Raw genomic sequence first — 70,211 nt, 5'->3', positions numbered from 1 at the left:
TCGCAAGGGGCCTGTATGGGGACCCAGATGATCGCCCCAGCCGGCAGTCCTTGGCCGCTGCTGTTGGTTTCGTTTGTTTTTTATTTTTTTCCTTTGACTCTTTCAACTTTAATATTTATTTTGCTGAGACTTAATTTATCCTGTCACTTGGAAGGCTCAGTTCTGTCCCCGACTGTGCCCAGAGCAGTTAAATAAATGTTGAAGGAACCTGCTGGAACTTTTGCTGCTGAGACAGGAAAACCACCAAACCTGCTGTGAAAAGAACATTTGGAAGAGTTAGCTGTATTTTTTCTTTACTTAGCATCTTGCTGATGGTCCTAATAATGCCCCAAAGATGCCTTTCATTGAAAGCCAACTGTGAGCACAGCATTTATATTCCATCAAGTCCTCAGAATGTTCCAGAGGGGAGGGTCATGTGCTCAGTTTGCAGGTGAATAAGCTGAGGCTCTTGGAGGTGACAAGACCTGCCTGGACTGGCCCTCCGAGGGGACAGAGCGGGCTTCACCCTGGAGCAGTGCAGTGGAGCGCCCTGCTTTGGACACTCAGGCCCGGGTCGTGGTTCTACCTCTAAATTCGTTAACTTCCTTACCTCTGCATTTCCCATCTGCACAAGTGGAGGTTATAGAAACACCCAGCTCAAGAAAAAATGAAGAATTTCTGCTCAGCAAAAGATGCCATTGAGGAATAGTCGAGCTGCAATTGTGGGAGTATTGCAGTATATGTAGCTCACAAAGGACTCATTCACAATATATAAAGAACTCCTACAAACCAACAGTAAAACTCAGGCAACCTAATGCAAATGTGGGCAAAAGGCAGGAATGAAAAATTTATACGTGTTAACGTGCAAATGGCCACTGAGCATCTGACAAGATGCTCGACAGTCAGGGAAATGACAGAGCAACGTCCTTTCACGTTGACTTGAAGGGCCAAAATCCAGAGTAAAAACTAATGCATTAATCGATAAAGTCCCCCCACCCCGCCCTAGTAACTTCACTTCAGTGTGAGCCGTGACCTACGCGTATTACTGGTTAACAGTCCCAAAGAGTGTAGTCAAAGCAACATGGCTTTGGAGAGCATACTGTGAGCGAGGATTGTGTCTGGCTCTTCTTTAGTGTGGGTGAGGCTCCCTGCTCAGATCTTTACCTCATATTATCACTTAATGCTTACAACCACTCTGCAAGGTAGGTATTATCATTAATATTTTTCTTCTTTAAAACTCTTTGTGGGACTTCCCTGGTGGCGCAGTGGTTAAGAATCCGCCTGCCAATGCAGGGGACACTGGTTTGAGCCCCGGTCCAGGAAGATCCCACATGCCGCGGAGCAACTAAGCCCGTGCACCACAACTACTGAGCCTGCGCTCTAGAGCCCGTGAGCCACAACTACTGAGCTCGCGTGCTGCAACTACTAAAGCCCGTGTGCCTAGAACCCGTGCTCCAAAACAAGAGAAGCCACCGCCATGAGAAGCCCACGCACACCGCAAATAAATAAATTTTATTTATTTATATGTAATGTTTGCATCTGGTTTTGGTATTAGAAAAACGCTGGCCTCATAGAATGAGTTGGGAATTGTTCCCTCTGCTTCTATCCTCTGAAAGAAATTACAGAGAATTGGCACAATTTCTTTTTTTTTTTTAATTAATTAATTTATTTATTTTTGGCTGCGTTGGGTCTTCGTTGCTGCATGTGGGCTTTCTCTAGTTGTGGCGAACGGGGGCTACTGTTCCTTGCGGTGTGCCCTGGCACAATTTCTGTCTTGAATGTTTGGTAGAATTCACCAGTGAACCCATCTGGGTTTGGTGCTTTCTGTTTTGGAAGGTTATCAGTTATTGTTTTAATTTCTTTAAAAGATACAGCCATAACAAGGTTGTCAATTTCTTCTTGTGTGAGTTTTGGAAGATTGAGTCTTTCAAGGAATCAGTCCATTTCATTTCATCTAGGTTGTCAAATTGTTTGGCATAGGGTTGTTTTAGTAGTCTTTTATTATCCTTTTAATGTCCATGGTATCTGTAGTTCTGTTCTCTTTGTCATTTCTGATATTAGTAATTTTTGTCCTCTTTCTCTTTTTCTTAGTTAGCTTGGATAGAGGCTTATCAATTTTATTGATATTTTCAAAGTGCCAACTTTTGGTTTCATTATTTTCCTCTCTTGTTTTTCTGCTTTTAATTTCATTAATTTCTGCACTAACTTTTATTATTTCTTTCCTCCTGCTTACTTTGGATTTAATTTTCTCTTCTTTTTCTGTTTCCCTAAGGTGGAGCCTTAGATGATTGATCGTAGACCTTTCTTGTATTCTAATATATGCTTTCACGGTACTCCACAAACTCTGATGAGTTGTGTTTTCATTTTCATTTAGTTCAAAATATATTTAAACTTCTCTTGAGATTTCTTCTTTGACCCTTATGTTATTTAGGAATAGGTTGTTTAATATCCACGTATTTTGAAATTTTCCAGCTATCTTTCTGTTACTGATTTCTAGTTTATTCCATTGTGGGCTGAGGGTAGAAACTGTAAGATTTCTTTTATTTTAAATTTGTTAAGGTGTTTTACAGACCAGCAGGTGATCTATCTTGGTGAATGTTCCAAGCAAGTTTGAGAATAATGTGTCTTCTACTGTTGTTGATGAAGTAATCTATAGATGTCCATTATATTGATTGATAGCGTTGTTTTCAACTATGTCCTTACTAATTTTCTGCCAGCTAGTTTCACCCATTTCTGATAGAGGAGTGTTGACATCTCCAACTGTAATAATGAATTCATCTATTTCTCCTGGCAGTTTTCTATTTCTCCTCTACAACATTTGCCTCATGCATTTTGATGCTCTGTTGTTTGGTGCATACATATTAAAGTTTGTTATATCTTCTTAGAGAATTGACCCCTTTATCATTATGTAATGCCTCTCTTTCTCTCTCCATATATATATTTATATATGTTTATATTTATAATTTTAAATAAGGACTGGTAGCAAAATACATATGTGTATATATATTTTTTCTTCCAGTCTATGATTTGTGTGGTAGGTAGGCGACTTCCAAGATGGCCCCCAGAAGATCTCTGCCTCCTGGTTTCATGCTTTTGTTTAGTTCCCTTCCCTTGAGAACTTTGTTACTTCCTTCTAATGAGTAGAACATGGCAGAAGTGATGATGTGATTCTTCCAAGAATAGGTTAGTTATGTAAAGACTGTGGTTTCTCATTTGATCTCTTTCTTTATCTCTCTCTCCTTCTCTGTCTCCCTCATCATTTTCTCTGAGGTAAGACAGCTTTCATATTGTCAGGACACTCAGGCACCATATAGAGAGATCCACTTGGCAAGGAAGTGAGTTATCCAGTGAGGAGCTGACATCTGTTCACAATCACATGAGTGAGCTTGGAAGTGGATCTTTCAGCTGATTACAGCTGCAGCCAAAACTTTGACTGACTTCAAAGTGTTGCAGCTAAGCTGTTCCCAGATGGGAGACCCTCAGTAACTTTGTGAGATAATATATGTGTTTGTTTTAAGCTGCTAAATTTTGGGATAATTTGTTGTGCATTAATAGATAACTAAAACAGATTTTGGCACCTGGAAGTGGGTGCTTCCATAACAAAATGCTAAAATGTAAGAGTGGCTTTAGAACCAGGCATTGAGCTTTGATGAGGTATTTGTGAAAGTCTAGGGTGCCTTGAGGAAGCTATTTATAGAAGCCCCATGGTCTTTGATAAGGGCTTACAGGAAAGTGAGGGGGGTTTTATTGGAAACTGAATAGAAGGGGACACCAGTTTTGTAGTGGCAGAAAGTTTGTTAACGCTATTGCCTGTGTTAATGAGGAAAGTAGGAATTATGGTTAATGAATTGAGATGTCTTGCTAAGGAGATTTCCAAGCAAAGTGTTGGAGGTGCACCTGTTTTCTTTTTGATCCTTATAGTAAAATGCAAGAGGATATAGATCAACTAAATTAAATGCTATTAAACAAAAAGGAGCCAGGAATCTGTGGTTTTGAAAATTCTCATTTTCTCCAGATGACAAACGGTGCTTCAGTTAAGAGATGAGCTCTAAGAAAAACTCAAATCCAGGGCACTGCTAGGAAAACGGGGAAAGAAATCAAGCCAAGGGTGTGACCATGAAATCCTTTGTTAAGACCTTAGAAGGATCTGAAGTGGTGCCTCAGTCATAAAAAGTCTTTCAGAAGAGAACAAGGATACGCCCCAAAGACCCCTTTACTCACACGATGGTACCTCTGTGTGGCACAAGGACATTGTCTGCCAGCAGAATGCCAAAGTATAGAAGGAATTGCCTCAAGGAGCCCCAAGATTTGCAGGACACCTTCCAGGTTCTTAAAAGAGTTAAATATGCAGAAGCACCACCAGCTAGCTGTGAGGAGGGCAGTGATAAGTCAGAATGAGGAGAGGCCTTCTGGTCCCCGGGATTGTGTGTATGGGCAGAAGTCAGGGTGAGAGAGCTGTTTAGCTAAACACACTTTACACCTTTCATGTAAAAGGAAAGATGGGTCAAATAGCAGAACTGAGAACCCAGAGGGCAGAGCAAAGAGCCAGAGAGAATTATTCCCAGGCAGTCCAGACATAATTAAGGAACTTCCAGAATTTCCCAGCTAGATTTCAAACTTGCTATGGTTCAGTGACACCTTTGTGCTTCCCATTTCCTTCCTTTTTGAACAGGAATGTCTATCGACATTATCTTATTCCTGACCCACCATTGTATCTTGGTGTGTGGGGATGCAAATAACTTCTCTCTTTAGTTTTACAAGTCTACAGATGGAGAAAAACTGTACTCAATGAGCCATAATTAAGCAACTACACCTGAGGAGCCTCATCCACACTTGGGCCTAATATAAATGATAAGGTTCTAAACTTTGAGCTGATGCAGTAATGGGATGAGATTTTGGGAACCCTGGGATGGAATGAGGAGTGTATTATTCATGTGGGATAGAAATGAATCAAATGAATAGAATACACAAAAATATGGGATGTATTTCTGAGATTAGATTATGAAACAACTCTGGCTTCCATCTTGGGGTTTTCTTCTCCCCATCTCTCTCTCTCTCTCTCTCTCTCTCTCTCTCTCTCTCTCTCTCGCTCTTTCTCTCTGTTTCTGTCTCTTATTGCTTATTCTGGAGGAAGTCAACTGCAATGTCATTAGTCAGTGCTGTCGAAAAGATGCGTAAATGAGCTTGGAAGTAGAACTTTTGAGTCTTGTCTGTGGACACAGGGGTGATCTTGGGAGTGGATACTCCCCCAGTTGAGCCTTTAGATGACCACAGCCCAGAATGACATTTGATTTCTGCCTCAAGAGAGGCCTTGAACCAGAACAACCCTGCTAAGCTGCTTCCACATTCCTGACCCACAGAAACTGTAAGACGACAAATGTTTTGTTGTTTTGTTTTGTTTGTTTTTGGTTTTTTTAGCCTCTAATTTTGGGGTAATTTATTAATCGGTAATAGATGACAGAGCTATTCTAGTTTCTTTGCATTTACATGTAAATTCTAGAATTAGCTCATAAATATGTACCCCAAAAAAGAAAATCTGTGAGGATTTTGATTGGGTTTGCATTGATTGAATCTATAGATCAAATTTGGGTGAATTGATATCTTAACAGTATAGAATATTCCAATTCGTGACCAAAAATTCTCTCTCCATTTATTTAGGCTTTCTTTACTTTTAAAATTAGTGTTTATAATTTTGTGTGAATATATCTTGTGCTTATTTTGTTAGCGTCACACTGAAGCATTTCATTTCTTTGGTGCTATTGTAAATGGTACTTTTAAAATTTCAATTCCAATTGTTTATTGCTAGTATATATAAATATTATTGCTAGTATATAAATATTTTGGATGCCTACTTTGTATTCTGAAATTTTGCTAAGCTTATTTATTGTTCTAAGAGATATTTTATAGATTCTTTGAAATTTTCTGTATAAACAATCATGAAGTCTTCTTAACTGGCATTATCTACTAAAGTTAAACATGTGACCCAGCAATTTTAGTTTACTTGGTATATTTGCAATATAAATCAGTACTTACAACCATCAAAAGATATACAAAAGATTGCTCATAGCAGCTTGAGTTATAATAGCCCCCAAAGTGAAACAACTCAAATGGCTATCAACAGTAGAGAGGATAAATAAGTTTTGTATATCTATGTGATAGAATACTAGGCAGCAGTGGGAAAGAATGAAGCACTGCTACATGCAACAGCATGGATGACTTTCACGGGCACTGTGGTGAGACAAATAAGCCAGACAAAAGAGTATACATTATGTAATTCCATTTTTATAATGTTCAAAAGCAGACAAAAGCAGTTTATGTTATTAGAGATCAGAATAGTCATCACCCTCGGAGCAAGGTATTAATTGGAAAGGAACACAAAAAAGCAGGCCTTCTTTGGTTCTGAAAGTGTTTTCAGTCTTGACATGAATGGTAGTTTCACGGGGATTCTCATGAGAATCACTGAGCTGCACACTTAGTATTTGTGCATTACGGATGGGGATGGTGGAGATTGGAGGACCTCATATGGAGATAGTGACCTTGGAGGTCACCGAGGGAGGGCAAATGACTACAGAGAGATGAGGGACAAGAACAGCCCCCCAGAGGGCACTAGTCTGAGTGAGAGGGTCCCACCAAAAGTGTCTGGGTAGGATGGCCAGGGTTGTTTGGAAAGAACAAGTATTGCCAAAATAATATCAGACACTGAAGAGCAAGCTGGGACTGACATGTACGATGCTGATACATGTGATTAATAGAAGCTGGCTGATATTTCCAGCAAAGACAGAATGGCCAGACCAGACAGTGAAATTCTTGGGAGAAGCCACTCTTGACATCCCACAGGCAACTGAAAATAAACTGCAGTCCTTGCCTATCCCTGGAACTTAGGAGAAACACCATGCATTGTTGGGTTGTTCGGAGGACGCAAATGCCACATTGGGGAATACTGCTAGCTCCAATCCACACCCTAAAGAAGGCCATATTTCAATGGGGGACTGAACAACAGCAGGTTATATCTGAGTTGCAAAAGCAGTAGCTCTACCAGGCCCTTGGCCCTGATGATCCCCACTCAGTTATGACTCTGGAAGAATCTGTTAAGTCACACTTTGCAGACTGGAGCTCATGGCTAAAGCCCGTGAGTGCCGCCCAGTGGCAAACACTGGGATTTTGGACCAGGACGGTTCCAGACCCAGTGGTGATGGCACACACCATCTGAGAGACAATCACCAGTTGCTGTTGGGCATTGAGTGCGAGTGTCCCTAAGACTGAGGACATAAAATAGTTCTGAAGCCGGAGATACCCATAATGTCTTGGGTGATGTCAGAGAAACACTGCGATAAGGAGGGAGTTCCATGATGACATGGAAATGGACATTCAGGAGCATGCTGCCAGGGAGTGGGAGGGCCGGTTCCTTGTATTCACGAGCTGGGAGCCTCTTCGCCTATGGCTGGCTTTAGAACCATCTGCGGAGTGGCCAGATCCCGCTGCCACATGGACAACGTCCTATGACTGTCTCTTGATTGACCAACCATAAGAGTCTTGGTTTAGGAAGGGCAGCTCAACGTGGACGGACAGCATCCTGTCCGGGCACTCCAGGAGGCTGTAAATGGGTCCTGATGGGAAGAGACACTCCGGACAAGGCTTTGCATACCCGATGGTAGATGAAAATGCTGAAATACTGTAAAAAGACTGGAAATAAGATACTGTACCGATTTGGACCACGGAGCTACATTTCTTCAAACCCGGGAACACGCTTTACAGCCCATGGTGTCCAACAGTGGGCAAAGAGACACCGTATCCGGTGGACACATCATGTAGCATTTCATCCTCAGAGTAGTGGTTTGATAGGGAGTTGGAACGGGTCATCGAAACGCTTGTTTAAAGGGTACATAGGACTGGCTCCCTCTCAGCACGAGGGAGGCCAGGAGAGGGTCCCTACTCAGTAGCCGCCTCCTTTGCTGGGGGAGGGGGAGGGGGAGATGCAGTTCTCAACTTTCCTTTTCCTGTGCAGTGGTCCTGGGACCAGGGCTGCCACTGCAGGTGCTGGAAGCAGGGAAGGCCCCTCAGCAAGAAACTATAAGGATGCTTTAAACCTTTAGGCCAGAATTTCCGAGGGAGATGGGGTGACTTGTGCCCCATTCTCTCTGGAAACATTGGAGCGGGCGGGGAATGCAGCGGTGTGGTCGGTGGTTGAGGAGGCCCGTGGACTCTGCCCTTGGGTGCCCCCCCCCACGTGGGGGGAACAGGCTGAGGGGGAGGCCCTTGCTGGACTGGCCTTGCTGCCAGGATTCTGGACTAGCACAGGGGCTGAAACTAATGTCCCTTGCAAAGGTGGAAAAGTTTGGGCTAAAATCGATGACAAATGGAGAGAAAGAAAGATAACACCTGAGGGCAAAGGAATGCATAAATGTGGTCTGCAAGGAGGGAAGTCCAGACAGCCTCCCAAATAGGACACGGGAGACCCCCTGTGACTTTGAGAGAACAAACATTTCTTAAACAGTGCCAACCTAAAAGAAAACGTGAACCAATGAGACTGATAACGGAGAAGGCATCTCTCCATTAATAAGGAGTAACTTCCCTCTATCAGCACCATGGGCCAACTTAGGTCACACGTCTACCTGAAGCTGAACTCTTTCCAAGGCAACACTGTGAGCTGGTTTTCTGAATTCTGGGTTCTTGTGGATCTATTGAGGGCAAATGGATGTAACAACCACGCTTAGTATACAGGCTTAGACTAATTAATACTCTCCCAGGAGTTAGGAACAGGTGGTCTTGCCCCAAGTCCCATGGACTCAGTAGGGAAGGGATGGGCACCCAGACAGACTGGTGCCCAGGACTTCTGTTCATCAGAAGAAATTAGTGAGAGGATGAAGAATGGAGAATATACCAATATACAGAGTGGAGAATATACTTGTAATACAAATAAATTACCAAAAACACCTGAAGTTATGAATACAGAATTCAAATCAATGAAAGAAATACAGTGAGTTCAATTAAAAACAAGTAAAAGACTAAGTCTTTTACCAGGGGGTAAGAGGATAAGGGGTAAGGAGGGGAGGGATTAATTGGGAGACTGGCATTGACATATACACACTACTATATATAAAATAGGTAACTAATAAGGACCTACTGTGTAGCACAGGGAACTCTACTCAATACTCTGTGATGACCTATATGGGAAAAGAATCTAAAAAAGAGTGGATATATATATATGTATAACTGATTCACTTTGCTGTGTACCTGAAACTAACACAACATTGTAAATCAACTTTATTTCAATAAAAATTAAAAAAAAAAACCAAGTAAAAGACTTAAGTAGTTGTTTCTCAAGAAAGAGAGCCAACTGGATGCTAAGTGTATGAGCAGGGGCCCAATTTTATCAGCAGCTAGGGAAATGCACATTGAAAATGTAAGAAGATATCCAAATGGACAAAAACTTATAAAAATGTGAGCTCCATCCACACTCTTCATTAGCTGGTTTGTTTTTATTGCGTGGACGTAGTACAGTTTGCTTGTTAAAGGACATCTGAGTTATTTCCAGCTTTTAACGATTATGAAAAGAGCTGCTGTAAACATTCGTGCACAGGGTTTCGTGTGAATATACACTTGGCTTTACAAGAAACTGCTGAGCTGTTTCCCAGGGTGGCGGTACGACCGGAGTTGCAGCCGCGCCAGCAGTGTCTGGGAGTTCCCGTCTCCCAGCATCCTGGCCAGCAGTGAGGTTGTGGCTAGTGGTGGTGCACACTTTTTCCTGTGCTTTTGGCCGTCCTTTTATCCTCTTTGATGAAGCATCTGTCTGCCCATTTTGTAATCGGCCATCCTTTTTTCATTCCATTGGCTTTCCCGAGAGCAGGAAAGTCACTGGCAAGTTGGGGTATTCATAAGAATGACAACCTCCCCTCTGCATCCTCTTCCCCATGTCCAAGCTCAGTGATTCTCCAACAAAGGCAGCCCCAGACTCCCTGGGCAAGCACAGGTCTCTAGGTCACTCCCGTTTCTCCTGCCAACACAAACCCATCTTTTGGAAATGTTTGCAAGACGGGCCTGTTTTGGCTGAGACTAATACAATGGTGTGTGTGTGTTGATTACATATATGGGGGAAAAGTTCTTATGCCAGAAACTCAAATTTCCCTGCCCCTCTGTGAGTAATAACATCCATGAACCCTGAGATAGGGCAGGGTCCCCACCGAGTCCATTGCCCTGGACCATGCCACGGTCATGGCACATGGAGCAGCCCGTGTCCCCAAGCAGGAGTCATACCCTCCCCAGCCCCAAAGGAAGGGGTAGCAGAGGTCTTGGTAAGGACAGTGCTGTGTGGCTGGAGACTGAGTGGACTGGGGGGAAGCTCGGTCAAGGGCCTGGACACCTGGACAGGACACAGGGGGTGTCAGCAGTGAAGCCCAGTAGGGCTGTGCCCCCAGCAGACGTCACCAGCAGGGGCCAGAGGCCCGGGACGGGAGGTTCCGCGCTAATTGGTGATGTGGGCAGTTACATCTCCGCACGGGGTAATTGGACCCTGGAGCCCCTCATCTATGCGTGATGGGGAGGAGGCCAACAGCCGTTCTTCCCGGCGCCGCCTTTGAACTGGCAGATGCTCAGAGCCAGGCCGGCGCCTCAGGACGGGCCAGGCCACGCTGGGGGCCGCCCGCTCAGGGGTCAGTGGGCAGAGAGGAGCGACGCCTGGCCTGTGCTGGGCTGGGGGAGGCCAGGGACACCTGCGGCTCTCCAGGTAGGTTTCCGCGGGGTCCTGCCCCTCGGTGAAGTGGCCGGTCTGGCTGCCTCTGGACCTGGTCCCTCAGAAGGAAGTGTTTGGGGCGGGGCCAGGGTTGAGAGGTCCCTCACCACCAGCGGCCCCCGGGCCTGATCTCACAAGGTGGGGGCTTCCTCCCCGCGTGCTTCACCCCACTGCACCCCGCATCTCCAGCATCCTCCCCCCGAGCTCTGAAGTTCTCCACCGAGGGGCAGTCTTGCCACCGCCCACTTTGTCCGCCCCCCAGGAGACGCCCCCCACTCTAGGAACATGGGGGAACCCCTGCCCAAGGTCTGCTTGTCCCTGCCCTCCACCCCAAGCTACTTATAGGAGGCTCTCCCCTCTCTCCCCGACACATGCCTGCCTGCCCTGTCCCCTCCCGTTCCCTCCCGTCCTCACAAGGAGTCTGCTGAAACTGGACATGGAGGGACGTTTTCAGACAGGAACACTTTTTGTGTCTATTACCCGTTTGCTACAAAGCCAGAGCGGGTGTTGGTGGGAGAAGGGGGCGCAGGCTGGTGCTGTCTCCACTTTGCTCACGTCCCCTATCGGGGGTGCCCTGAGCCTCAGTGCAAGGGACCCCCGATCTGGGGGAGAGCTACCCCCGCTGCCTGCCCTCCGGCCGCGCATCCTCCCTTCCCGCCCCGCATCCTCCCCTCCGGCTGCAACACCTGCTCTCCCTCCTCTTCCTGCTCACCTCCGTCTTCGTGCTGGTGGAGCACCTGGCCATCATCCTCACCTTCTGGGGCAGCTCCTCCCTCCACAGGCCCATGTACTACTTTCTGGGCATCATGTCGTCCCTGGAGATCTGGTACGTGTCTGACATCATCCCTAAGACGCTGGACGGCTTCCTCACGCAGCGGGGACGCGTCTCCTTCATCGGCTGCATGACTCAGCTCTACTTCTTCAGCTTCCTGGTGTGCCGAGTGTGTGCTCCTGGCCTCCATGGCCTGCGGCTGCTGCCAAGCCATCATGACCATGGGGCTGTGCGTCCAGCTGGTGGCCTTCTCCTTCGTGAGTGGCTTCACCATCTCCACGATCAAGGTCTACTCTATCTCCAGCGCCACGTTCTGTGGCTCCAATGTCCTGAAGCACGTCTTCTGTGACATCTCCCCCATCCTCAAACTGGCCTGCACGGACTTCTCGACCGCCGAGCTGGTCGACTTCGTCCTGGCCTTCATCATCCTGGTGTTCCCGCTCGTGGCCACTATGCTTTCCTATGGACACATCCCCCTGGCCGCCCTGCGCATCCCCTCGGCCACGGGCTGTCGGCGAGCCTTCTCCACCTGTGCCTCCTACCTCACTGTGGTCACCATCTTCTACACGGCCTTGATCTTCATGTACGTCTGGCCCCAAGCCATTGATTCCCGGAGCTCCAAAAATCTCATCTCTGCTGTTTACACTGTCCTCACCCCAATCATCAACCCCTTTATCTACTGTCTGAGGAACAAAGAATTCAAGGATGCTCTGAAAAAGGCTCTGGACTTAGGTCAACTTTCACAGTAGCACAATTAAATGTCCTACAATCTAACCTGTGGTGATAATAAAAACAACCTCTTACAGGACACTTTACTTTCTTTAATAGTGACAATTTATGTAATTAAATTAATTAATTAATTAATTAATTAATTAATTAATTTAGTTTTGGCTGTGCCACGCAGCTTGCAGGATTTTAGTTCCCCCACCAGGAATCGAACCCACGCCCTCAGCAGTGAAAGTGCAGAGTCCTAACCACTGGACCACCAGGGAATTCCCACTTTACATTTTTTAAAGTAAATTTTTAAATGAAATTTAGCAAACCTACAGAACTGTGAATAAATAATAAGTCTTCATCTGGATTTGTTTTCACAAAAGAACCACACTTATGTCACCAGCACCCAGATCAAGAGTCAGAAGCTACCCTCACGCCCCCGGCCCCAAGATTTCCACTATCCGGACTTATAACACCAGATACTACTTTTGATGTTTTTGAGGTTTTTATGAATAAAACCATGAAGGATGATTTTACATTTGACTTCTTGCATTCATTATGATGCTTGAGTGAATCCTCAATGTTTCTGCATGTAGCAATAATACATGCATATAATGTGTAATATCCCACAGTACAAATACATCACAATACATTTATGCATTTTACTGTTGGGGATAGAATTATGGATACTGCCTATTATGGATAGTGCTGCTATAAATAACTGGTTTGTGTCTTTTCGTGAATGTACATACAGTTTTGTGAGCTGTGTGCTAGGCCAGACCTACGTACATAAAGGCTATGCCTACAATTCCTGCAACAAAAGATTCATGTATGATCAGGCTTCATAGAAACAACAAGACTGTTTTCCCAGGTGGGTGCATGAGAATTCCAGTAGCTCCATATCCTTACCAACACTTGGTATTCTAAGCATTCTCTATTTGCCATTCTTCTGGGGTTGCAGAAGAAGTTCTCACTGCAACCTTAACTCGCATTTCCAATGACCAAGGCTGCTGGGCACTTTTGTAAGTTTAGTGGTTTAATGTCCTTCTGGACGTGCCCTTTCTGAAGGGCCCTTGCAATCAAGTCTTTTGCCTATTTTTATATTGAGTCACTTTTTCTTTTTAACACGCAGGAGTTCTTACATATTCTGGGTCCATGCCCTCTGTTGGTTATATTTACTGCACAAATGCCCTAGTGTCTGGGCTTGCCTTTCATTCTCTTAACGGTGTCTTTTGATGAAGAGAAGTTCTTTATTTTGATGTCCAATTTGTTCATTTTCCCCCTTTAGAGTTAGTTCTTTATTTTCCATTTGTTTGCTTATTCCAAGATCATGCAGATATTCTCCTGTTTAATTCCAGAAGCTTTATTGTTTTACCTTTCATGTTTAGATTCAGTCCATCTGAAACTGATTTTTATTTATGGTATGAGATATGGGTCAACATTAATTCTTTTCTATAGGGATATGAAATTGACAAGAACCCACTATTTATTGAAAAGACCATGCCTTCCCCTATGCAATGTCACCCTTTTCATAAACCAAATATCCATCTATCTATCTATCTATCTATCTACCTGTCTACCCTCATCTCTTTTTGGACTCCTCATTCTGTCCCATTGGTCTGTCTATCCTGCACTAATACCATGCTGTTGTAATTACTACAGCTTTTTCATATATCTTGATACCTGGTAGTAAACCCTCTGTCCTTGTTCTTTTTCTTCAAGATCGCCTTGGTTATTCTTAGTCCTTCCCAAACCGGGGTTGGGGGAGATACATTTTAGAATCAGCTTGTCAATTTCAACAAAAGAAAACCTGGGGGGCTTTTTATTGGGATTGTATTAAATCTATAGATCAATTTGGAGGTAACTGTCCTCTTTACAATTTTGAGACTTTTAATCCAAGAATAAGGCAAATCCTCTCTTCATTTACAAGTCCTTCAATTTCTCGATACACTTTTGTGGGCTTCAGTGTAGGGCTCTTTCATGTGTTTCTGGGGATTTGAGTTTTTGCGTTTTTTTAAAAAAAATTCTAACACAAATGGCATCCTTTCTTTTAAATTTTTAAATTTAAAATTTTTATCTCTCTTTCCTTGTTGCTGGTACATAGAACACAATTTTTTAAACTTTCTTCTTGAAACAATTACAGATTTACAGGAAGTTTCAAAAAAAGATGGAGGGAGGTTCTGTGCACCCTTCACCCTGTCTTCCCTGATGACACTGTCCTACATGACGGTAGCCTCCACATTGGGACACTGACTTTGATGCAATCCACGGAACTTAGATTCTACCAGTTATACATGCATTCACCTGTGTGCGTGCACGTGTGTGTCTGTGTGTGTGTGTGTGTGTGCGTGCGTGCATATGCAGATACGCTTGTAGCTCTATGCTATTTTGTCAGCTGTGTAGCTTCGTGGACCACCACCATCAAGATACGGAATATTTCCGTCACCCGCCCCCCCCCCCCATTTCCTAGGCTCTGGTGACCACTAATCTGTTCTCCATCTCTATATAATTTTGTTATTTTGGGGAGGTTATATAAGCAGAATTATACTGTATGTAATCTTCTGAGATGGACTTTCTTTACTCAACATAATTCTCTCCAGGGGTCCAGGCTGTTGCCTGTATCAACAGTCCATTGGTTTTTCTAGCCGAGCAGCGTTCCATGGTATGGATGTACCACACTTTGTTTAGCTGTTCACCTTTGAAGAACAGGTGGGTGGTTCCCAGTTTTTAGCTGCTAGGAATGAAGCTGCTATGAACATTCATTCGAATTTCTCTGTGAACCTAAATTTTCATTTCTCTGGGGTTAATGTTTAATAGTATAATTGCTAGGTTGTATTACAGTTCATTTTTAGTTTTACAACTTTTCCAATTTGGAAACTGCCAAACTGCTCTTTAGCAGAGCGGCTGTACCTTTTTACATTCTTACTAGCAGCGTATGAGTGAACTAGCTTCTCTTCATCTTCTCCACCATTTGGTGTTATCACTATTTTTTTAATTTGGCCTTTCTGATAAGTGTGAAGTGGTATCTCATTGTGGATGTAATTTACATTTTTCTAATGGCTGATGACATTGAACATCTTTTCATGTGCTTATTGGCTATCTGTATAACCTCTTCAATGAAATGTCTGTTCATGTCTTTTGCCCACTTTTTAATTGGATTACTTGTTTCTTACTTTTTAGTTTTGAGATTTCTTTATGTGTTCTAGATGCGAGTGCCTGGTCACACCTGTGGTTTGCAGGTGTCCACCCCCAGCCCCATCCCCAGAGTTGCTTTTTCATCCTCTGTTTCTCACAGAGCAAAACTTTTTAAAAATTTTGATGAGGTTCAATTTACCATTTTCTCCTTTTTTGTATTATGCACTTGGTGTCAAGCCGAAGAATTCTTTCCCTAGTCCTAGGACAGTGATGTCCAATATTTAATTTAAGGTTATTTTGTTTCCTACGGGGATCGCTCTCCCTTTTTCGCTAGGCCATCAGTAAAAGCTGTTAAACACAGAACTTTGTCTTGGGAAGTGAGATGAAGGATGTGTGTTTGCTTGGGGTGAAGCAGGAAAGACAACTGGACTGCTGGAGGGAAGATGCGAATGGGGTGGACAGTGGCGCAAGGCCAGAGAATCCGACAGGGAGGTGTCCCCACCCTCACCCCCCGCGGACTTCTCAGACGCGCTGGCAGGGACACGGAGCTTCTCAGACATATCGGAATGTGGAGCCAAGCCTTGGGTAATAAGCAGTGACTCCACCGGGCTGGATGACTTAGGGCTACCTGGTCACACCTGCTCATCCAGCTGTATTTGAGGTGCACCTGTGATGCGTTAGGAGCTTTGCTTGGGGCTGGGGCACAGTGGTATAGGGTCTGGAGGTGGCCCACGCTCTCGGACAATGCAGGGTGTAGAACACTAGTCTCTCAGTGTGGCTCATCTACATCAGAATTAGCTGGAAGCTTGCTAAACACATTTCAGGGCCCATCCCAGATCTTCTAAGTCAGACCCTCTGCCATTGGGGACTAGCAAACTGTATCCTGGACAAGCAGGGATTCTCTTAGTAGAGAAACATCCATTGAAAGGACCTTCGTTTCTACAACTCCATGATCATTCTGAAAAGTTGAAAACCAAATGAAATTTAAACAAAAGAAAAGTTAGGGTGTTAAAAACAATAAGCCCGAGGAGGAGAGTGAAGATTATAAGACCTTTTCAAATGGCAGGCGTAGTAGGTAAGAAATCTCACGTTAAAGTCACCTACTAACCTGAGAGGAACTGAGGCCCCAGGTCATTGGATGATCGCGGTTTTAACGGGGGAATGAGGACAGCTTTTGTTTGCATGTTACTCAAGGTGTCAACACCACCAGGCCCGCCAAGGGGTATGAGACCTCTTAGACCTGGAGTCGTGAGCCAGGCGGGGAGATGGGCCCTGGGGAGGTGGAGGCTGCGCGGACCTCAGCCAGGCCGGCCCTGCTGGACAAGCGCCGTGGGGCGGGAAGGTCAGTCTACGGTCCTTCTTCAGAGCCTCTCGGACGCCCGCGCTCGTCCTGGGTCGCTCTCACACCGGCCCTCCTTTCACCCCCCGCCCCAGGCCCAGGCCGCCTTCCTAGCCTCGGGTGGTTTGTGCGCTATGGAGACACTTCCAAGGAGGTGGTTTTGAAGTCCGCACCTGCCGGTCTAGGGAGTTCGGGAGGGTGGCGAGCGTCCTGGACGCGGGATGTGCTGCAGGAGTAACTACGAGGTCTGGGGCGGCCTCGGCTCCCGCACTGCGCGCCCTCCAAACCGGGCAGTGGGCAGGCCCTCCCCTTGGAGCCCGGGCGGCGGGAGGCCCTCCCCTTAGGGCCTGGGCGGCGGGAAGCCCTCCCCTTGGAGCCCGGGCGGCGGGCGGGCACGACAAGGTCCAGAGGAGGCGGACGCCAAGGGAGACCCGAAGTAAATCAGCCCCCGACTGCGCTCTGCGCGCCTGCACCCGCCGCCCGGAAGTTCCCGACAGGCGCGGCGCTGGCATCCCGGCCGTGACGTCACTGTGGCGCGCCGGTCGCGGGAGGGGCCTTGTCGCGACTGCGTCCCCTCGGGTCCTTGAGCCGGTGCTGACCGCGGAGCCATGGCCTTGAGGCTGCTGAGACTGGTCCCCGTGTCCGCGACCTCTCGGGGCCTCGCGGCGGTCGTCCAGCGCGTGGTGAGGCGGCGGCGGGCGGGGGCCGCGGGTGGGGCCTGGCTTGTCCTCCTGGCGTCGCCCCTTCCTCACCTCCCCGGGCCTCCCGGGGTCATTCTCGGGGGGATCCCACTGTCCCCTGGAGTGTTTGGTCCTGAGTCGCGAGGGCAGGCCTCGGAAGGGCCGCCGCGAGGAGCTTCTCCAGGCCGTTTTCTCTCAGCTCCGGGCAGACGTGGGGCCCGGAGGGGAATGGGCGGCCTGGCCGCCCTGCTTGGGGAGGCCAGGTTGCAGATATCATTACCCAGTGCGGTTGTGCGATAGACGAATGAGCTGGCGTGGGCGAGCCCCGAGAGCCTGGGGGCGCTCATTCATTCATTCATTCATTCATGTGGCAGCGCTGTCAGGGGCCAGGTAGGGGGCGATGTGACGTTGGGCAGAAACGACAGAAGGCATTCAGGTCAGATCCGGAAGGATTCGGAGAACGTCTGTGGTCGAGACAGTGGAATGACATTGTACGCGGATTCAACAAGACAAGCAAATGAACTGTGGCTGGAAACCTTAGGAAAGCTATTTTATGACAGTGACTGTATCATAGCTCCTTTGGGTACTAGTGGCTGGAGCAGCGTTGGTGTCGAACTGTAAAGGGACTTGACCTCTGTGCTCAGGATTTTGATGAGCAAGGATTTTGCACAGAACAGTGCAATAGCCTTATTAAAAAGTCGTATACATGCTTTCAGGAGGTAACTCGGGCTGCAAAATAGAAGAAACAGAGAAAGAATGAAAGAGGGAAAGGTGACTGTCTTTATAACGCCCAGTGTACTTCCCTGCATTAGTGAACGTGAGGGCCCCAGAGTAGAGGGGGCTGCCGGGCACACACTAGATGGACCCACCTGTAACTGTGTTCACCTCGGGACGCTACTCCCTACAGGGGATGTCGATGGACTTCAGTAGGTCCAGAGAAAAATGAATAAGATGAAAAGGGTATACAGCTTGTTACTTGGAATAACTAAAGGAATTGGAAATGTGTCGTGAAAGATCACTTATTCCCTGTGATTCCAGAGAGCAGAAAAATGGGACTGAGGGTGGGAAATAATAGAAAGACTATCATAACCGTAAAAAAGCACTTTCCAAAGATTTGAAGTCAGGGAGTAGTTGATTGCTTTATTCCCATGTCACTGTGCCCCTGCTGTGTGCCACATCTGAGGTATATTCACGTTGGGGACACAGATGGGAAACAGTTTGCACATGGCTCAGAGGTAGCCTGGAGGGGAGAGTGGTTAATTTCTGGGGTGCAGGGTACCCATATGATTAACACCCCGTCACTTACCTCATCTGCGACTCTTGCCCCATCCGGACCACTTGGCACCAGCTACACTGGCCTTGCTCATCCTTGCAGTACTCTTGCCCAGGGCGTTGGCACTTACTGTTCCCCCCGCCCGAGAGGGAGACGCTCTTCCAGATAGCCACGCGGCCAGTTCCCTCACTGCCGTCCAGTCTTCGTTCAAATGTCACTCTTTCTGCGAGGGTTCCGTGACCACCCGTTTTAACGTACATCCCATCCCGTAAACCGTCCTCCCCTTCACAGCACTTACTTAATATGCTGTATGATTACTTGTTTTGTTCTCTTATGGAAGTTTTTGGCTCACTGCTGTATCCCCATTGTCTAGAAAAAAGACTGCATAGTATGGGAATCTAATAAACAGTTGCTGAGTGAATAAATGAATGTGTGAATGACACACAGTTGCTGCTGAGTAAATTAGGTATTCACAGTTGTTGGGATTTGAGAGTTTTGGAATATATAGAGAACATCCTGCCATTTACTATCCTGGTCTCCTGTCGATGGACCTTTGGGTGGTTCCAGTTGTTTGTTGTTGCAGGTGTCACTTCTGTGAGCATTTTGATATGTGTCATTCCTCCTGTTTGCTTCTCTTGGTTGCGGTGGTTTCTCAGATTCTCCTTGTTTCTGATGACCTTGGCAGTTTTGAGCAGTACTGGGTGGGTAGTGTGTCCCTCCGTGGGACTCGTCTGATATTTTCTCGGGACTTGACCGGGGCTGTGTGTTCTTAGGAGGAAGAGCACAGAGGTAAAGTGCTGTTCTCATCACATGATATGAAAGGTACACTGTGAGCATGACTTACCACTGATGACCTTAATCACCTGGCTGAGGTAGCGGTAGTGTCTCTGCTGTCAAGTTACTCTTTCTTCCCCCTTTCCGCGTGTCCTCTTTGGAGGGGAGTCACTGCGTGCACACAGGGAGTGGGGGATTTTGCTCCCTTCCTGGAAGGCGGAGTAGGCACATAAATTGTTTGGAATTCTTCTTTATGGGAGGTTTGTCTCTCCTCCGCATTTATTTATTTATACCAGTATGGACTTGTGTATATTTATTTTATATTTTGGGGTAAAATTCAGTACAGCTCTACTTTGTTGCTCAGACTGCTCCAGCTGTGGCCACTGGGAGCTCTTTCAGGTGGCTCCTGTATCCCTGTAACCTGCCCCTCATGGTGTGTGTTGGCGCACTTCCTTACTAGCTGGCCCGGCAAGATGGTAGTCATAGAATCAGCCGTTTCTCTGAGGAGCCCTTGTTCCTTTTACTGGAGAATGGCATTAGAAACCAAGACCTAGGTACTGCGTGTAATTGGTCTTGGAGTGTTGTTGCTTCTAGGTCCTCTCAGCAGACAGAGCAAGGACATGTGCTATACTAGCCTGTGTGTGTACCCGTATCTATGAGTGTTTCTCTCTGTGACTGTGCATCTGCAGTCAGCTACACATGAGTTCACGCTGACGTATGCGGCTCTAACCCAGTACTGCGTGGTCATTCCGGCTCCTCCCCTGGCTGATCAGTGGGGTTGTTTTGTTTTGTTTTTCAGGGATAGGGGTTGTTTGAGTTTTAGTGTGGAGAGTAGATTGGGACACTGGAGACAGGAGACGGAGCAGGCATTTGCGTTGCAGACGAGAGATGTGAGGATGTCCGCAGAATCGGTGCACGGGGGTGGGGGGGGGAGGGGCCGCTGGCCAGAGAGACTTAAGATTAGGATCAATAGGGTTTTGTGAGTGATTATGGAGTTGGAGGAAGGAGGAGGGTATCAAAGGTGACTCTTGTCTTTGTTCTGCTTGGTGGATGGTGGATGGGGAGCTTGTGAGGGGAGCAGATTGGGGTTTGGGGTGTGGATGCTGAATTTCAGTTTTAGGTCTGTTAGCTTTCAGGTACTTTCAGGACATCTAGGACATCAGGAGCTGTTTAAAGGCATGAGATAACCCGTTGCAGAGCTCAGGACAGGAACCTGCACTAGAGAAATGTTCTTTATTCCCTTCTGCCCTGTCTCCCCCTCCCCCTCCTTCCTGCCTTTCTGTCATCCATCCATCCATCCATCCATCCAGTTTTTATTGAACGTGGTAAGTGTGTCCTGTTCCAGGCCCTGAGGATTTAGCAGTGATCAAAACAAGCAATCCCCTGCCTTTACGAACTTACGTTGGGGGTGGGGCTGAGAGGCAGTAATTCAACAAATAGGTTATACAGATGTCGATGTTGGCTGTTTTGTCCCCAAGGGTCTTCTTGGCATTTGTATTTACCTAATAGCTGCTGATGCCTGCAGTGACCAGAATGCTCACGTTGTGCTGTTGTGTGATGTGTGTTTTTCAGGGAGGAATTCATACAAGTGTCCAGTGCAAGCTGCAGTACGGCCCGCTGGCATACCTGCTTGGTGAAAGAACGACCAAAAAGCTGACAGAAAAGAGCAAAGTGATAACTGTAGATGGCAACATATGCTCGGGGAAAGGCAAGCTTGCAAAAGAAATAGCAGAGAAGCTAGGTATGAACTTGCGTCCTGCAGAGTAACACAGTTTTCTCAGATATACAGTTACTTATCTGAGTTGGATTTTACTTTAATATTGAGTAGGTAGAATTGCGCCTAAGGTAGGTATTTTACACTTTTGAAATATTTACTGAAAAAGCTGTTTTTAGTCTTTCAGATTTGGAAAATTTTAGAAGTTCATTGCTGGTTGTCAGTTTGAATTGGGATTGTATCTTGACCATGTAAGCAAAGCAGTTTCCCAGGAGCAGTCTCGTTTGAACTGTGTAACAGCCCGTGAAACAGGGCTGACATTCTGCTCTCACTTACGGCCGGGCAACCTCAGTAAGAAGCTGGGTCACAGGCTGCTTATTGTAGGGCCAGGCGTCCACCCCGTTTCCCCACTCTGGAGCCCGTGTCGTCCCCGTGCCTTTCTCTAGTATTTGACAAGCCGAAGCCCAGTTGCATGCAGCGGGCACCCACGCTCAGGGGCAGCTCTCCTCAGGAGGAGTTCGTACGACGGTACAGTGGGAAATGCTGCCACGCAGCCCTGGAGCTTCATGCTGCCCTTACACACGTGCTTCAGACGTGTCGTCTTCCGTGTCTCGTGTGCTCCCTTTCACGCACCAAGAACACAGGTGTCAGGGTAACTTTCCCCAGGTCTTCGCCGACCGGCCTCAGCGATGGTGTGCAGATGCATCTCCGCCGCTCGCTGGTGGGGTGCGCCGTGCCCATAGCACGTTTTGTCCGGTTGTTTCTCTCCTCAGGCCTGAAGCACTTTCCCGAGGCAGGGATCCATTACGCAGCCAGCACCACCGGGGATGGGAAACCCCTGGACATACATCTCAGCAGCAACTGCAGTTTGGAGAAGTTTTACGATGACCCGAAAAGTAACGACGGCAACAGCTACCGCCTGCAGTCCTGGTTGTACGCCAGTCGCCTCCTGCAGTACGCGGACGCCTTGGAGCACGTGCTGAGCACAGGTGCAGTATCTGTGGTCGGGTAGCTGTCGGGCATGTGCTGCACTCGAACCCTTTTCTGAAATGCAGTCGTTTTAGGTTGCCACTCATTAGAGCTTTTTTTAAAGGGTATTTGATGAGGCAAGCTCTGGCTTTCCAATAAGATCATGGATTCTCTGAGATCCATGGTGGTGGGCGTGGGGCGGACGCCCCGGGGTCTTACTGAGCAGCTGGGATGGGGACAGGGTTGCAGTGGACATGGGGGGGGCGGGGCAGGACCTATGGTTCAAAAACGAAATTCCTTTCTCTAGTAGCCGGATGCTTTCGTCAGGGCTGAAAGAATGAAACAGAACATTGTGTCGCCAAAAACAAAAAAGTATTGTAGTTTTGAAAATGATTTCCCACTTACAAGTGCATGTATGTTCTTTTGAAAATATTTGGTTTGGAAATGGAATTGTAAATTTTTTCCCTTTCTAAAATGAAAGGGCTAGTTTTCATTGCTTTAATTACTATCTGAGTTTTGATTTTTTTTTTTTTTTAAAGTAGAGGGAAGGATTTTATTTATTTATTTATTTATTTATTTTTGGCTGTGTTGGGTCTTCGTTTCTGCGCGAGGGCTTTCTCTAGTTGCGGCAAGCGGGGGCCACTCTTCATCACGGTGCGCGGGCCTCTCACTATCGCGGCCTCTCTTGTTGCGGAGCACAGGCTCCAGACACGCAGGCTCAGTAGTTGTGGCCCACGGACCTAGTTGCTCCACGGCATGTGGGATCTTCCCAGACCAGGGCTCGAACCCGTATCCCCTGCATTGGCAGGCAGACTTTCAACCACTGCGCCACCAGGGAAGCCCTGAGTTTTGATTTTTGTTTCCATGTTTTTAAACAGGGCAAGGTGTGGTGTTGGAACGCTCCATCTACAGTGACTTTGTCTTCTTGGAGGCGATGTACCGACAAGGCTTCATCCGGAAGCAGTGTGAGTCCGGCCGGCAGGCTGGCCTTCCCGGGCGCGTGGGGTAACTTGGTAAAGGCCCTGCTAGACTCACCCTGCAGTTAGTATGCGTTTTGTGAACATCTGTTAAATAGATGAATACTGCCATTCCACAGGAAAAACCAGTTCCTTCCACCCTCTTTCCTTCCTAAATTCGTCTCTCCCTGTGAAAGCACAGTGGTGTCCAGGATCCTGAACGCACAGCTTAAGCCGAGTCTCCACACAGCCTCCCAGGAAACTTCCCTGGCTCTCCAGCCACCTTGTGGCACAGCTCCGTGGCTGTGTGACCTGTGGCTAGCTTCACGGAGCGGTCCTGTTCCCGTGCCTCCCTCACTCCTCTTCGCTGGCCCCTGTGACTGCAGCGGTCTCGTCCTTTCCTCCTCTCCTGCACGTGCTGGTCTAGTGCTTTTAGGGACACTAGCACTGGGTTGGGGGATTGTTGAAAGTCTGGCAAGTGGCCAGTGACGAGAATAAAGGCTCCTGGCTAAAGTAGCCTGGCCACGAGGAGCGAGGGAGCCCGTCTGCTTGGGGCCGGGGTGTCTGGAGCTAGGCGTGTGCCGGACAGGGCTGTGGAAAGGCCGTGTGGTCGTTCAGCCTGTGGGCATGCTCACGGCGAGCTTGGCCGCCTGGATCCAGCAGGCGGCTTGATCTGGAGCGCAGGGTACGAGCGGTCGGTTCCTGAATGGGGAGACCGAAGCCAGCCAAGGCTGACCGGCGAGGGGGCCGCCCTTGGTCTGCGGGCCCGTCCCGCTGTCTGCGCAGTCCTGGTGCCTGTGCGGAGAGCAGCCGGAACCCCGTGCTTCTGAGCCAGGCGCTGAGGCACACAGACACTCGGACAGCCTCGAGGCCAGCCAGCCAGCCTGCCTTTCCGGGGCGCGCGCTGTGTGCCGGGCTCTGCCTTAGGTGAGACGGATGTGAGGATCGGTGAGACCAGGCCCCCGCCGTCCTGGGGGCAGGGGTGGGAAAGCAGCCTAAATGCGTGGTTGCAGTGAGCGCGCTTGCTGGCTGCGCAGCCTGGTCCCCGGGTGCGGAGGGAGCGTGTCGAGAGCGTCTGACCAGTCGGGAGACGGGGTGTTGGGGGCAGCGTCCCTGAGGAGTGAGCCCTGGCTGAGCCGTTGGTGGTGCCACCACAGGAGCTCTGTGGGCAGCAGGCGCTGGCGTGGCTTGGAGGGGGCCGGTGCTGGCGGAGGGGCAGGCCGGGCCGCACTAGCAGGCCGGGCACCTTGGCCGGGACGCTTAGGTTTCTCCTGAAAGTCCTGCGGAGTCCCTGAGGGGTTTTAGGTCTGGGAGGCATGTGGTTAGGTTTGAATTTGTTTATCTGAAGGGTGCGTTCGGGGAAGGCAAGTCAAGGAAAAGGAGACCCTTGGGAGGAAGTCGGGGTTGGAGGGAGTACCGCGGGAGGGAGGCCCGTGGCGGGCAGTGGAGCAGCCTGCTGGGCTGGGTGGACCTGGGCACGGGGCGTGCATTGGCAAGCCGGCTGGTCAGCTCTGGGGGAGAGGAAGAGTGGACCCAACTGGGCCGATGGGGCCACCAGCAGAAGAGGTAAAGGTGCACCCTCACATGTGGCCAGGCACACTTCAGATCTGGCCTTTGGAAAGCTCTTAGGCCGGGGCTTAAATCCCACTGTTGGTGTAAGTTGCCTGATTTCTCTGGCCTGATTCTTTTGGTCTGTAGAGATGAGAAGCACCGCCCTGCAGGGTGGCTGTGAGTGCTGCGGTCACCGTGTGCCAGCCTCACATGTGTGCAGCCGGCGGTAACGGCCGTGACTGTTACGTGGTTCGCAGGTTGACACGTGGCTCTGAGAACCGCGTGTACCTTTGCCCTCTTATTTGAAGAGAAGTGTGCGTGTGAGGGCTGTCCGTGGACCGTCGGCTGACAGATGGTGCCTCTCTCGTGCCAGGTGTGGACCACTACAACGAGGTGAAGAAGGTCACCATTTGCGAGTACCTGCCCCCTCACGTGGTCATCTACGTCGACATGCCCGTTCCCGAGATCCAGAGCCGGATCCAGAAGAAGGGAAACGTAACTCAGCCTTTAAGTCCGAGACCACTGTCTCTTTAGGTGTCCTCGTTACGTTTAACATAGATCAGCGCTTCACACCGATACTTATAGTGGGGTGCTGTGAATTCCTGATGGCCCCTACAGGGACAGGGGCACGCACATGGGTCCCCCCGGGAGAGCGGGCACTTGTGCGATGGACGACTGAAGGAGGCCCCGGTCACTCACTGCTCTCCTCCAGTGCTCTCCGTCCCTGGTGCCATCCTGCCATTGTCCCCTGACCCTGGGTCACCTGAACCACTCTGAGGATGGGCGCAGCTCCTGACAGGACTTCCCTTTTTGTTTTCTAATGGGCTTTTCATGCCCTGTTGTTTCCTACAAGTTGAAAATAATTTCTAATATGCTTTCAGTTTACCACTCCCATATGTCGGGCCTGTCTTCCTCTCTTTCCTACTTAGTGACCCTAAAACAGTAGAGCGGTGATCTCCACACACGTTCATTTACTCTTAGGGGCGTTGAGACAGTCAGGTGCCTAGAAACCCTGCGATTTGAAGTTGGCTCTGCAGGCGTGATGCAGGATGCAGGTTAACAAGGCCCGTCTTTGCCCTTTTGACTAGTTCTTATTTGGAAAGATCCCTTCCATTTAGAGTATTTTTTCCTGGGAGGAAATGCTCTTTTTGACATTGTGATGAAAAGGTAGGCTTGCCTGTATATCTGTCATCCCAGGGCCCGTCCTCAGCGCTGGGAGTCCTGTGGGTGCTCCGTGAGTGCCTCTCTGATGGCAGGTCCTTGCCAGGGTGGCAGAGACGCTCCGGGCGTCTTTGCTGCAACTGAAAGAGGCTGTGGGTCACCCTCCTCGCTCATTTGGCAGTGAACACACGTGACACCCGTGTCTCCCTGTTGATTACCAGTCTGCACCTGTGTAAGAGTTTACTCCTAAGTGTGATGTGTAATGTAGACTCTGGAGAATATTCCATCAAGTGGCGGAAGGAGGGAACTACAAGTCAAAAGTATTTAATTATCATTCAGTGGAATAATTTTGAACACTTTTGCTTATTAGAGTGACGTTTATTGAGAAATACGAAGATATATATTTAGAATTCTCTAGATAACTCTTGATATCTGGATAGCAATATTTTAGAAACCATCTTGAGAAACAACTTAGAGCTATGAGCATTTTTATTTTTCCAGTATTCGATGAATACTGTCACCAGCTAAAATTACCGCTGTGTCTAACTAAGTAAAGGAGACATTTTATCAAAGAAACATTATGTCATTAATAGATGTGTGTTCTTATATTCCAGTGGGGAGACTAACAGTAAACAAGGAAATAAATAAGTACGGGAAATAAAGGCAAATGCCATGAAGAAAATCAAACAGGGTGACAGATAACTTAGCCTTTAGCGTTGCTAAACCGTGAGAGGTTTTCAGTACGGAAACTTGCCACTCATAATTGGAGTTTTACGTTTCTGAAATTGGCAAACGTCTTATGAAAGGGAAGTGGAGATGGAAAAGGCGGGAGAGGAGGGGGTGAGTGGTAGAAAAGCGGGGTGGGCAGAGAGTTGGCAACGGAGAAGGGTACTGCGGGTCGGTGGGGGGAGTGGGCCAGTCCCCCTCCCAGTCCCCTTGTGCGGTGTGTCATCTTGCGTCGCCCGCACTCAGGCACGGCCCAGACGGGAGGCGGGGGCCGTAACTGTAAAGGGGGTTCTTCCTGTTCCTGTTCTAAGTCCACCTCTTAGAGTCTGTGAAAGAAAGGTCATGCCGTACGTTCACCTGGGCAAGCTTCCGTGCTCTCTGCGGCGGAATGAGAACGGTTCTAACCGGTACCGAAGCCCCTCCCATCACCCCACAGTTCCTAGAGCGCCCAGCATGACTCGTTCTAGGAAAGCTGTTCGTTGACTGTCTCACATTTTCCATAAGCACAGGAAAAAGAAAAGTCCAAACGTATCACACTTCTCTGCTTTTGTTTAGCCACATGAGATGAAGATCACCTCCGCCTACCTTCAGGACATCGAGAACGCCTATAAGAGGACCTTCCTTCCCGAGATGAGGTGAACCCAGGGCACGGTGGATTGATTGATTGATTTAATTTAATTTTTTTAGATGTTTTTGATGTGGACCATTTTTAAAGTCTTTATTAAATTTGTTACAGTATTGCTTCTGTTTTATGTTTTGGTTTTTTGGCCTCGAGGCATGTGGGACCTTAGGTCCCTGACCAGGAGTCAAACCTGCACCCCCTGCATTGGTAGAGGAGGTCTTAACCACTGGGCCGCCAGGGAAGTCGCAGGGATTTATCTGACAGAAGTCCACACGTGCAGTTCCTTAGGCCCCACCAGACCAGGGGTGCTGGGCTGGTGGGGCCTAAGGAACTGCAACAAATCTTGTTGCAGTTCAGTGGATGTCGTCTGGGGAGTTTTAGTCTGACGTTTATAAGCAACAGTGACAGCAGGTATTGCAGTTTGAGTTAGTAGGTTTGGGGTTGATCTGTGTTTTTTGATTTGCTTATTTTGCCAAGACATTTTTTTGTTGTGTTTTTAGAATATTTTGATGCTGGAAGTGAGCTGAAGCTGTATTCTGTGACAGGTTTTAGGGTTAGGGAACTCATGTATTCACTCTAGGTGGCAGCTGAACGGTCCTGTTCATCACCTGGAAGGCTTGCCTGAAGGTGCTCAGTGAGTCCACACAAAACTGGGGAAAGGTCAGCCACGTCTGTACATACTTTTGAAGGATGTTCTTAAGTGGGGTCTGGGTTAAATGAAAACACCACCAGACCTTTTTCCCATTTGGTTTCTTCTCTCCCTCCTTCTTTCTTTATTGAAAGCACCGAGGGATTCGTGGTTTCATCCACTCTCTCTAGATGGTCATTATGTGGTCCGCGTGTGTGTCATGTGGAAGGGGTCATCTCCTACTGTCACTCAAGTCCAACTAAAATTAGGATGTTTAAATAATGCTGTTACTGAAGGTCTCTAGTAGTATTTGTCAGATTTTTAGAAAACGTAAGCCTCTTTTGATACCTTAAAATATTATGCTCTTGTTGTTTAAAATTTCAAAGTAACTATAAAATTGTGAATAAAAACAAAGTAACGTCTAGCAGTTTTGGAAGAAAAGTTTGATTTTAAATTGGAATGTAGTTTTTTTAGCTGTGAGCCTTGAGGCTTATAGTATCTCTGCTTGCTTGTGATAAGCGTTTCTCTCACAGACAGTGGAAACAACAGGGCGGACTGTAGGTCGTACTGCTCTGTTTTCAAGGCCAGAAGTGCAGAAAAAATGTCAGTTTTGTAAATCTTGTCAAGGGGAATATATAGAGCTATGAGAATAAACAGAGATAGTTGACCCTAGGTTTTCAGTTCCAAAGATTCCTCTTGGAGATCTTCTGGCTACAAAACCACCACCGAGACAAGGCTGCCCAGCAAGTTCTCAAATAGGACTTTCAGCTGTAACATCAGGAGAGTAAAGGCTAGATTGAACTTGCAGATGGGGTGGGATTTTTCTTGTACCTGGCAGTTATTTTCCAGAACTTACCCTCAGGGCTTCCTGATCATGAAATGTTTAGCAGCGATTCTAAGTATCCATTGCTTCATTGGGCGCTCCGTCCTTGAGCTGTGTTGGGAGTCAGCTCGTGGCGTCTCCAAGGTTCAGCGCTCCCGAGGGGCCACTCTCCGTCGTGCTGGAGATCAGACAGCTTCCTCCTCAGCTGGTGAATCCAGCCCAGCACGTTGCCCTCTGGTGACTGCTGAATCCCAGCGTGGAGCGAACGGTTTTTCACACCCTCACCGATCAGGGCAGCCAGTCAGACGTTCAGCTCTGTTTTCACCTCCCTGCCTCGGTGGTCGGGTGCGGGCCTTGTGGGTCGCCGCATGGTTTGGAAGCCGGGGCTCGCTGGTGACGGACTGGTAGTCCCTAAGGGTGGGTTTTTACTGGCTCTCGGTCTCCGCTGGACGGTGGTGCCGCACGCTGGGTCACCCCGCTGGGGTCAGTCTGGGGAGGTTGGTGGTGTCACCGTAACAGTGCAGATGTTGTGCCTTCCAGCTGATTCCCGGGCTTGGAACGGCAGCTTTCTCGGCAGCATCATTACCCGCACGTCATTCTGAGAAACCTCGCGGGTGGGGTGAGCTTCCTGCGTTGTGGTGTGCGGGGCCCTCGTTGGGAGGCGCCCCTGAGGACGTGAGGTGCGCCGGTCATTTGCACCGGGGCCTTTGCGGCCTCTGCTGGTGCCTCGTGTCAGGGCCCCTCACTCTCCTAAGAAGCAGGTCGCACTTTGGAGGGAGAGGCTTCTCTGGCGTCTTCGCAGGTTGGGCTGATCTGGATGTTTTTCAGTGCCACGGGCTTAGTTAGGTCACAGTCGCTCAGGAGTGCGTTGTGAAACGGACCTCTGTTTCTGCCGAGTGGACTTCCCAGAGTCCCAGGTTGGCTTCTTTCTCTCTTTGTCCCCAGCCTCAGCCACCTGAGAGGGGAAAGTGCAGCCAAGGGTCTGGCTCTGTGTGTGGAGCCGAACCTGTCGGGCCATGGAGTCGGGCCTCCACTCCGAGAGGCTGCGCTGCTGTCCTTTTGTGTCCGTCTCTCTCCTTGCAGACTCACCCCCGGTCGGGCCCCTCAGGCCTGAACGCTGGCTTCTACTTTGATAAGCAGTGAGCAAACCAGAGGAAATAAAGAACAGGGGCTTTTTGTTGATGTTTGTTTGCTTCTCACACGACACATGGAGCGCGAGACTGTGACTTCAGAACACGTTTATTTTGAGGTGATGCGTTTATGCACCTGGAAAGAGGGAGCTCCACGCTGTTTATTTTGAGGTGATGCGTTTATGCACCTGGAAAGAGGAAGCTCCACGCTGTTCATGACGGCGTTACGGGCCGTCCTGTGCGCTGCCACCCGACACTGCACAGGCGCCAGGCTTCCCGCCTGGAACCGCTTTGCAGGAAGGTTGCGTGGAGCCCTGCTTCCAGTAGTTTGTATCGTAGGAGCTGGATGTGGGCACATGCACGGGGGGACCGGGTGTTCTTGGAGTGTTGACCCTGGTGTAGATGCAGCTCCCGTCAGTAGGGGGCACTCTGGTGTAAAGATGCCTGAATGAGAAGATGCCCCCAGTTCATGGGAGCGGTGGTCCAGCCTCGCCTTTCTGCTGTACCCTCCTGGAAGCGGGCGGGGAGGGGGGTGTCAAACGTTTCCGCAGAGACAGGCTCTCCAGCGGGCCTCTCTGAAGCGTCCCTTGGGTTGGTCTGGAGGCGGTGGCGGAGGCAGGGCCACACTGACTAGGAGGCGGGTTTAAGGCTTCGCCTGGCTGGGCAGCCAGGTCTCCAGACAGCAGTAGATGTGGTGAGGAAATGGGCAGAAGTGCAGGAAGCTCACTCCACTGTCCCCCTTTTTGGGACCCAGCGTGACTTTTCAGTGTCCAGACTAAGGACCTGGACGAAGGGAACCGCGTTGCTGCTGTCCTGTTGCGTAGTTTGGTTGAAAGAGGTTACTTTGAGGGTTTCATTTGTCTCTGAAATTCCAGCAGCTCAAGTAATGTGCCCCTCCCATCCCCCCTCTGGCTCCGCGACCCCCACCCCCCAAACACCACTTAGCTGCTCTCTGTGCGTCTGTCCCACTCAGGCCCGGGCTCCCCTGTACCTTCCTGTAGCGAGTGCTGCAGCTGGAGATGGTTTGTGCGGCAGCAGAGATGACTCGTGTCCCTGCCCCCTGTAGACGCTGGCCTCATGCCCATGCAGTGGGGGGCGGTCCAGTCAGAGGGGAAGTCAGGAAACAGACCTGCAGCTGTCACCGTCCAGCCTCGAGCATGTCCCTGCTTCTGACTTTCCCTCCTTAGCTGGTCATGCCCTGTGAGCCAGTTCAGAGAGTGTAGAGTGTTGATATTTAGAGTGGGAGCCTTGATGTCATGTATTCATTTGTACAGTAACGTCCACGCGGAAAATTTACATGAATGTCATCTTGTTTTCTCTTACAGTGAAAAATGTGAGGTTTTACAGTACAGTGCAAGGGAAGCTCAAGATGCAGAAAAGGTAAGAAAACGGCTGAAAAATTTGTAATTATTCTTAAATTTAATTCATGTGTAAGGTTTTTACAAATCAGGTAATGAGTTCAGCTCCTACTGGTCTTAGAAGCGTCTGTGTTTTATAATCTAAAAGAAGTACTGAGCCAACCCTTCACATTCCCCTGGTCATGAGATTTTGATTTTCTTTTAAATTATTCGGCTTCTAGAATCTTAAAATTATGGAATGGTGAAGATACAAAGAACCTTAGGTTATCTGGACTAACATTTTTGTTAAACAGATGGTAAAATTGAAAGTTGGATTAGTTAACAGGAAAGACTTATTAAGACTGTTGACCTTTGAACTACATGGGTTTGAACCGTGCGTGTCCGCTCATACGTGGATTTTTTTCAGTAGTAAATCCTACAGCACTGCACGGTCTTCAGTTTTCAGTAATAAGCACCCTGGTGCTACAGGGCACCGCGGATGTGCAGGGACCACTATCCACGCACAAGGAGGGCCGCCTCCAAGTTGTACTCGGGCTTTTGACCGCGTGGGGCATGTTGTTCAGCAGCCAGCTGTGTGAAGATGCCAGCTTTCCCCAAACTCGTGGGTGCGTTTGCGAAAGTCAGGTCAGCCTCTGCGACTTTCAGGAGAACTTAGCGAGTAATAACCAAAAGTTTTGAGAAAGAATACCATTTTCCTGCCCAAGTATGAAAACATATTACAAAAGTATGTTAATTAAGGCACTGTGGTATTAATACAAGGATTAATAAATAGCTTAATGGAACAGAACAGCGTCCAGAAACAGGTGCATATGTGTGCTCATGTGTGTTTGTGACTTTAGCTTGGAAAAGTCAGTACCTTAAAGGATGATAAAAAACAAAGTAGAGGAAAATAGATTATTTCTTAAATGGTATTGAGGCAAATGACCATCCGTTAGGTTAAAGAAGAAAGGCCCGTATTTTATGTTATATATTAAGCATAAATTACTAAAAACACAAAACAAAAGGTGTAAAAAATCTAGAAGAAAATGCAGGTTTTATGACCTGGGGTTGGGGTGTAGGTGGTGACAGCAGACAGAAAGCTTTGCAAAGCGGTTGGCTGCTTTGATGACAGCACAGCCCTCAGCTGCCTCCTGGCTGGGGAGAGAGGGGGAGAGAGGTGGAGGGGATAGGCCTCTCTGCTCCAGGACGGGAGACCCGCAGTCAAGTCCGGCTCTGGGCCCAGCCCTGACAGTTCTTTTAGGCTTGGTTCTTTCTACCTGGACCAATTAAGTTGCATTTCATTTCCTTCCAGCCTCCTTCTTCTGCGATGTTGATTTTTGTTTGTCTTCAGGTAATTTTTATTCCTTTGACAGACCGTTTCCATGGCATGTGCCTGAGCAGAAGAGTCATACATTTTCTCGGAGACTCTGGGTTATTGTTTGTGTTCATAACTGAAGGTGCTCCAATTCTTGAAAGCTAAAGAGAGGTCCCCAAGTTTGGTGTGTTTTGGGGGAGAATGCGTCTGGAAAGGCTACCCCGCTGGGAGGTCAGGCTGTACAGACCGCAGGCTTTGGGGCTGAGGAACTTGGATTATTGGAGCTCTCTAGGAAATGTATTTATTGTCTAGTCCTGTTGTTGTTTTGAGTGGCTGAATCTTGCCTTCTGGAATAAAGTTGCATGGGAGGAAATGGGGAGTCTGTGAGGAATGCTGATTTTCCTCCCTCATCTTGATTCTTCTGCACCTGCTCCTTTTCTCCCAGCCTGCCAGGTGGTTTCCACAGCACCCCGGTGTCAGCTGGGCCAGGTGCCCACACTAGGCGTCGTCACTCGGCCCCCACTTCACAGAAGGCTGTCTGCCCAACTTCCTTTCTTTTTGACTGTCACGGTGCGATTCTCCCTGCCAGGTATTTGTGGTTTGTCATGCACTGAATGTTGTCTCATTAAATGCCTCTGTCCAGGTGATCGAGGATATTGAGTATCTGGAGTACGAGAAAGGCCCGTGGCTGGACCAGGACGACCGCACTTTCCACAGTCTGAGGATGCGGTGAGTCTGCCGGAGCTGGGCGTTGCCGGGATGGGGTGGGGCTGGTTCCAGTGTGGCGCGTTGCCTGCTGTAGGAGCTTACAGAATTTTGGAGTAACTGTGTTGCAGGTTGCCAGATACTGAGGCGTATTTCCTATTCCCTTCCAAACAGGCTCTGGCTTTCTCTGATCTGACAGTGAATTGATTGATTGCCATTATTAATTCAACAAATATTTTGCTTGCACCCTGTGCCAGGCAGTGTTCCAGATTTAGGGAATATAGTGTCAAATAAAAGTCCTGCTGTCACTGAATCAGTAGAGCCATATGGGTGCTAAAGGCCGGGGAGAAAGGTAACCCTGAGGAATGGGGCAGCGGGTGGCTGGGGTGAGTGACCGAGGGCGCTCTGGGGAAGGCTCGGAGGCCTCTCTTCTGAGGAGACCCGAGTGTGCGAGGACTGGGCCCCGCAGTGTCTTGGGTGAGCGCGGGGCAGGGGTGCCAGCGGGTGGAGAGGTCCTGAGACAGGAGCCGCTGCGGCTGGAGCCAGGGAGGCCGTGGTGAACGTGGGGGTGGGGGAGGCCACGGGGGGGAGGCCGCGGGGGGAGGCCGCGGAGGGGAGGCCAAGGGGGGGAGGCCGCGGAGGGGAGGCCACGGGGGGGGAGGCCACGGGGGGAGGCCACGGCAGAAGGGAACATGCTGAGTGAGCTACTTTGTTCACGAGAGACGCAGGAACACGTGGGCAGTATTTTGCCCAGAAAGCCCGTTAGACACTCAGTGCGCAGAACTTGTGCTGGGTGCTGGTCACACAGCGCCCTCTGCTTTAGTACCTACTCGGGTCCCAGCCTCCCAGCAAGGAGGCAGGTGCTCACCGTGGTCACGCTGTCCCTGGTGCGTGGGGCTTGGTGCTCCAGCCCAGGGAGACGGCGGTGCAGGCCTGCTCTGCTCGCAGCAGTGGGCAAGTTCTGTAGGCTTACGAGCTGTGCTTCTGCAGAAGCGTTCCAGGCAGAGAAGACAGCTCCGACCCAGGAAACGTCACTTTCCTGTGAGCATAGGTGACTGCCCCTGTGCTGGAGGGACCCGGGGAGCCGACCCCCGTTGTGCCCCAGGGGCGGGGGCCTGGCGGAGGCTCGCATCGGCCTGCGCTGCTGGCACCCGGGCTCAGGCGGTGGCGGGGCTGGGTCAGTGCTGGGGAACAGACGTCTGTGTGACCCTCGCGTGGCCTTCTGCCTGGGTGACCGCTCTGCCGTCAGCCCATCGGGTGAGCGCCACGGAGCTGGTCCGCTGGCCTTCCGCGGTGCAGGGCGCTTTGCTAGGTCAGTTTTTCTCTCAATAGCGAACGCACTTGTTTTTTTCCACTTGGACGCATCCTAATATGAGCATGTATGGAAAATGGACTGCCATTAGTTTTCCATATCCTGTGCTTGAAAGTGAATAATTTTTCCTTTTGAACCTATTGATTTAGTTGTTAAAACTAAGACTTAAAATTTTATTCATTTTTCATAGCTTTTGTTGTGTGTTTTAAGGTGGAAGAAATCGCATGTTTTGTACCAATGAGAGAGGTCCTGTGGCTGGGCTGGGGGTATGGATGCCGAGAGACAGGAGAGGCCCCGGAGGAGGGCGTGGGCTGGTGCACTGGTGGCCAGTCCCTGCTTCCCACGCCGGCGCCGGGCAGGCGGGGACTGGGCGGGGCTTAGGGAGGTGGGTCTGAGCCATGCGCGCCTGGAGCTTCTCTTCAGCTGGCTTCTGTCTTCGTGGTGAAATGAGAGACGGGTCATCAGCCCAGAGCGGCCTTGAGGGCGGGAGGGGCCGTGCTGCAGGTTTGAGGAGGGAGGAGAAGGTCCAGAACGCTGCCCAGGCCCGTGGGGAGGACCGGACGGGGAAGGAGCTGTGGGCAGCGGCCGGGGACGGGGGGACATGGTCGTGGAGGTACAGTTGCGGTGAGGCAGAGCTCTGCATGCGAACGAGGTCGGGGTTTGCCCGGTGGGTGTGAGCGGGCAGGAGAGCGGAGAGTGAGTGTGATGATGAAGAATTTAACCTGGGGAGGAGCACTGAAAAGAGACTGGGATCTAGAGGGCTGGAGGTCGGAGTCACAGCCACTCGTAGAAGAGGGTTAGGACGCAGAAGTCCAGGGCGGAGCCAGATCTCCTACGGTTCTGCCACCACAGGAGCCAGTGTCAGGGTTTAGTGCAGGCTCTTCCAGCCTTTTGTAAAGTGTTGGTGTGCTCACATATTTCTAAATAAAAATTACCTTGCCTTGTGTCTTTGTATTGTAGCTTCTAATATGAGCCTATCCCTGTCTTGTTAATGTTTAAAACTCGATGTTTTAATGGCTGCTCATGCTGCATAAACCCATTGACTGGTGCCGGTCGGGGTTGGCAGACCATGGTCTGTGGGCCCACCCAGGCCTCAGCTGCTAAGAACGGTCCTTACATTTTTAAAAGGCTGTAGGAAGAAGTACATATGTGAAGCCGTACGTAGCCCTCTCAGGCTGAAATCTTTTCTGTCTGGCCCTTTACAGAAAAAGTTGTTGACCTCTGCGATACAGGCGTAATCCATTTACAGTTTCTTTAATATCAGTCTTTTGGGTTATTCCCATTTCTTCATCATCGTAATAACAGTAATGAACATAGTGTACTTATTTTTGTTCCATTTCAGGTTACTCTCTTAAGGTATAAAAGTGGAATTACCGGGTCAGATTATATGAACACATTTTGCAACTATTGGTGTGTTGTGAAATTGTTCTCCAGAAGATGTGTACCAGCTTGCACACTTGAACTGGTCTTCTGAAAGCCCTTATTAAAACAGAATAGTTAAAACAAGAAGCAAACAAAAACTTGTGATTTTCATATCAAAGGAAAGCATTTGCTTTATTTTTGCATTTCATAAACACTGAACTTCAAACAGGTGTATTTTTATTGGCTATTTATTTGTCCTTTGTGAATTTTTTCTTCATGTTTATTGATCTTTTTAAAGCACCAGCTCTTTGTTGTATTGATTTTCTCTGTTGTTTTCTTACTTTCCGTTTCATTGACATCGACTCCAATTTTTATTGCTACTTTTTTTAACCTGTTTCCTTTAGGCTTCAATTGCTCTTCTTTCTAGTTTCCTAAGGTAGAAGCTTAGATGATTGATTTTGGAACTTTCTTCTTTTCTAATATATGCATTCGATGCTATAAATTTCCCTCTAGTTTAATTCCATAGTGGTCTTAGAACATACTTTGTATGATTTTCTGCTCTTTTACCTTTGTTAAGACGTTTCATATGGTCAGCAATGTTTTCTGTCTTGAATAGTGTTCTGGCTGAGCGTGAGAAGAGTGTGTACTCTGCTGTCGTCAAATGGCGTGTTCTACAAATGTCAGTGAGATTGCGCTGATTGGTGCTGATGTTCAGGTCATCCATGTCCTTACTGCTTTTCTGTTTGCTGGATCTGTCCGTTCCTGAAGGAGAGTGTTGAAATCTTTAACTACAGTGGCAGATTTGTCTGTTTCTCCTTTGAGTTTTATTCGTTTTTGCCTCATTGTATTTTGGTGCTCTGTAAGTTGCATACGTGTTTAGGATTGTTAAGTCTTCTTGGACAACTGACCTCTTTATCCTTACACAGTGCCCCTCTTCATTCCTGATCCTTTTCTTGTTCTGAAGTCTGCTTTGTCTGAAATTAATGTATCTGTTCCAGCTTTCACTTAGTCTAGGAATGGTGTATCTTTTTCCATCCCTTTACTTTTAGCCTGAGTCTTTGGATTGATTTCAGGTGGGTTTCTTATAGACGGCATATAGTTGGTCTTATTTTTTTAATCAACTCTGTCAGTCTCCATCTTTTAATTGGTATATTTGGATAGTTCACATTTAAAGTGGCTCTTGATATATTTGGATTAAGTTTTACCATGTTTGTCATCTTTTTCTATTGGTTGCATTTGTTCTTGTTTTCTTCCCCTGCCCCTTTTTTCTACCTTTTCTGGTTTTAATTGGGCATTCTGTATGATTCCATTTTATCTTTTCTCTTAGCACATCTGTTGTACTCTGTAAAAATTTGTTATCGTTGTTGTAGTTTCCAGTTCACGTCTGCCTGCTTTCAGGTGGCGATACCACTTCACGGCTGGGGCAGATTCTTCCCTCCATCCCTTATGGCGTTGCTGTCGTTCATTCCACTCTCTGTGTGCTCTAATCACCCATATGTTGTTGTTACTGTTATTCCAGGACAAGCAATTGATTTTCATTTTTCTCAGCTTCCTTTGTTGTAAGGACTAGAGAGATGGTTTCCAGGCTATTTCCTTGTTGGAGCTGAACCTGGAGTCCCTCTTTGTTTTTTAAAGCTTAGTGGTTGACTTTGTTTTTTGTCAGATACTTACATATGTATATGTGTTTGTAAATTTACCTAAATGATATTATGTACTATTTCGTTCTGAACCTTGTTTAGAAAAAAAAAATCTTTACAGGCAGACTTGAGAGAGAACGCAGGTTGGTTCCAGACCACCACAGTAAAGCAAGTCTCACAGTAAAGCAAGTCACAGGAACTTTTTGGTTTCCCAGCGCATATAAAAGTTATGTTTACACCAAACCGTAGTCTATTAGGTGTGCAGTAGCATTATGTCTAAAAAAATGTACATACCTTAATTAAAAAATACTTCATTGCTAAAAAATCGGAACCACCATCTGACAACGCAGGGTTGCCACATACCTCCAGCTTGTGAGAGACGCCGCGCGTGCGCGGTGTGGTAGAGCAGAGCACGCGAGGTGAGGCCTGCCTGAACTGCTGCGTGGTGTTCTCCCTCCGCTGAGAGCTCGAGGCGTCAGCTCGATCACAGGCACACAGTCACGCGACACTGTGTCTGGGAGGTGTCTGAGAAACGTTTCCTGAGCCCACAGCACTCCGCCCGGTGGAGGCTCCCGTCCTCTTGCAGGTGGGGGACCGGGCCTCCAAGAGCACTGCCCCGCGGAGGCCCTGGAGCCGTGGTGGGCCACGCAGCCCGCAGCTCGCCGCGCCCTCCTGCGGTCTCCGTTGTGCCCTCCCTCCTATCTCGGCCTCGGCTGGAGTCCGAGTGGGGTCGTTGCTTCCTCCCCTGGGGTCATCTGCTTGAACCCTCCTTCTCCCTACTGCCCCCTCACCTTCCCCTGGGTCCCGCCCTCAGGGTGGTGCTGGTCTCCGGTGACTCTTCTTCTTTGGGGTTTGATCTCCGCTCCTTGGTTAGTTATTTCTTCACCCCACCCGTCCCCTGTGCCTACGCCCGCCAGGTTAATTTTCATAAAATGTCACAGTGACCCTGTTCTTTCTTTACTCAGAATCCTTCAGTGGCATATCTTGGTTTAGGCATGAATCCAAGTTTCATTTCCTAGAATTAATTCAGAGTCCTAATCATCTGGTTCTACCTCTTCCACCAGGATACAGACAGTCTCCTGAATCCGTTACCTCCCCCTCTGCCCAGTAATTACCCAAAGATCTGAGCATTCTCCTAAGCCTCGCTCTGTTCACCTTCTTTTCTACTTGAACCCTTCTCTTAACTTTTCCGGCTGTCGTTTTATGTGGATTTATATGTGATTCTTGTTAGTATTAGCTACTGCGGGGCAGAGTACGTGAAAAACATACAAAAAGGTGACTGTCCTGGCACCCTGACATCTTGCTGAGACTGGGCAATGTGGGATGACTTTTCCACTCCTTCCACGGGTAGTAAGTACAGTGTAATTTCTAAAGGTACTCTGGAATGTGTATTAGTTAGATGCTAGACCATGTCCAAAGTTCACGTCTTAAGATCATAATCTTATTAGTTATTCGGTTATGTTGATATCAGAGCATGGAGAGGGAGCCTGTCATTCCCTCACAGTTTACAAATTACAGCATTCAATTGTTTTAATTATTTTTGAAATAAATGGTATTGTTCTTTCCTTCTCCCAGTTTTTTGCTCCTCTGCCTCCCAAGGATATTTCATAATGGTTTACAATGGTAATTGTGTTTATTTTCATTTAAGTACCATTTCTTAATTTGGGAGACTCAAGTGAAAATTATGACCATTTTCTAAGATAATTATGGTAAACATGCCATTTACCAGTTATACTCATTTTGTCTAGAACCTGACCAAATTATTGGTTTAGGACATTTTTGTACCATCTCCGAACGTGTGTGGTGTATAATTATGTGCGTGTGAGTGCTTATTTCCCAACCTTGATAGCATTTTGTGTTCGTATCCGTAATCCATAGCTGACCGGCGCCGCCCTGGTGGTTTCATCCTCGTGCTGGAGACTTGTTACCAGTCAGGCCTCCACTGCGCCCACCTTCCTCCCGCCCTCCAGAGCCTGGGCTCCCCTCTCGCCCTTGCTGCTTCATCACTGCGACTTGTGTTTCTAAGACTCCTGGAGGATGGCTTTCTAACAGGAAATTCCAGTGCTACAAAAACTGCAGGGTATGAGTTTGGTATCAGAAGTATAGGGTTTCAAGCCGAACTTTGCAATTCAGGAGAAACTAAAGAATATGCTTTGGACATGTTTTAGGAGAAAGTATAAGCATTCTGTTAATTGGGAAACAGTTCGAGTCATAAGTCATAGTTTACTATTTTTTTTTTTTCTTTCTCTTCTTGGCCTCACCCTTTTGTTTTGGAATTATGTGGCAGAGCGCCTCGTTTTGTGGACCACACTGTAGGGCGCTCTGTCTTCTTACGGGGGCTCTTTGGCCTGTGATGTGAAGAGCGTGTGCTCGGGTTTGGAATCTCCTTAATTAAACTAAGTGCTCTGTGAACAGAATGTTTCCTTTCACCGCTGCTTGCTCCTGAGTCATAAAAGGCTTCCTGTTGTCTTCGTTCCTCCCTTATCTTCAATCTGGAATGTGTCTGTAGTTTTTGGAGGCTGAGATTTGGGGTTTACTGGACACGGGACACACGGGCTCTTCTTGGTCATCGTTTAAGCTGGTAGTCAGAAAGTGAAGGAGCAGTTTGTCCAAGTTTGAGTAAGTGGTAGAACAGTCACTGTAGATTATTTTTTTAATCTTCAAAAGCAGTTTGAAGATGTTTGTTCAAAGACACACCCATTTTGAAAGGGGGGGAGGGTCGTGTGTAAACTGTAATTCTGCCAAATTACGCATAGATGGCGCTGTTGCTGTGTATATTACACACAAGCCCCTGGGCCAGTCTGTGCATTCCAGTTCTTCAGGGTGGTTTTAGGTTTTTCAAACCACAGAGGAAATCAAATCATACCCCACTTTGATATTTATTAACATTTAAAAATATAAACTTCATTTTTAGTTGAAATTGTTTGTGGTGAGATCACTTTAAAAATTATCCTTGCTGTAGTAAGTATAGAATGATTCTATTTGTGTTAAATATGTACTTTACTTTATTGATACATGCTGACGAAAGGTATTCTATAACCTACTTACGGTTAAAACTGAGAAAAAATTCTCATGTTTTGAGTGTGTACGTTATAGCCACATGCAGGATGTCGCAGCAGTGCTTGCTTGGAGCGATGTTTGGTTATTGGGTTACTAGTTGTCATACGAGTGACACAGACACAGCGTTTACGGTGGCCCTGGGATGTGCCTGTGCCTCCTGTTCAGTCACATCCACCCTGTCGCAGGTTCTCAGTGCTCTGGTCCTCGATGGGAGAGGGCCGAGCGTCCCGGGCTTGGGCTGGGACCAGGCGGCTCTGACTGCGGCTGAGTCTGCCCAGGGTGCAGGGGACAGGCCTGGGCGTGTCCTCACAACGCGGCTGAGAGCCAGATCCATTTAAAGAGCTTCCGTTTGGGCCATTACAGACAGAAACGTCTTCTGCCATTATAAGTCATTAATGGGAAAGGGGCCATTTAAAATAATCATTTTCTTTGTTTTGAGCCCTTAAGAAAGGAAACTTTATTTTAACATTTTTTCCTAAAAGCACTCAAAATGCTTTTTATCTTCAAGTATAGTGGTTATATTCAGACTAAATTTAATTTAAAATAAGCAAGTTATAATAAAGTATAAATATTTTAGCATTCAAAATAAAATGGTGAAGCAAGGAGTGTGTCCTCTCCTGTGTGTTTCTCGGTGCCAAGAAAAGCAGGGAAGCAGACGTTTATAAGCAGGGGTGCAGCAGGCCGTCCTGCGGGGCCGTTCACCCCAGCCCCGCCCTCCGGTTCCACGGAGGCCTCGTCAGCCTCCGCTCCTGGAATCGGTCCCCCAGGCGGCATGGGCATCGCGCGGGGTGGTGGGTTGGTGGGGGTGGAGATGCAGGAGAGTTGCTCATCTCTCTTTCCCCCAAGAGTCATTACATGTGCACATTTTTCATGAGAGCAGACCACGCGCGCGGCACTGTGACACGTGGTGTTTGTGTTTAGCTTTGTATTCCTGGTAGTCCTATGTTTAAAGCACACTGCGGCTCCTTTTTTATTTTTCAAAACTGTGTCCGTCCCCAAAGGGAGTCACCTGTGGCCATGAGACTCTTGAAAGACCCCGTCTCTGGCTCTGGAAGTGGTTTCAGAAGAGCAGCTCCCACAGCCCAGATGGTCTTTGGGGGAAGGTTTGGCTTCTGAGATAACTGCTCGGGAATGCATGGATGAAGTTTTTAATATGGATGTTTTAAAAAATCAGCCTGATAGCTTATTTTATTATATTCACTTTGATGTTTAGTGTGACTATATCTGCCTTATCTTCTAGGGTTCAGAACAAGTTGGAGGTGCTGAATTACACAACCATCCCTGTCTATCTCCCAGAGATCACCATCGGCGCTCACCAGAGTGACCGGGTCTTCCATGAGTTCACGGAGGTGAGGCCCTCGAGTGCCGGCTCTCAGACGACCGGCACAAAGTCACGTCTCTGAAGAATGCTGTCTGTTTTAGCGAGAGAGCTCCGTTTTCACTGCGGTAGTTCTCCTTTCCCCCTTCATCAGTGTATTGACACAGGTCCTCAGAAGGCAGGGCCGCACGCAGGGCGCTGCCCCTCTGGGCCATGTGTGCCGCAGGCAGCCTTCCGGGTCAGCGTGTTGTCTTGACGTCGGAACCTTCTCTCTTCCTCAGCTTTTCTCTACGTCCTTTCACGTCAGATTTCACTTCTGGCGTCGCCTTCCCCTTCACGGTACATCCTCCATAAGGAGGGAAGGTGTGTGTTTCTGCAGAAGGTCCTCGGGTGGACGGGAGCCCTCGGGAGGGCGAGGGGCAGGAGTGAGGCGGGAGCTGGGCGGGGCCGAGTGTTTGTTGGGCTTCTTTCTAATTTCCGTAGCTTTTTAGTGAATTACCTGTTTGCAGCATGGTGAATGGTGAACTTAGAGAACATTGCAAGTTCTGCCTTGGAACCTGGCCGGTGAGTGAGCGCCTCCTCTGAGAATCGTGGCCTCAGTGGGGTAGTGAGGACGTGCCCCGTTTCCCTGTCAGTGGTGGTTGTGTTTAGTTATCGGCAAAGGCGTGAAATGATTGTACTTAGATCAGAACTTCAAGCTGAGCAGTCAGTACTTAGGTGAGTTGAAATCTTAGTTAGATATTTTTGCATGACTGTGATTCTCCGCTTTGATGCTTGCACATTGCTTGCAGCTGCGCTGATCGAATGTCCAGGGATACCCCGTTGCTCTCTTTCTTACCTGAGATACTTGGCATTTTCTTTTAAGTAAGTTCTTTTGGTGGCCTTGGAAGTGGTTTTATTAAATGTAGACATTTGGGGAAGTACATAAAACTGTGAAGGTATCACTCGGAGGTACCTACAATTAGTACTGTGGCGCGTTTCGTTCTTCCTGGTGTTTGCGGGTGTGTGAGTGCGTGCGTGGTGTCTCTTTCTCTTTTTGAGCGGAGCTGGCAGGCCGGAGGCTGAGATGGCTCCTCGATGCCGCTCCTGCCGAGGCCGGGAGACCCGCCCCCGGTAACTGTCCCCACCCCACATGTAGTGACCCACCGGGCCTTGATGAGGCCGTCTTACAGGCAGGCGGCTTGGTCCTGTCCTCAGGGCTACTACCTTGTGCCGGCCTCCATCGTCCTGCTTAAATGTGTCCTGCAGTTTCCTGTCTGGCCTCCTCCGCGTCGGGTCTCTCCCTCCAGCCCTCCTCTGCAATGCAGAAGCGCCTGAGCTGAAATGCCAAAGCGGCAGAGTCTGTCCCATGCCTGCAGCCCTTCCGTGACCTCTGATGAATCCGGCCCTGCAGGGTGGGTGCCCTGGCTCCTGCGGAGTCTCCTCCCTCATCTCAGCCCTGCGAGCACCCCTGGTCTCACTGGTGGTGTCCCTTAGTCCATATACGGGCCCTGGGGGCTCGGAAGTGGTACACAGAGAATTGTGAAACAGATAAATAAATTGCCCTTTTAACTTGTAAATTCTCCTGATTACACCAGAGTAGTGATTTACTGATAATGTGTCTTTAACGCCTCTGTCACGTTCTGTGATCTCACTTTTAAACAAAGAAGCAACCAGCGGTGGGTTCAGAGATTGTGCAGTCACCCACATGTGAGTGGGATTTAGGGACGTGGCTTTGTTTTGGTAGTTTTTCTTATGCTTGCTACTGTTTGTGTTGAGTGGTACTGGCTTTTCTCTTGTATTACTGATATAAAGTTTCCTTTTAAAATGAATTTATGTAATAAAAAAAGGCATTGCATTTTTCAGTGTAAGCGGCGGTGCACTTGGTACGCAGCTGTGACCTGATGGGCAAGGTGCCCTCGGGTAACTTGAGGAGCCGCCTCTGCTCATTTCAGGTGCTTTCATCTTGTTCTTTCATGCATTTACTCCGTTTGTTCATTAGTTTAGTTATTTATTCCACTAAATATTTATTGAGTGCGTACTAGGCGCCAGACCAGTCCTAGGCCCTGGGAACAAAGCAGCGCGTGACCCGGAGAAGAATCCCTGACCTCCCAGGCACTGACATCAGAGTGGGAGGAAACAGAAAATAAACAAAAGGTGAAGCAAAGAGTTCGTTAAGTGACGGTGGCAAGTGCTGTGGAGAAAATTAAATTCCCAGAAGAGGGCAGGGCCGAGCCGTTGTGAGCTGGGGGAGTTCGATTTAAAGTCCTGGTCGTGGTCCAGGAAGGCCTCACCGAGAAGCTGATGGCTGAGGAGAGGCTGCAGGGGGTGAGGGCAGTGGGTGGGGATGCTGGGGGAGGTGACCACACGGGGAGGAGAACGGAGGCAGCGGCGAAGCTCAGCGTGTCTGGGACATCAAAGACGCAGGAAGGAGGCCACTGTGGCTGGAGCGTGGAGGGGGAGGGAGGGAGGGCGGGCAGGGACAAGCAGTAAGAGGTTGCAGAGGCCCCCCGGGCTGGTGTGAGGGCTCTGGCTTGTCCTCTGCAGGATACGGGGAAGAAGAAGGATTTGTGTGATTCACTTGGTAGTGGGAACGTTCTGGTTTCTGATTGAAGGATGGATTGAGTAGGGGCGCAGGCAGAAGCAGGGAGATTAGCTAGGAGGCTGGTAACGGCATACGGGCTGAGAGGTACGTCAGCTGGGACCAGGGTGGTCCTTGTAGGCGTTTTGGACAGTGGTCAGGTTGTGGATAGAACCAACAGAGGCTATTGAACTTTTGTATTGGGAAGTGAGAAAAGGAAGCTGATTTCTAGGTTTCTGGCCTCCGGAACTAGAACTCTGGAGTTGGAACCGGCAGACTTTGGGAAGGCGCAGAGGTACAGGTTTCCAGGAAAGATCAAGAATTTTTCATTGGCCATGGCAAGTTCGAGATGCTCATTATTCCCCAGAGGAGGTGCTGAGTGGGTGGTCGCCCTCGTTTCATCGCGCTGTGTGGATGCTGTGCTTCTCACCGACGGATGGTTTGCGTTAAGTGTGCACAGTGGTTTTTTCAGACATAATGCTACTGCACACCTAACAGACTACAGTATAGCATAAACATAACTTTTATACGCGCTGGGAATCCAGAAATTCACGTGACTTGCTTTATTGTGTTGTTTGGACCTGAACCTGCCTCCAAGGCCTGCCCGTAATGGGTTTGGGGTCTGGAAGTCGTCAGTGTGTGACTGTTGTGTGAAGTTGAGGTGGCTTTGCGGTGAGGAGAGAAGGGGAGCACGAGGTTCAGGGGGCGGGAGACGGAGGGGGCCAAAGTCACTGTCTTCAGGGAGCTCACGCTTCAGTGTGTTTATTACTTCGTCAGTTATCTTTACGAGTGGGGGACTGTTCATAGGAATTTCGTCTTTTCTGTTGATGTATGCCTCTTTATAAACAGCTTGTGTTTATCTCTATCTCTGTAAGCAAGGAAGATTGAGCCAAATGACCCCAGAGAAGTTGAATGGTACCCAGAACAGGCGGGACCCTCGTGGTAGCCAGGTAGGGGGGCGTGCTCTGTGGCCGAGCATGGGTGGGCGGATGAGGGGCTCCGGAGGTCCAGCAGGGCTCCTGGGGACGGAGTGGCCTGACGTGTCGTGGAGGAGACCCAGTTGCACCGACGTTGTCCCTCGTGGAGTGGGTGAGGGCCCCAGGTGGCCCTGCTCACTACTGGGAGGAGACGCTTCTCAGAGCAAATAAATTCCAGCGAACCAACAGCCCAGGCCATCGTCACGACAATTACGGGAGACACTACAAGTTTCAAAAATTAAATCTGTATGGAAAATGGGCATTTGAAAGTCCCATATAAAAAGGAAAATGCATGCCAGCAAATAATGACAGTTTTGTTTCTTTCTAATCTTTATACCTGTTTTTCTTCCTTGCCTTAATACACTGGTTGTGTCTCTAGTTCATGGTTGGATAGAAATTGTAACAGTGGTTGTCCTTCTCTTCTGTCTGATCTCGTGGAGAAAGTTTTCAGTAATTCACCAAATATTATGTTTGCCCTGGGTTAGGTGTAGATACTCTTTCTCAGATTAGGGAAGTTCCATTTTATTAGTAGTTTCCAAGGACCTTCTATCGAGTACGGGTGTTGAGTTTTATCACATTTGTCTGTCACGGGTGATTTTTCTCTTCTTTATGTTAATATGGTCATAAAAATTATAGTGATTGATTTTCTAATGTGAGGCCAACCTTGATTTCCTGGATCAGTCCCACTTGATGTGCTTTATCCTCTTCATGTGTAGCTGAACCTAATTCACATATTTAGTTTAGGACTTTTGTATTTATATTGGATGGTAATTTTTCTTTCTTGTAATATCCTTGTCAGATTTATTATCATGATCATGCTGCTATCAAACACTAAGTTGAGGTGGGACCCTCACATTTTATCCTCTGGAAGAGTTTGCCTAAGATTGTTATTACTGCTGCTTTCAGTGTTTAGAAGGATTGACTGATGGAGCTCTGTTGAAATATTTTAAATTATAAATTTGTTTAGTAGATGCAGAATGTTCAATATTCTGTTACTTCTTAGGTTTTGGAAGTTGTGTTTGTTGAGGAAGTTGCCCTCATTTCTAATTTTCTAATTTCTTTCACTAAGTTGTTTAAAGTGTCCTTTTTTAATGTTTTTAATTAGATCACATCTGATGGTGACCGCTGTCCCCTTCTCCATCCCTGTTGTTGGTCCTGGTGTGTCCCTTCCTTCTGTACTCTTGAAAGAAGTTTGTCATTTAGGGAACTAGCTTCTTGCTTGGTATTGTTTGTTGTACATTCGAATTCACTGATTATTGCTTCTTATTTTTTCCTTTTCATTTGCTATTTTTCTGTCTTCTTAGTATGAGTGGGTGGATCATTGATTTTCAGCCTGTCTTGCTTTTGAATATATGCGTGTAAAGCTGGTCACATTGCCCTCCAAATTTGTCTTAATTAACTTGATCTCATAATTCTTTCTTTTTTTTTTTAATTTTTAAAAAATTTTATTTATTTTTGGCCGCATTGGGTCTTCGTTGCTGCACGCAGGCTTTCTCTAGTTCCGTCGAGCGGGGCTACTCTTCGTTGCAGTGCACAGGCTTCTGATGGCGGTGGCTTCTCTTGTTGTGGAGCACGGGCTCTAGGCGCGCGGGCTTCAGTAGTTGTGGCACGCGGGCTCAGTAGTTGTGGCTCGCAGGCCTTAGAGTGCAGGCTCAGTAGTTGTGGCGCACGGGCTTAGTTGCTTCACGGCATGTGGGATCTTCCCGGACCAGGGCTCGAACCCGTGTCCCCTGCGTTGGCAGGCGGATTCTTAACCACTGCGCCACCAGGGAAGTCCTGATCTCATAATTCTTGATATTATGTTTTCATTATCCTTCAATTCAAAATATTTTCTAATTTTAATCTGATTTCTTTTTTGACCAGTGTGCGAATTCAAATTATATTGGATCATTTAAAAGCAGTTGGAATCTTTCTAATTGTCTTTTTGTTACTGATTTCTTGCTTAATTTCACTCGAGTCAGAAACAGTCTTATGATTTCTGTTCTTGGAACGTGGCTGAGACTGACTTTTTGGCTGAGCATTGGTCATTTTGGTGATGTTTCACGGTCCTTGAGAAGAAGACCTACTCTGCCCCGTTGTGTGCAAGGTTCTTGTAGCGTCATTAAAAGGAAGTCTCTTGATCACATTCTTCAGATTGTCTCTATCCTCGCTGATTTTTGTTTCCTTCTTCTGTCAGTTTGCTGTGAGAGGCGTCTGGAAATCTGTCACTCTGTGTGGGTTTCTGCCTCCTTTATTTCTGTCAAGTTCTGCTTTGTGTGTGTCTTGAGGTCGTATTATTAGACATGCACAAATTTAGACTTGCTCTACATTCCTAATAGAGTCACCCTTTTATATGTTATGAAATTTTCCCAGTTAACTTTAGTCATGGTTCTTACCTTAAAGGTTACTTTATTTGAAACTTATGTAGTGTCTACAACTTTCCTTTGGTTAGCATTTGCATGGTATTGCTTTTTCTGCATCTTTTAATTTCATTCTTTCTGTATCTTTGTATTTCCAGTGGACACCTTTTAACCTGAAAACAGTTAATGTCTTTAGTTTTTGTCCACTCTAAATATTGGGAATATTTGTCCATTCACATTTAGTGTAATTACTGATACATTTGTGTTTAAGTAGCTTATCTTACTACATGTTTTATATTTTTCTTACCTGTTCTTTGTATTTGTTGTCTTTTTTTTCTTGCCTTCTTTTGGATTAAGAGGCTTTTTTTTTTTTAACATTTTTATTCCATTTCCCCCTCTATTTGCTTACTAGTTATCATTCTTTTAATAGTTTTTAGTGGCTAACCTGGTAATTACAATATTCATCCTTGATTTATTAACTTCTGTTATAAGTTAGTAGCTCTCTAGTTCCAGAACACTGTAAGGACCTCATAACACTTCTAACTCCGTTTACCCAACTCTTGTGTTTTGTGTTGTTTTTGTCATATATCGTAATTCTTCGTGTATTTTAAGCCCTCGGGACATTGTGGTTATTGTTTATGTGGTCAGTTCGTGCAGATTGACCCATGGCTGCCCTGCTGCTGCTCTTACCCTCCCTGATCTCCATACCTTCACGTAGGATCATAGTTCTGCTGTCTGAGGAAGCTTTGCTGACAACAAATTCTCACCCTTATTGTTTAAAATGGTCTTTAATTTGTTCTAGTTTTTATTTTGGAATTTTTCAAACTTACAAAAATAGCAAGAATAGAAAAATAACTTCTGAACCTTTGTAAGTGGTCATCATTATACCCCATTATCTTCAAACATCTTAATGCACAGATTCTCAGAGTGTGGTCCCCATATTGGCATCACCTGGGCACTCATGAGGAATGCAAGTTCTCAGGCCCCAGCCCGGGCCTACTGGATGAGGTTCTCTGGGGATGGGGCCCAGGAATCTATTTTAAGGAGTCCTCCAGCCAATTCTGATATGCACTAAGGTTTGGGAACCACTGCTTTAATGTGTAATTCTTATAAACAAGGACATTCTCCTACATGACCACAATATAGCTATCAAAATCAGGAAATTAACATTCATACATTGCTACCTCTAATCTACAGACCTTGTTCAAGGCTAATCAGTTGTCCCAGTAATGTTCTTCAGAGCAAAAAGATCTAATCCAGGATAATGGATTGCATTTAATTATCTTGTCTCTTTAGAATCTTTGAATCTGATCAGTTCTTCAGGCTTTCCTTGATATTCAAGACCTTGACACTTCTGAAGATTACAGGATGGTTACTTTTTAATATCCTTCAATTTGGTTTTGTTTGATGTTTTTCCCATGACTAGATTTAGGTGTCATGTGTTTTTTGTAGGAAGGTCACAGAACTCATTACATCTTATCAGGTAGCACGTGATTCCTATTTGTCTCATCACTGTTTCTATTAACTTTGATCACTTGACTGAGATAGTGTCCTCGCTGTAAAGTTATTCTTTTACTCCTTGTAATTAATAAGTATTTTCAGGGGAAGTACTTTGAAACTATGTAAATATCCATTTTCTCATCAAACCTTGACCCAGTAGTTAGCATCTGTTGATTTTCTTGGCTAAATTAATGATCATTGTAATTTTCCTAATTCTATCATTCCTTCTACATTATTAGTTCCTATTCTACTATAAAGAAATGCTCTCTCTTCTCTGTTTATTCATTTATTTATTTGTATCACTATGGACTTAACAGATTTCTGTTTTATCCATATACATCTATATTCATTTCTGTCTCTCAGTATACTGACAGCTGTGAATTCACATCAGTACCTTCAATTCCAGAGTGACACAACAAGGCTCGTTCTCATGGTCCCCCAGCCCACGTCCTTCTCAGATAGTGAGAAACCTGGCTTCCCTCAGGTCAGTGCATCTCCTTCCTGGATCAGTCCCCCCAGTGTATCACCAGGTTCCCACCACTGCTACCACTGCTTCCTTCCACAGTTTCCACTGGTGTTTCCCCAGCCTCTGCTGTGTCCTGCTGCCCACCCATGTAGGTGCAAACCTCTTTTGAAGATCGTTTTCCTACGTTTCTGGCAACGTTTTGTTTTGTTTTGTTTTTAGGTGGTGTTTCTGACTTGGTTTTGAGCATTTACACTGTCTTGGGGTGTGTGCGTCTGTACTTTGGTGTGTACTTTGCTTGTAGTTCAGAACATTCTTTGGCTGATATTTGTTGTCAGTTTTAGAAGAGTCTTGCTAGTACCTCTTCGGTATTGCTTGCACCCCGTTTTCTCTGCTCTCCTTGGGCTCCACTTGACCACATGTTGGACCTTTTCACCATGTTCTGTGTCCCTCTTTTCTGTATCTTTCATTCTGTTTTCTCTATGACCTTCAGCCCGGATATGTTCTTCACTCTGTCTTCTAAGTTACTACTCTTTTCAGCTCTTCCCAATCTGCTCCTAGACATGTATTTTCTATATTTGAAGTTTTAACTTTAATTGTAGTCCTTTTTGATTTTAGAATTTCCATTTTTTTTATAATTTTGAGTTGTCTGTTGAAATTATTTTGTTATCTAAATTCTTTGACACATTAACCACGAAGTTATCTGGTAACTGTAATATCGGGACCTCTGTTCCATCTGCTTAAACTGATTCTCCCTCTGTCCTTTCCGTTTGGGGACATTTAATCTTTTTTGGTATGCTGGTAGTTTTTAAAATGCCAGTCATTATTTTGGAGGAACTGTAGAGATAGCGTGAGGCTGCTGTTGCTGTCCTTGCTGTCTTCTGGCAGCGTTTTAGTAGGGCCGACTCCCGAGTCCGTCAGAAGCCGAGCCAGGGGACACTACGCTTAGGTTTGTGAGGTCTGGTGGATTTCCTGTTTGCCCTTCCTGATGGAGCACTTTTACTAGAGTCCCTTCTCTTTGGTGGGTCCTGACCTGCAGTTTTGTCCCCACGGTCCCCTCCCCGCTGAGGGCTGGCTCAGCCCCTCCGGCTTCTGCCAGTGGGAGTGGGCGGGGCCCTGGGGGGAGGCAGTCACCTGGCAGCCACCCTTTTTGCTTTCCTCTCCTGGGGCCTTGGAACCGCCCTGCCTTTGAAGTCTCGGCACAGATTTTTTTTCAGGCACAGATTTTTTTTCATATGTTGTCCGTTTTTCTTGGTGGCTTGGGAGGGGACTTGATCTGCACTAGTCCACCAGAAGCTGGACCTATTAGTCATTTTACCCAGTGACACGGGGAGGCTATTTGGCAGTTTTTCATTGTTGTTAAGTTTTGTCTTATTTTTAATCTGTGAGCATTAAAGGGAATCTATTAATACTATATTGGACTTACAATTTTAATGTTTAGAAATGTTGAAATTTTTAATCAATATTTAAATGATTGGGGAAATCTAATTTTTAAAATGCATAAGTGTTTTTAAAAAATAACTTCATTTTTTAGAACGGTTTTAGAGTTACAGAAAAATGAAGGTACTGGAGAGTTCTCATATACCCCAGTTTCCCATATTAACATTTTATATTAGTGTGGTCTATTTGTTACCAATACTGAACAATATTGATACATATTACTAACTAAAGTCCATACCTTATTCAGATTTCCATCGTTTTTCCCTAATGTCGTTTTTCTGTCCCAGGATCCCATGCAGAACAGCACGTGACTTTCAATTGTCACGTCTCCATCAGCCCCTCCTGGCTGTGACGACTTCTCAGACTTCCCTTGTTTTTAGTGATTCTGACAGTTTTGAGGAGTCCTGGTCAGGTGTTTTATAGAATGTCCATCAATTGGAGTTTGTCTGGTGTTTTTCTTACAATTAGACTGGATGTGTGCGTTTGGGGGAGAAAGACCACAGGGTTGAAGTACCATCAACGTGACGCATCACTGCTGGTGTTGACGTTGACACCTGGCTGAGGTGTGTCTGTCAGGTCTCTCCACTGTGTGTTTGCTCTTTCCCCCTTTCCAGAAGTCACCATGCCTGCCATAGCCTTTATATTTGTCTGTGGGGTAAAAATTGTGTGACTATTTAGAGGAATGCTGTTTTTTGAAAGGAAGTTTAGTTGCTTGATATTTTAAAAAATGATAAATTGAAATTAGAATGTAAATAATAGTGGCTATGTTTCTTCATTCACAGAATTTCTCTTGAATGTTAAGGACATGAGCAACAGTTATTACCAGATTTCCCTCTAGAAAATGTATTGTGAGGGATAAAGACGAATGAATAAAGCCCTTCTGTGAGTGTCTTTTGCAGCTGTTTGCAGCTGGAAAGGTTTGTTACTCCTCAGAGAAGCTTCCCTGGCCAGGCTGCAGAGCGTATTTCTAGAAACGCCCAGGCGAGCAGCCGGTGAGGCAGGGAGGCTGGTGTGTCTCTCAGACACCGAGACGCCGGTTGGTTCCCCGCAGGGAGGGAGTGAGTGGTTTGGGAACATCTTAAGGAATTGTTTCTTTTAGAGAAGGACTGGTTCAGTATCAGAGCGGAGGGTGTTTTGTGGCCATTTATTTCCTGGAATAAGGGGGCTTGATGGGGTGCGTTTTTATGGCAGTGGTCTGTAGAAATCCGTTTCCCTGGTTCCTCATTTTCTAGGAAAAAAAATTTTAATGTTAAGTATGTTTTAGCCAAACTCCACTGACGACGTGAAAAGTTTATACAGTTGACCCTTGAACAACGTGGGGGCATATAACTTACAGGCGGGCCTCCATATCCACGGTCTGTGGTTCCCCCATGTCCGTGGATTCAGCCACCCAGGGCCCGGGTAGTGCGGTAGTGTTCACTATCGAAAAATATCCACAGATAAGTGGACCCACAGAGTTCAACCCACGTTGTTCAGGGGTCAACTGTATCACCCTGATTAATATAATAAGGGTAATAAACTTAGCAGAAACACACTTCATGATTTCATAAGAAGCTTGACGTGCACTTGCACTGTGCTTATGGAGACGCTTGGGAAGCGTGAGGAGGGTGGTGTTCTCATAATACATCCATTATATCGCATGCATATTTTATAGTGGATATGGAACTTGTTGATACTTTGTGGCTGGAAATTATTGGCTAACACTTCTAATTCTTGGAAAAAGAAGTCATGCAATGACCTTTTGTGTTTTTTTTTCTTTAAACACAGAAAAAGTAAACCAAAACTTATTCATATGCATATGGGGAATTACAAAATAAGTAGGTGGTAAATGGCTAAAATTAGACGCTTACATGGTTAACTTCAGAAGGGAAAGGGAGGGGCAACAAGAAGCTTGCATCAGAAGAACAATTTTGTTTCTAGGGGAACAAACGGGAGGTAAGAAAATTTGTGATACTAATTGTTTATGCAGGTGCAAGTGGTATTTTCCATATGTTCATGGCCATAAACACCCCAGCAATAAGAATTTATGACAGTTTCTTCTTTTTAAAAAATAATTAATTAATTAATTTATTTATTTATTTATGGCTGTATTGGGTCTTTGTTGCTGCGCACGGGCTTTCTCTAGTTGTGGCGAGCAGGGGCTACTCTTTGTTGCGGTGCGTGGGCTTCTTGTTGTGGAGCACAGGCTCTAGGTGTGCGGGCTTCAGTAGTTGCAGCACTCGGGCTCTGTAGCTGTGGCTTGTGGGCCCTAGAGCGCAGGCTCAGTAGTTGTGGTGCACGGGCTTAGTTGCTCCGCGGCATGTGGGATCCTCCCGGACCAGGGCTCGAACTTGTGTCCCCTGCATTGGCAGGCGGATTCTTAACCACTGCGCCACCAGGGAAGTCCCTTTATGACAGTTTCTTCCCCAGAAGTGTCTGCTTCCTTTTGTTTTTTTTAATGAAATATTATGGTCTCCTTTTCTCTTTCAGGAACTTTCTACTCTTTCTGTCTTTGGTGTTTTAGAGTTTAACCAAGATAGGTCTAGATTTAAATTTCTTTTTTGTTACGTGGGTACTTTCGGATTTGTTGGTAGGATCTTATTCCTTGCTTCTGTTTTCAGTTTCTTCTCTTGCTTTAAACGTCTTAAATGTAGTCACTATCTGCTGTGTGTGATCTCAGGGCTGGAGGCCTGTCTGACTCTGTCGTTTATTGTTTCCTCTGATTCTTACCCATGGTCGCTTACTTCCTTCTGCATTTTGGAGACTTTGGACACTGAGTTCATGCTTCGTGGGTATTTATCCCTGGGCCCCTCCTCAGTACAGGATGCCCAGGGACGTTTGATTTCAGGTGAACCTAGACTCTCTCGGTGTAAGCACGCCCCAAATATTTCGTTCACGGGGCATCCTGTGTTGTTTGCTAACGCTGACAGCCCTGCTCCTGGAAGGACTGTTGCCGCCTCCAGGCCCTGAGATTCAGGAGGAACCGGGATTTAAGCTTCCTTTGCTGCTTGTGGGATTCCAGGCCCCGGATGGTGAGGATTGGAACCCCACACTTGTGTGAGGACAGGCTGAGGGTGTGAATTCTTAAGATGCCTGCTGAGACCCCCTTGCCGTCAGGGCGCTTTCTTCCCTCCCGCCTTTCCCTGAGGGTGCGCCCTCGGAGCTGCGCATATGTGCAGAGGTGCATCACAGGTGTCCACCTGCATGGGCGCCGCTTTGCCTTGCCTCCCAGCTGCTCTGCAGATGCCCCGGGGCGGCAGAGGCTGCAGCTCTCCCTCTGGTTTCCAGCTCGCTCTTCATTTCAGCCCCTTGTGATTTCTCGCAGAGCCCATCAGTGCATTTAAAAGCATTTCTAGAGGTTTTATATCAAGAGGTTTTTCAGGGTATCGGGCTGTTGTTTTGCTGGAAATGGAAGGCGTCTGTTTCTCTGTATGATCTGAAAGCTGATTTGGTGCTGGTTCTTCCCATGTCCCTTCCACAGAGGGTCCAAGTGGGGAGCCCTGTGTCTCCCTTTGCTCAGTATGTATTTGCTCAGTGAACCCCCGGGGTGGAGAAATCTTTCAGTCCCCAGCGTTGAAGGCGTAGGAGGGAAACGCAGAGGATAAAAGGCTTGTGCGGTGGTGGGAGGGATCTGTTCGGGAGAGCTATTCGGGCGTCTGGAGAGCACTGAGTGGTACGAGGGGTGGCGGCTCACCCTGCACACGTGCTGCTGAGCCTGACGTTGCAGACACGCCCCAGCGGGGTCATCTCAGGCCGTGTTCTACATCGAGTCACTTACCACTCAGCAAATGCTTACTTTCTGTTGCGGGCGCTGTCCTGAGCACTGGGGATATTGGGGCATAAGAGAGGAATGGGCAAGCGATCACCAAATACGTAGGGGGGCCTCAGCGCTGTGGGGCGGAAGTAAAGCCATCTCGGGTGGGAGCTGTTTTGTAGAGAGAGGCCTTGGGTACCAGAAGGCGTGGGTGTCCCGGCTACACTTGCGGGGAGGGGGCGGGGTTGGGAGGTAGAGGCAGGCTTGGCACGTTCTAGGAAAGGAAGAGTCCACGTGGTGAAGTGGAGGGGCAGGCAGAGCTCAGGTGAGCTGAGAAGGTAGCAGGGCACGCGCAGCGAGGGCCCGTGGGCCGTGGTGTGAGGACTTTGGTTGAAGTCGCAGGGAAGCTGTGGCCCGTCGGCGTGCTCTGAGTGATAGAATCCGAAGCTCGTGTTAGGAGGATGGCTCTGCGTGCCGTGTTGGATGTTGACTGGGGCACAGGTGGAGGCGGGGAAGCAGAGCTTCAGGGTGTGGGTGAGAGACGACGGGGGCATGGCTGTGACCAGGACAAGCTCACCTTCCTTCCCTGCAGCTGCTGTCTCCCGGGGCAACCTCGCCGTTCCCTGTGCAGCCAGATTTGTTCTTACTCCCTAGGTTTTCAAAACTAAACTATCGTTGAAGGATTCAAACGAAAGAGGGTCCACAGGGGAAGGGCTGTGACTGCGGGACAGGAGAGCGGGGACCTGAGGTCCCTGCGATGGACGTGGGTGTTGGTCTTACGACTTTCAGACTCACATGTATGGTCCTAGGAAGAGAGTGGGGAGCAGTGTAGACCACACCTGGGTGTGCTCTGAACTGGATGCTGGTGGCAGTGGGGACGATATGGAGGCGCAGGGGATTCCTAAGAGGGGGAGTTGCTTGTGGCAACAGTGGCCTTTCATTGCAGACCGTCAGGCACACTGGTTTATGGATATCTTTCCTTTAGAGGCTGGACAGACTCAGGGGCACTGGGGCCTGAGCTGGGAAGTGTCCAGGTCACAGGGCCCAGACAACTCATTTTGCTTCTTGGGCTTTTGTAATTTTTTCTTTTGCTTGCCCTTGTGTAGTTTTTAGGTCCACGCTGACATTTGGGCACGCGGTCTGCATCACTTATGCCCCGACAGGTGGCCCATATCCTGGGAAGGAGCCTGTTTTTCCGGGAACTTCTTCGTGGGGCCTCTCAGCTCTTGCAGCTCCGGAGTTGGGCGCCTGGTTTCTGGCTCTGCAGCGTGCAGCGTGATATGTTTCCGTGGCGGCCACGCTTGTCACACCACAGAGCCAGGAAGAGGCCCTGGGAGCTCCCCTGTCCTGTGTATTCATCCGGTGCCCATTCGTTGCACTCTCAGTGCCAGACGCTGCTCTAAGGACACAGAGCTCTGGAGAGTCACCGACCAGCGGGAGCGACAGACACGTGGACATAGGATGCGACGCGGTTCCCGCTGTGGGCCGACGGGGGAGAGGGCTTCACGGTGGTGGCCCGGGCGTTGGGATTACAGGACGAGGGGGTGAGCCGAGTCGCCGGCCTGGGGGCCTGGGTCTTCTCCGAGAGGAGCAGCGTCGTGAGGGCTGAGGCCGCCGGGACGGGGCTGCCGCGGGCAGGGCGGCTGGTGTGTTGGCTCCGGGGCGCGTGTTCATGAAGGGAAGGGGGAGCGCTGAGGACTGAGAACCGAGGCCGGTCCCGGGGGCTCCCGGCGCTCGGGGATCCCGAATCTCGCTGCAGGGACAGGGCTTTCGTGGGCCCCCTGGCGTGAGCTGCGGGCTTTGTTTAGAATCACTGGCCGCAAGCAGCCCTGTGAGGAGAACCTGAGAGGCCAGGGACGGGGGTGAGGCTCGGGGGCCAGCTCAGGGCGACGCTGGTAGGAGGCGGTGTGCGGGCGGAAGCGGGGTGGAGGGCGGGTCGGGAAGGCGTCTCCCCGCACCTGGGGCACCTGGGGCACCTGGGGCACCTGGGGCGGCGGGAGCAGGTGGGAGTCGGGAGGCCGGAGCGTCCTGGTGGGAGCGGCCCGAGGGCACGGGACGGGAGGGGGAGGAGGCTGACGAGGAAGTGGCCTCGCCGGCCAGCTTGGAGCACCCGTGTGGGCGGGCCCTGCGCTGCGCCCACAGGAAGGCACGATGGTTCTCGTCGCCGCTTGTAGGCGAGGCCCCGCGGCTCCGGGAGGGCAGGGGAGGCCACGGCGTCTGCCGTCCATGGCAGGCAGCCCTTCACGCCCAGCTCCCGGCCTCCGGCATAGCTCACGTGTCAGCACCGCCCCTTCAGCCGTGTTGTGGCCCTGGGGCCTCCACTAGTGCGGAGCGACCTTTCCAGGAGAGAAAGGATCTCGGGTTTTCATAGGAACAGAAGGACCTTTAATGTCGGTTTGGTTTTGTTTGGTTGATCTGGTGGCCTGGGCGTTTGGCTCAGTCCTGTGGCTGGACTGGCTGGGGTCCTGCTGGCCTTCAGCCTCCCATCTGGTCTCTAGGGACTGCCCGGGGACCTCAGAGGGGCCTGAGTACCTGGAGCCTGAGAAGCATTTGTCAGCGCATTTTCCATTCACACAGCCCCTCCGATTTTGTATTTGGAAGTGACCCTATAGACAGATTCATATAAATACCGAATGTGTGCATGAGCGCCTGCTAATTTTTTTAAGTCATTTTTCAGGCACTGTGCCAGGTCACTTTTTATTACTGTGCAGCCCTCCCTTGGGGTAGACAAACTGTGAGTCAGTCTCCACTTTACCGATTCCATCTCTTTCCAATTTAAGGAGGCCAGATGCTATTAAGATACTGTGTTCCTTCCATGAATCCGATCTTGTCCAAGACAGTTGCTAGGACAACAGGATCTTCTGTTTTCTCTCCTGCTATTTTTATTTCTTTACTATCTCAGGTTACTATTTTCATTTTCCGTATCAAGTTCTTCTTTACCATTTTTTAAAATAGAGATGTTTAATAACTTTAATATGTTAACACTGTGTGTTCTTGCCTTTACGAAGTTCACCTTAATAAAGACAAACTTGCAATAAACAGAAAAGCCTTCGGATCAATGTATCTAAACCTGCCGAAGAAGAAAGGTACAGACTTGGTCGTTTCATGTTTCCTCTCGATGTTCAACCCTTAGTTAGAACTTAATTTGGTGTCTGTCTTTTATGTTAACATACAAATTCTCAGTTTAGAAGTCCTTTAACTTGAAAGTAGGTGCTAAATGTCTCCAGTCTGTCCTTCGTTAGTTGTGGCTGGAAGAGGCATGCACCCCTCTGCCCTCACTGCGTGCTCCATGGAAAGCTCATGATTGAAGTTCAGTGTTCGTCTCCATGTCCCATTATTTATATTTCTGCGTACAGAAAATAACGTATGTCCCTTGGAGAAGAAGGTTAGTATATAAAGGTAGACCTTTTACCAGGTGCACTGATTTGTGTGCAGTTGCAGGTTTTCACAGGGACCTGCTGGTGCGAAATGATAGGGTAGCGTTTCACACGCACCCTGACCCACCAGGGGTGCCTGGACTTTGCGTGTGTCCAGTCATTACTTTGGTTTTAGAATTTTTAGGACACATCCTGCTTTCAGGTATTTGAACGAGCGCTTGAGTTAGGAGCTTTTCTTTTTCACAGTTAATATGAGTTAAATGGGATTAAGACATTTAAAGTATATGATGTTATGACGCTTGTGGCGTGAAGATAGGACCTCAATGTGGATGTATTTGTAATAGGCTGTGGTGTTCGTGTGCTAAAAATAGGAGGCACTTATTTTTAAAATAAAAAGATTGTTTTTGAAAGTGGACTTTGATAAAATAAGATTTTTTGGAAGTTGATTTCATTTTTTTATACTTGATTTATGTTTAATTGTAATGGAAAATTGGGGAAATTGTATATCAAAGAAGTGACTTTAATAAATAATTTCTCTGGTGCTCTTCTTTAAAATTAATGAGAAATTCTTAGCAGGGCTCATCAGCATTTGTATGTAATAATGAGTAACAGGGGTGGGAAATTGGAATCCCCGAGCCACCCCACAATTATTTAGTAGTTTTCAGCTCCTTGGTGCATCTAGAGAGAGCAGAGTCAATAGTACCTAATATTACCATTTACTGCTCCAGCGGAGTGAAGCAGATCCAGAAGAGGCACGGCGTTATTCCATCCTTTTTAAAAAAATTCACCTTTTTACAGTAATACAACACAGGATTTGATGCTAGAATTACTACATATATTTAGTCCTCCAGGAAAACTCTTTCAACCAGGAAACCCCGAGCATCATTGACTATCCCTGAGGTGATGCTAAGAAATAAAAGTGCCCCCCGCTCCCCGGGTAGTTCTTTGAGGCACACGTAAAAGGGCAGGAAAAGCGGGGCAGCCGGCCTTCCCAGGGCAGGGTGGTTGTGGACTGGACCCTGACATGCGTCCTGCAGTCTCACAGCGGCAGAGCTCAGTGTGTACCGGCTGACAGGAGGGGAAAGCTCCACACGGTGCAGGGACTTCACGCGTTAACGGCGCACGGAGACGTGCCATTTAACGCAGCGGATATCTGCAGGGGGTGGTGGGCAAGGCGTTCCTGGATTCGAGGGTCGGAGCATCTGGGCTCTGGTGTCAGCCTGCCCCTTCTCGCCCGCTGACCTCGAGCGCATCACTTAACATCTTTTACCTCGGAGACAGTGCCTGCCTGCTGACCTCACGTGTCCGATCCCAAGGCGGTGCTGGAATGGGACTGGTAGGCAGGCCGCCCTCTAGGATCCAGGTCCATCTTGATGGCGGCGGGCGTCACCGAGGTGGGTGCCCAGAGGATGGGACAGTGGACTCGGGAGTTCCCAGGAGTGGTGCTGGCTCCCTCAGCTTGAGCGAAGGTGTCGTGGAGGAGCGGGCCTCGTTGAGGGCAGACGTTCAGGAGGAAGAGAGAGATGCTCAGGAGGGCACTCCAGGAAGGGCAGCCAGCTCGGGCAGCAAGTGCCGGGGATAGCGGGTCAGCCGCACGTCCGGGAGGGTCGCTTGTGGGCCCTTGAGGACCCTCGATGTGTCTGATGGGGGCTGAGCAGGGGGGGTTTGGTTGGCTTTCTCCCGAATGGTGTTTCCAAGGGCATCGAGTCATCAGACTCACTGAATGTTCTTTCCTACCGAATTGTGAGTTTTCATAAAGCGGCAGTTTTCTTAACGGGACTTCTTTCCTGGGAGTGATTCTCTAACTGGTAGATAACTGCGCGGGGTAGCAGCTGGGGCTGGGAGAGTGAGACATTCTCTGGGCAGAAAGCGAAGTAGCGGCACAGAGGAGGTCATCCGTCGAAGGGGGCGCGCCCGTGCCGTGTGTGCCGTCTGCCGGGTCGGGGCGAGGCGTGCCAGCTGAGGGACCTGCTGCGCCCGCCTCGCTCCCATTTCAGCCCTGCGGCAGCGTCTTACTCCCTCCGTCCCTGGCTTCTGCGGGTTAGTCGGTTGTTTTCCGTGGTTCTGTTTTATTCCCTCCGTTGACCTATCAGCTGCACCTCTGTATCTCATCGTTAGTGACCGCTGTGAGGTGTGCAGTGCACACCTTTACCTTGTCACGGTCCCCCAGAAAGCCAGCATCGGGCCACGTCACACGTGATGTGAGCCCCTCGCAGTGGGCTTCTCTCCCCCCTTCTGTCCTCTGTGCTGTTACGCGTGTGTATTTCACTTCCACACGTTAGGAACCTCAGGATATACTGTTACTACTTTGGCTTTAAACAGTTCATTAGAGCTTTTTCTTCAGTCTTTCCTCCTTCCTGCCCTTCCTCCTGCAGCTGTCGTTTCTGCTGTGCTCCGTTCCTTTGTGTAGGTCCAGGTTTCATCTGGCTGAGTAGCCCCCTTTAATAGCTGATGTCATAGTACAGGCCTGCTAGTGATGACTTCTATTAGCTGTTGTTTAGAAATATATTTATTTCCATTTCATTTTGATAGATTTTTCATTCATCATAGAATTCTGGGTTGACAGTTGTTTTCTGCCAACACTGAAGATACTCCATAGATTCCTGGCTTGCACAGTTTCTGATGAGAAATCTGAAGTTATTCTTATCTTTGGCCCTTGTACCTAATGGAACTTTTTTCTCTGGCTGCTTTTAAGACTTTCCTTTACTCTCTTTATCACTGGTTTTCAGTAATTTAATTATTATGTGCTTCTGTGGTTTTCTCTCTGTTTGTCCTGCTTGGGGTTTATTGAGTTTCTTGGATGTGAGGGTTTCTAGTTTGCCTATCATTTGGAAAATGTTTGGTTGTTATTTCTTCAGATTGTTTTCCTCCCCCGTCGAGGACTCTGAGGACACACATGCTGGATGACTTGATCCTGTCCCACAGGTCACTAAGAGTCTGTCCATTTGTCTTTGGCCTTTTTCTCTCTGTGTTTTGTTTGGGATAGTTTCTGTTGCTCCGTCTTCAAGTTCACTGCTGTTTTCTTCTGCGGTTACATGTAATACGCTATTAATTCATTGTGTTAGTTTGGGTCCCCCAAGAAACAGAAGCCAAGATGGGGTTAAGCACTGCTGAGGTTTTGGAGGGAAGCCCCTGTGAAGGATGCAGGGACGAGCCCCGAGGTGGAAGGGGTCTGGCCCTGTGACAGGGGAGGGCAGGGGAGGAGACTGGGGAGGAACAGTGCAGGAAGGGTCTGGCCAGGCCAACAGGGCGTCCTAGAGCCAAAGGCTCCTGTTGAAAGAGGCCCACGGCCCACGGATAGGCTGCCATGGAACCTCTGCTGCTCTTGGTCGTGGGCTGAGCCCCTCACGTGGGAAGCGTGGCCTCGGCGTGAACAGGGTAGTGGGCCCAGAGGGTCAGCACCTGGGCCCTCGGCCACTTGTGCCCCCTCGCAGCAGGGCATCTGAGCAGCACTGTGTATGGCTGCCACACCTACCCAGTGGAATTTTTATTTCGGGAATCCTGGGTTTTTTTAAACTCTAGAAGTTCTTTTTATATTTTCCAGTTCTTTCATTATTTTCCTTTTCCATTTAATTTCTTGATTACGTTGAATATTTTTATAGCTGTTTTAATGTCCTTATTTCCTCATCCATCATCTTTGTCATTTCCTTAGTCTGCTTGTTTTTTTTCCCCCCGGTTACAGGTTACATTTTTCTCTTTCAGGTGTCTAGAATTTTTCATTGGTTGCCATAAATCATGAATTTTTATGTTTATGAGCGCTAGGTTTTGTTTCATTCTTTTGAAGAGTGTTAGAATCCTTTCTGGCAGGCAGTTAAGATCCTTGCAGATCAGTTCAAGCTTTGGCAGTTAAGCTTTGGTGGGTCTAGAGCAGCCTGTCTTCTCGGGAAGGGTTAGCCCGGTCCCCGGTGTGCCCCGGGGGCCTCAGGGCCTGCATGTGCGGTGAGCGGTCCCTCTGCGCTGGCTGACTCAGCCCCAGGGCAGCTCTTGGACTGCTCACCCGGAGACACCCTGGGACGTCCTTTGCCTGGGATGCTGTCCACCCGCCTCGGGCGCACCGCCCCACGCACCCTGCCTGCTGCTGAGCCGGAGACCGAACGCGCTGGATTGACAGGGCTCTTTTCTGCCCAGGTCCTTCCCCCTAGCACTCAGCCCATGTCTGCTCAGTGCCACCAGCACACTCAGTTTGTCCAGTTTCCAGATGCGTGTGGCCAGGGGTGGAGTCCAGGCCCTATTACTCCCTCGTGGCGGGAAGCTGCAGTCATTACCTGGCATGGGTTGGCCTCTCACCTGGGCCGTCCCTAGTGGTGGAACCGGAGGCCGGCTGAGGCGCCGCTGGAGGCCAAGGTGACTGAAGTCGCGGCCGTCAGGGAGCAGCTTTCCACGCCCGGCGGCTCCAGCAGGACGGGTTCCACCCCATCCTGTCACCCTTGCTCCCCCTTCCTCCTGACCGTGTCCTCTTCCCCGCTGACCGGGTCAGTCAGGGAGGACTTCTCCATCCCCGCCACTCCTCCAGCACTTTCCACCTGCTACCATCCCACTTCCCAACTGGTTTATACATTCTGTGTAGTTTATAAGGTTAGAGAAGAAGGGACTTTTGTTCATGTCTCAAAGCAGCCAGGACACAGTGTATCAGATGTAGAAGGAATTCACAGTTTCCTCCAGCAGGATGAGTGCCTATATATTTCTCTTCTCAACTGGCTTTTGTCCCAGCAGCTGGCAGTTTAAGCCTGTGCTGGCATCTCTGAGCTGCGTGTGACAGCAGTGGCTGGGAGGAGCGGCCTCTGTGAGCTCGGACCTCTTGAGCCACTTCACGGCGCCCATGCCGTCCTGGCCTGTAGCGCGTAGAGATGGGCGCCTTTTTCTAAAATCAGAACTCACCCAGGGTTTAAAATGTCCTCACAGTCAAACTCCGCAGCATCACTTTGTTTCAGCCGCACCACGCTGAGCTCAGACCTACCGCGCCTGCGGCTCCCCGGCCTGACGCAGGACAAAACCGACTGCGGGCCCGCATCCAGGAGTCGCGCTCTTGTGCTGACGGTCGGACGAGGTGCCCGCGTCGGCTTCTGAGAGGTGCTTCCGCCAGGAGGTCCTGGGCCACTCCGTCCCCACAGGGCCACAGAGTGTGTTTTCTCAAGTGATGAATGTGGTGGATTGGGGTTGGGAGGTTTGAAGGTTGACTTAAAGGAGCAGATGCAGATATGAAAAGTAAGAAGCTTTTTTTTGCATTCTCATTGTGAAACATCCCAAATGGGAACCCTCCTGGGGTTCTCTGTTGGCTTAACTGCACTGAAAGGGAACCCTGAGGGTCTGGGGACCCTTGTCTGGGTATCAAAGGCCAGTTAGGTGCTGCCCCAAGAGGTCCAGAGAGCAGATTTTGTGATGCAGTTAATAGACGCTGGCTGCACTCAGCGGTTCCACATTCTGCGAGTTTTTATTCTCTGCTCTATGGTTTAAAATTTGGTTTGCAAAGAAGACAGCAGAGCCAAACTGTGGCCTCCCCGGCCCTTCCTCAGCAGGTGCTGGGGGCTGGCCCGGTGCCGGTTTGCTGGTGTCGGTGAAGCTTGAAAACCTTTCCGATGAAAAGAAATCACTTTCTGGTGTGATAAAAATTACGGAGTGATAAAAATTAAGATTGCTCTTTTCTTGCTACAGCAGTTGTGTATTCATAGCAGTCGGCTGGGAATGTCTTTGTGGACAGGGAGAGACCACACGGGGAGATGCACCCACGGCTCCTGCTTTGTGGCCACTCTGCCCCCGTCCTGGTTCTTGCTCCCAGAGGGTGGCCGCTCTCCCACGGCCTCAGCGCGGCCTCTCTCTCGTTGTGCAGACACTCCCCGTGTCTCCGTCATGAAACGCGGAGCGTGCTGCGTGAGTTTTCTGTAGCAGCTGTAACGGCCCCAGGCTGAGCGGGTGAGAAGGTGCCCGTGTCGTTTTCCAGTTCTGGGGGTCAGAGCACAAACCCAGGCGTGGCGCTGTGCTCCCACTGGGGCTCTGGGGAGCCTCTGCTTCTTTCCTTTCCAGCTTCTGGAGGCCCCTCGTGCCTTGGCTCCCGTCCCCGGTCAGGCTGACCTCTGCTTCTGCCACCGCATCTCCTGATCTGACCCTCCCCCAGGACCCTCATGATGACCCTGGGCCCACCTGTCAGTCCAGGGCGGTCTCCCCGCCTCGAGGTCCCGGCTTAATCATGTCTGCACAGGCACAGGGTCTGGGAGTGAGGGCGTGGGAGTCTGTGGGGGGACTTTGCGATCTCAGTACCCCCTTGACACAGAGGCCCTGCTCACACCCCGTCTCAGCACACAGCGCCCCCTGCTCACAGGCTCCGGGGCGTCTCCTCTCCTCGGGTGCTCCCTGGCGCCGTCCTCGCTGGGATGGCGGCCCCTCCCTTGAGCTGCTGGGTGGTGGCTGTGCACCCGGGTCTCCAGCACAGCCCTGCCTTCTCGGCCACCGACCCAGTTCCCCACCTGCCCGTTGGTGGTCTCCCCGCAGCGGCCCACGCGCTGCTCCCATTCTGCTTCGGAGCCAACCTGGGTGCTCGCCTCCCGGGGGAGCCACCCGCCTCTCCCCTGCTCCTGCTCCTCTGTGTTAGCCAGGCTCTCCTGAGCCCTTAAGGCCCGTGGAGGTCACTGAGACCCTAGCGCAGGGCGGCACCTGCAGCTCTTCTGGCCCAGCGACCACCTTCTGCCGGAGAGCCTGTCGGAGTTGGAGAGCAGGGGTGCCGATCTCACTCCCGGGGTCCTCCCGCTCCCGCGGTGGCCACGCCAGGCGTCCCCACCCTCCCCACCCCCGGGCTCTGCTGCTCCGTGTGCGCTGCCCACCGGCTCCCCCTTGGCGGGCACCCTGGGCTGTCGTGCGCCACTGGCTCCCTTCCCAGTCTCCGCCCAAGAGGATGACTCCTGGGGGAGCCGGGTGTGTTCTTTTTTCCCCTGTTGTATACCCAGGATGCTCCTGGCACCTGGACGAAACCTTGTGCACAGAGGCTCCCAGGGCAGGAAGCTGCGGTCAGCCTGCACTTCCGTCCTCCCCACTTACAGGTCCCTGCTTCTCTCAGCGTCCTGCCGCCGCGCACGCCCACTGCAGGCCTGTGCACCGGCCAGAGGGGGCCGCAGGCTCAGTGCCGGGATGGGTGGTGTGGCCGCGGGGAGTGTCCGGGCGGGGCTGTGTCTGGCCTCGGGGGTGACTGTGACCCCCTCTTGGCACTGCAGCCTCTGCCTCCACCTCGGCGTGGCTGGTAACGAAGGCCTCTGCCGACGAGAATCAAGGAAAGGTGGATTTCTTTTTTAAACTGCTTAGTACTTGTTCTTAAGGGCAAAGCGTGGAAGATTTTTGTGTGTAGTATATAGTGTGTATGTATCTACTGTTGGACCACATTAACTGGAAAGTAGGAAAAAGAAAACTCCGTATTTTGTCCCCGCTGTGTAACTGGATGAATCTCATCGTGCTTGCCTGTTCCCCGCCCGGCCTACGCAAGACTCCTCCTAGCTTGGCCTTCAGAGCCAGGCTTCCACGCTCCACGGTGGAGGCCGACCCTGTGACGCTTCATCCCAGCCTGTGGACCCCTCGCCCTCGCCGCAGGCTCCCTTCCCCTGGGAGCCCTCCTGGCCATGTGAGGGAGCCTCTGTGCCCCCTCCAGGTCCACCCTGTGTGTGCCCTGCGCCCCTGGGGCCCCTGCCCCCGATTTGTGGTGGGGTCCACGGCAGGAGGTGCTGGCAGGAGACGGGCAGGTGGGGCAGAGAGAGGGGCTGAGACATCTCCCCTCCAGCCCTCCCTCCCCGCCCCCAAAGCTGTGGCTCCCCTAGGTCAGTGCCACTTCTGCCCGCGGCTCCATGGCCACCCTCCCGACAGCAGCACGGACACTTGGGTTGGCCACTGGCGTTTGTAGCACCCCCAGCAGCATGGAAGCTCCCGAGGGCAGGGTCGTGTTGTGCTTCATTCCGCAGGATCCCTCACCCTTAGAGCGGGACCGCCAGAAGCAGGCCCCGCTGGCGCGGGGAGGTTAGGGATGGAGTGGAGGAAGCCGTCAGGTGAGCTGGGGGGACGGATGTACACTGTAAACTGCTGGTGACCACGGCTTTCCCTCCCGCAGCTGCCGGGCCGCAGGTACAGCCCTGGGTACAACAAGGACGTGGGGGACAAGTGGATCTGGCTGAAGTGACGGACGCCTCCGTGGAAGATGCCTCACGAGGATGAAGATGCACCCAGGCCGCCTGACTCCCCTGGACTCCACGTAGCTTAAAATCGGGGGTGGGAGTGAATGATCCTGAAGTTGCACAGTGGAAGAAACGGCCAGCAAACAGCAGTCTGCCCTGCAGTGTAGTTACGGGAGTGGAAGGAGGCACCCCCATTTAAGGGGGGGCCCCTCCAGCTTTATTCTGGGACGATGATCACTGGGGAGAAAGAGTCTGCTATGAAAGAGCAGGTATCACTTGGAGAATCTCATTTCATCACAGTCGTGCTCTGTGTCACGCAGGTTTTGTACATTGTGTGTTCAGACTTCAAGAAATAAAACCGTTTCTATGGCACTTCTCTCCGTTATACATCTGCCCACACACACGCATACGTGTCACATACGTGTGTATGCACACACACTTACCATTAGCCAACAGTTTGCTCTGATGTGGTTTGGTTTGATCAAGACATATATTAGGATTGAAGAGTTTTTCTGAAGCATTTCTTCTTTTTGTTTTAGAATGTAACTACTACATTAGAGAAAAAGGAAAAAAGCAAAGAGGAAATACCAAAAAGAGGAAGCAATTACCCTAGATTTATAGAGCAGAGTATTTGTTGTGAAAGAGATTTTGGAAGTCTCCTGTGATGACCATCATCAGCTGGTCTTGTGACCCCTTCCTCTGAGGGGAGATTCAAGCACAGAATGTCAATGGGATAAAACACAAAAGCAAAACAATATACTCTCTTTATTACCTAAAAATCAAGTTGTCGATCAAAAACGAGTCACGTGAGAGAAAATCACACTTGTTTATTCACCTCAGTTGAAACTTAGGAAACAAAAGTAAGATTTCCTGAAGGCCAATTGTTGAGGTCCGCGTTTTAGTTCCAGAGTTAAGCTGTAGGTTGTGAATCCTGTTAAATTGGGTTTTCTACTGTGGAGCTCCACTGTGTTTAGCATGGTCACTCCGAGCCGCGCGTGTCCATTTAAATGTAAATGAATTAAAATTCACTTCCTCAGTTGCACTGGCCCCAGCGCAGGTGCTCGGAAGCCACGTGGCACGTGGCTTCCGTCCCGGACGGCGCAGGCGAGACGGCGACCTCACCGTGGAAGGTGCCCTCGGGTGTGGCTGTGTTAGAGCCCCCGCTGGCCCTGCGCCATCCTTCCTTTCCCTCCCTCCCTCCCCTCGCCCGTCTCTCCCTCTCTCTCTCTTTGGATTTTAAGAACTGAACGTAAAGCTTCCCAGCAGTTTCCGAGTTGGAGTCCAGATTTAAGTGGGTGACATTTTGCATTTCACTAAAACACGAAGCGCTTTCACCGCTGACTGAAAGTGCGCCAGGCGTGGGGCCAGTCCTGCAGTCTCGCGGCCCGGGCGCCTCACAGGCCCTTAGAGAGGGCAGGACGGACGAGGGGACCACGTTCAATTGTCTTGGCTGCTCTGGCGTCCGGGCTGTAACGGGCCAGCGCGTCCCTTCTCTCGCCGCCGCCCTGCGGCGTCCCTCCCGCCGGGGTCGGCGTGCGTGCGGCCAGAGGGCTTTGGTGGCAGACAGGCCTCTCGGACGGCCAAGGCCGGTTCCGGCTTTGGGGGCAGCCTGCGGCCCCGACGGGGTGTGGCTTTGTGGTTGGTGGGGCTGAGAAGGCGAATGGTGTCACGTTCGGTGTTTCCTTTCCCGTGAGGTTGGGCAGAAGAGCAGGTGGATGGCGCCCAAGTCTCTGCACCCTGAAGCCCCGAGGGGCCCGGCCGACGCCGCGTCTGCCCCCAGAGCTGCCGTGTCTTCGCCTCGCGAGAATGCTCGCAGCCCTGAGAAAACCCAGGGTGGCGATCAAACCACGTTCTGAGTATTTCCTGCTCGAGGATCGGGAAGTAAACGTGTCGTCGGAACAGCGCGGTTGTGTGTCTTGCAGGTGTGTGTTTCCAGGCGGGAGACTCTGTATTGAGGGAAAAATGCTCATTCTTTCCCTAAAGTACCTTTTTGTTCTGTCAGGTTTTGCAAGCAGAAAGGTGAGAACGTCGGCTGCCCAGAGGGAAACGACAGACGGTTCCTTCCGTCCGCCCCAGCCGGCGGCTCGCCCCGGCCTCACCGTCCCCCCGCTGGCCGCGGCCGTTCAGCAGCCGCCCGCCGGGGCCCGCGGCCTCGTGCCGACAAGGCGTGTGGCCCGGCGAGGGCAGGTGACGAGGCTCCTCAGACGGCAGGTGTGCCGAGGACTCTCTCTGCTTACGTTGTTCTCATCTAATCTCGGGGGCTGGGGTCTGTGCTACAACAGGAATGAAAGGCGCGCCTGCCTTGCCTGCCAAAAAAGCCCCTTTTGTTTGTCAAAAGCCTCCCCGCTCCCCCGCCAAAAAGCCCATCAGCCACCAACTTGGCTTGGGACCTTTCTGTGTCCTGTTTCCTTACCAGTTACCCATTTCTGGGTTGGTCATTCTTAGCGGTGTACGTGTCAAAACAAAGAAGCAAGCCTTCAGCTGCTTTTTTGTAAGAAAGCACGGTCCGTGCTCACACCGGGTGCAGATCAGTGAGGTTCGGGGATTGGCAGAGCGGGGGTGGAGGGAAAGCTGCAATTACTGTCACGTTGGGCTTTTGAAGAGAAGCCTGTGTGGGCAGCAGCCCCTGGCTGGGCAGGACTGGGTGAATGGAAGCGTCCCCCGAGGGATTCGGGGCTTTCATCTGGCTGGAAATGAAAGCCGGGAACCTGAGACTTCTTTCGGGAACATCGGGAAAACGCAAGGGCAGCGGCTCCGGTGCCACCCCGCTGCAGGGACCACCGGATACTTTTTTGAATTTTGCCGAGGAAAGTGTGCTTTGAAGTCCACATCCAGGACTTGAACCGGAGGTTTCCTCGGGGAGGTGCTGGGGGCTTGGCCAGGATGAACCTGGGGTGTTGGGACCCTCGGGGCTGCAGGAAGAGGTGACGCTTCCCCGCGCAGCGTGGTCACCGGGCTCGCAGTTTGGCTCAAGTTGCTGTTAGGATTCTCCCCGCAGGAAGCAGTGAAACGTGGTCAGACTTCATCTTCAAACACGTAAATAAATTCCACATCTATACTGTTGACTTACTAGTTTTGAAATTCCTAACGAAAAATTGTAATAAGAATAATGACGTGTGTTTCACAAGTGCTGCTTCCTAGTTGAGGTTCTGAAGCTCCATGCTTAGACCCGGCTGCTGCTTGTAATTTGGAAAGTACTCAGGTTGGTACCATGTAGTTTCATGGAATTAACTGTTTTTTAATCACGAGGCTATGCTAGTGACTGTAATAAAATCCCAGCTTTTCATTTTTAAAAAGACCTTTTCCTCGGCATGGTTTCCGTGGTGGTGGGTTCTTTAATACGCGGGTGTGTGGAGCCTCCTGGGTCCCAGGCACCGTTTGCGGCCCTGGACGGAGGGCAAAGAAGAAACAGACACCAACCGCAGCTCCAGATGTCGGGTCCCTCGTGCGGAGAAGCGCTGGACGCCGTGAGGCTCGGTGACCGGCGGGGCGAGCGTGTCGGCCGAGGAGGTCCAGGCCGGCCCCCGGGGCACCCCAGCGCGGACTTGGGAGCTGAGGACGGGGGACAGGGTGGCCTTGGGAGGTGGCTGGGCCGAGGTCCTGGGGGGATCTGGGCCGGGAAGACGGCGGGGGCTGTGACCCCCGGCAAGAGCTGCGTCCGGAGGTGGACGGAGAGCCTGGTGGGTGGGGACCAGGCGGGGACAGCTGGGAGCAGAGGCCAGGGTCCTGTTAAATTCGAGTTTTCCGCGGAGCCTTCTTGTAAAGTCAGCCCCCCCACCAAAAGTGCGCGAGGGTGAGCACGTGCCCGTTCCTTGTTGCTGAGCCTCCCTCTGCTTGGGAAGCGCCGTGGAGAGGCGGCCGGGAGGCACCGGGGGCAGCCTTGCCCGTGCTGAGCGTTCCCTCCCGAGACGCAGGGACACTCGGGCCGGGGAGGCCACGTCTTCTCCGAGTGTC

At 49.3% G+C, this 70,211-nt stretch overlaps 2 protein-coding genes across 2 annotated transcripts; both read left to right on the top strand.

Annotated features, from left to right (window-relative positions):
• Positions 1-10,512: 10,512 nt before the first annotated feature.
• LOC133092207 (olfactory receptor 6B2-like) lies at positions 10,513-12,229 on the top strand. The gene is given in 3 exon segments (XM_061191443.1): positions 10,513-10,702; positions 11,294-11,639; positions 11,641-12,229. Coding segments are annotated over 3 exon segments (1,125 nt in total).
• A 4,962-nt stretch (positions 12,230-17,191) lies between these two features.
• On the top strand, positions 17,192-66,629 carry NDUFA10 (NADH:ubiquinone oxidoreductase subunit A10). Its single transcript, XM_061189044.1, has 10 exons — positions 17,192-17,351; positions 20,968-21,136; positions 21,883-22,098; positions 22,957-23,043; positions 24,959-25,080; positions 27,028-27,107; positions 31,001-31,055; positions 32,971-33,056; positions 41,644-41,752; positions 66,194-66,629. The coding sequence occupies exons 1-10, from the start codon at positions 17,277-17,279 to the stop codon at positions 66,260-66,262; spliced, it is 1,068 nt and encodes a 355-aa protein (XP_061045027.1). The 5' UTR covers positions 17,192-17,276; the 3' UTR covers positions 66,263-66,629.
• Positions 66,630-70,211: the final 3,582 nt, after the last annotated feature.

The sequence above is a fragment of the Eubalaena glacialis genome, chromosome 1 (assembly GCF_028564815.1).
Source record: "Eubalaena glacialis isolate mEubGla1 chromosome 1, mEubGla1.1.hap2.+ XY, whole genome shotgun sequence".
Taxonomy (NCBI): Eukaryota; Metazoa; Chordata; class Mammalia; order Artiodactyla; family Balaenidae; genus Eubalaena; species Eubalaena glacialis.
This window is presented reverse-complemented; position numbering and strand designations above follow the sequence as displayed.

Coding starts and splice junctions, on each gene's coding strand:
- NDUFA10 (XM_061189044.1), top strand. CDS start 17,277: ATGGCCTTGAGGCTGCTGAGACTGGTCCCCGTGTCCGCGACCTCTCGG. Junction 25,081..27,027: donor GGATCCAGAAGAAGGGAAAC/GTAACTCAGCCT, acceptor GCTTTTGTTTAG/CCACATGAGATGAAGATCAC. Junction 27,108..31,000: donor ACCTTCCTTCCCGAGATGAG/GTGAACCCAGGG, acceptor TTTCTCTTACAG/TGAAAAATGTGAGGTTTTAC.